The following is a 60,948-nucleotide window of genomic DNA, read 5'->3' as shown; positions in this document are numbered from 1 at the left end:
ACCACGGGCTGCAGGGGAATCTTGCTCCGGCGCCTGGAGCACCTCCTCCCCCTCCTTCTTCACTGACCTTGGTGTCTGCAGATGTTCTTACATCTTCTCACTCCTCTCTCTGGCTGCAAAAGCGCTCTCTAACTGTTTTTCTCTTTCTTAAATATGTTATCACAGAGGCGCTGATTGGCTTGGCCTTGGCCAGCGGCGGGTCTGTCTTGGAGCCGGCTGGCATTGGCTCTGTCAGACACAGGGGAAGCTTCTAGCAGCTTCTCACAGAAGCCACCCCTGTAGCCCCCCCGCTACCAAAACCTTGCCACGCAAAACCAACACATTCCACCCCTCACCTCTGTGAATCACATATTTAAGAATTATCATTAAAATATACATTCAACACAAAACTTCACAAACACTAATCACATCAACAAAGAAAAAGAAAAAGAATTCCCCACACCAAAATCAAAACAACACTATCACAACACCAGAGTGGACAATCTACACACAAAATCTACCTCTAGTCCCTTCACCACTATATCACTCTCAAGTTACGTTCAGTCAATGTTTTGCCCGTTACCTCTTCCAATTACTATCCTTATCTCGATTTTCTCGAGCCCCACGTTGGGCGCCAAAAAAGACTGTGGTGGGTTGACCCTGGCTGAGGGCCAGGTGCCCACCAGAGCCGCTCTATCACTCCCCTCTTTCATTAGACAGGGGAGAAAAGGTACAATGAAAAAAAACTTACGGGTCGAGATAAGGACAGGGAGAGATTGTCACTGAAATCCGGGAATAAACCTCGTAACACCAATGTAGTGTTAAAAGGCAGGCATTCTTTATTGCAGCGCTGGATGCACGGGGGATAGTTCCACCTAACGTGCATACCTAGCCTACGAACATGCACATATTTATATTCTCAATGCACACATGGTTACAATTACATCACATAGTTACATAGTTACTTCGTTATGATTGGTGTAAAACTTTCTCGCTTTGCTTTTAAAGCTATATACTTAAAGAAATTCAGAGAGCATGCCCAGTGAGGGGTGGTCGTACCTTGGAGGTGGGTAACTTTTAGCATGGAGGTGTGTTTTGGTATTATAATGAGATTATAATGAACAAAGTTCACTCAAAGGACATGATTTTGACAGAAAATGAAATATTATTTGGCTCACGTACCAATAATGCAGTTTATCAGTTCCATGGTACATACCAACCACACAGTTTATCAGTTCCATGGTACCACCAAGCTCTCAGGTCCTCATTCCTAAAATATTTTTCTCATTCCCTACTACTGCTAATGATCTCATCTTGATCCTATCACCATGGTTAAAAAGTTAAACACATCGGTTACAATCCCCCCTTTGGAAGTTTTGAAATAATCACCTTTTCAATACTTCCACTATACTAATTATTTTCTGTGTGTTGGAGGAAACTCTGGGATTGTTTGTTTATTTTGCTGTTTCGCAACAGCTTGGATGATCATATGAGTGAGAGAAGTTTCACGAATAATTTGTTTTTTTCAGATGTGTTAACCGATTCATCATTTTCCAAGTTATGATATATAATATTACTGACAAGGTCATACTGATCAAAACCAATGTTAAAAGAATCACGATGGGGTGACACAACTTGTTTAGGATGCCTGTAGCAGTAGGCGACCATCCGAAAAGTGTGTCCCACCATTTAAGTTCTGCATCTCTCTGCACTCTTTCAAAAACTCGATGTATTTCTTTCACATTGTGATGAACAGTTATTAGGGTTTTCTGCCCGTTTTCCTTAATTTTTCCAGAATTTCAATCAAATCCTTGCGTCGTAATAACTGTTTTACTAAAGTGAGATTCATTCCAATGGGGATAGGTAATAATTCATGAATCAACATGTAGTTAGACTGCAAAAGTTGGTGCGATGTGACTGGGGTCGAATAAGAAAAGTCACATCCATCAATCTTAGTAAAACTACAAATACAAAAATTTGAATTATTTTTAATCTCTACCACTACCTCATCTACATATAAAAAATCACAAACAGTTCTCAAGCATACACAGCCCTTGTCAATATATATAAGTATGGTTTCAGGGTTTTCATTAGGATGAACCTCAAAATGGCAAATATTTTGTTCAGTGTCCAAACAAATGTCTTGTGCCTCAATTGCATTACCTTCACAGACAAATCCTTGTTGTTCCCGCACGATGCAAGATTCCAAATTAACCGTTTGCCATTTTTCATTCATCTTTTGGGCCCATACTCTATGCTCGGAAGGATAGAGTATAGTTCCGTTATGGTTTATCCCTAATGCAATGATGGGATAAATTGAGTATTTAGTAGCATTAGATATAGTGAGCACAAAAGTTGTAGCTGTGTTTGTAATGGGATCATAAGTAAAGTTTACCAGGCTCCACCAGGACTGGAGTTCTTTCTCAAAATCAGTAGCACTGTCCCAAATTACTTTCTTAATTTCAGTAGGGACAGTGCCTTCTTCGCCTTCTCTTATAATTGAGGCAGCCACCGACTGCATCCATAATTGAGCCTGGATACAACTGAGAGTCAAGGAGAGGTTATTTTGGATCACCCCAAGTGCGTCCGTAATTAACTCGTGGTCCCTTACATTTATTCTTTCCCATGTGGGTAATATATTTGACAACAGCCACTGGTTAGTTCCTTTTATAAATTTTCCATTTTGAAAACCAGTTCTTTTAGTTTTCCAGTTCCCTGTCAAATTTTCTACACAGTCTGAGTTTCAAAGGTCCCTCTTGCGTAGATGTCCACTGCTCTGACGGTGCCTTCTTTACTCGAGTATAATGAATCCACGGCTCCACTCCTTCTACCTTAACTGCGGTATAAGTTGTCAACAGTACCTGGAAGGGTCCCTTCCACTTTTCTTGGAGTGGTTCAGAACTCCATGTTCTTATATACACAAAGTCACCCGGCTGGTATGGGTGTGCAGGCGTATCAAGAGCAAGTGGTCTGGTCAGCACAATATATCTTCTGAGCGCTTCGAGGGTCTTTCCTAAAGAAATCAGATATGTTTTCAAATCTGTTTCCCCTGTTACCCTCATGTCACCTGGGATTAAAGGAGTTTGGTAGGGTTTGCCATATAATATTTCATATGGACTTACACCGTCTTTAGACCTTGGTTGGATTCTTATTCTTAACAGAGCTAATGGCAAAGCCTGTGGCCATTTCAAAGGTGTTTCTTGGCAAATTTTACTCATTTGTCTTTTCAAGGTCTGATTCATTCTTTCAATCTTCCCGCTTGATTGCGGTCTCCAGGGAGTGTGTAAGTCCCATTTTATCCCCAGAATTTTACTTACTTGTTGGACTATTTCTGCTACAAAATGTGGTCCTCTATCAGAAGATATGCCCAATGGTACCCCAAACCTTGGTATTATCTCTTTTAACAATATTTTAACCACTTCTCTCGCTTTGTTGGTGCGACAAGGAAAAGCCTCTGGCCATCCAGAAAACGTATCAATCAGTACCAGCAGATATCTATACCCATTTTGTCTGGGTAATTCAGAAAAATCGATTTGCCAATAATCTCCTGGGGAATTACCCTGCTTTGTTACTCCTAAAGGTGCTTTCCTCTGGTTTAAAGGATTATTTTTAAGACAGATCGGGCACTTAGCTATTATTGACTTAATTATTCCTGTCATTCCTACGCACACTACAAATGTTTTCAAATTTGTAACCATAGCATCTACACCCCAATGCGTCTGCTCATGTTGCTCTTTTGCAAGTTCCAACATAATTTGTGGGGTCACTATTACCTGATTTTCTGATGTTACCCACCATCCTTCTGCATTTTGGGATGCCTTTAAATGCTCTGCCAATTGTTCGTCTAATTTACCATATCTTACTTTTACATTTGGAATTTTTACCTGTTTTACTGGTACCAGTGCAAGGATACCTCGTTCTGCAGCCTCTTTTGCAGCTTTATCCGCCAACCGATTACCTATATTGACAGCCATCTGACCAAATTGATGAGCTTTGCAATGCATTATGGCCACTTCCTTTGGTTTTTGCACATCTTGTAGGAGCTGAAGAATTTCCTCCTTATGTCTTATAGGTGATCCTTGGGCTGATAACAGCCCTCTTTCTTTCCATATGGCTCCATGAGCATGGATCACACCAAATGCATATTTGGAGTCAGTCCATATGTTTACTCTTTTCCCTTTGGCCATTCGTAAGGCCTGCTTCAGCGCCACCAATTCTGCTTTCTGTGCTGATGTGTTTGCAGGTAGTGTCCCTGACTCCAATATCTTGTCGATGGTGACAACAGCATATCCGGCCATTTGCCTTCCTTCTTGCACAAAACTGCTTCCATCCGTGAACAGTTCCAGATCAGGATTCTCCAAGGGTTCGTCCTTCAGGTCCGGTCTGCTGGAATAAACTTGTTCAATGGTTAACAGACAGTCATGTTCCAATTTCTCAGTAGCATTTTCTGTTGACAGGAACATTGCTGGATTTACAATTGCTGTGGTTTTTAATTCCACATCATCTTGTTCCAATAGGACAACCTGGTATTTCAACATTCTGCTAGGGGATAACCAATGACCCCCCTTTTGTTCTAAGACAGTTATTACCATATGCGGTACATATACCACTATTCTTTGGCCCATAGTCAATTTTCGGGTTTCCTGAATCAGCAGCACCGTTGCTGCCACGGCACGCAAACATCCCGGCCGTCCTTTACTCACGGTGTCAAGTTGTTTGGAGAAGTACCCCACCGGTCGCTTCCAAGGTCCCAGCCGTTGCGCCAGCACTCCAAGGGCCAGATGTTGCCTTTCGTGTACAAACAGCTCAAAAGGTTTGGTTAGATCAGGTAGACCCAGTGCAGGGGCCGTCATCAATGCCTTTTTGAGTTCTTTAAATGATTTATGGCATTCAGGTGTCCACGTCAAGTATTGATCTTTAGATTCTTTCAGGGCTTCATATAGGGGTTTCACATACAGTCCATAATTTAAAATCCAGAGTCGGCACCATGCAATCATTCCCAAAATGGCTTTCAGTTCCTTTGGGCTGTTAGGTTCGGGAATCTGACAAATGGCTTCTTTCCTTTCGTTTCCCAATTGTCTTTGTCCTTGCGATATCTCAAATCCCAAATAAATCACTGCTTCTTTCCCTATCTGAGCCTTGTTTCTGGAGACTCTATATCCTCCCTGGCCCAGGAAATTCAATAAACTGATAGTCATTTCAAAACATGTTTCTTTACTTTCTGCTGCTATCAGGATGTCATCCACATATTGTAGTAATATGCCTTCTCCTTGATTCTGTTTCTTCCACATTTCTAATTCCTTTGCCAATTGGTTTCCAAATATTGTGGGGCTATTCTTAAATCCTTGTGGAAGTACAGTCCATGTTAATTGCGTTTTCCTTCCTGTAGTGGGACTCTCCCATTCAAAGGCAAATATGCCTTGACTTTTCGTATCCAGAGGTATGCAAAAGAAGGCATCCTTTAAATCCAGCGCAGTAAACCATTTATGTTCCTCCCTCAGAGATGTCAACAAGGTATATGGATTGGCCACTACTGGGTGTATATCTTGAACTATCTGATTTATGGCCCTTAAATCCTGAACTATTCGATATTCCCTGCCTCCTGATTTCCTTACTGGTAATATAGGGGTATTATATTCTGATTCACATTCTACTAGCAGCCCATATTCTAAAAATTCTGTGATTAATTCCTCTAGCCCCTTTCGGGCTTCCCATTTGAGAGGGTACTGTTTTTGTCTTACCGGCTTGGCTCCAGGTTTTAAAGTCACCTTTACCGGTTCTGCCAGTTTGCATCGTCCCGGAACTCCACTTGCCCATACCAGGGGGATGACTGCATTGTCCACTACTTCTGGAATCTGTTCCTCCTTGGGGGAATCCTGTAACATAAACACTCTCGCCTCTATAGCTTTTGATTCTGGTATTAGTAATCAAATTTCTCCATCTTTAAAAATAATTTGTGCCTTTAATTTGCTTAATAAATCTCATCCCAATAAAGGCAATGGACATTCGGGCATATATAAAAATTGATGTGTTACCCACTGTTTTCCCAGCTTAAATTTTAACAGTTTCAAGAAAGGCCAGTTCTCTTTTCGCCCTGTCGCACCAACACCCTCTGCTCATTTATAGCTGAGTTTCGCTTTACATGTTTATTATTCTCGGTCAAGATTGCCAGAATTTTCCATCCCTTTGCATTTGTCTGACTTCTTTTTCCTTTTCCCTGTTGTTATACACAATCCAGGCGATTTCAAGCATTTTGCCTAAATCTCTGGACTCAGCCCCTTCCAGTTTCTGGAGGGTTTTTCCTTATGTCTGGGGCTGATTGTCCCATAAATATAGAGGCCAATTGTGAAGCTTCCTCGGGTTTCTCTGGGTCCAGATTGGTATATTTTCTAGCAGTCACCTTCAGTCTTTCCATAAAGGCCGAAGGGGATTCATTTAATTCTTGTCTTATTTCATATAATTTAGACCAATTACTTGCTTTTGGCATTGCATGTCTAACGCCAAACAAAATCCACTTCTGGTACCTAGTCAACATTCCTCTGGGCCCTGGCTGATTAGGGTCCCATTTAGGGTTTGTGGATGGAAAATTCTGGTCCACCGATCCTTGTATATTTCCATTAGCATGGGCACTTTCTACTTGTTTTCGGGCTGTGTTTAATACCATTTTCTTTTCAGTGTCTTCCAATAATGTATCCAATATTACTTGCAAATCTTCCCAATCGGGGTTTTGGGTTCTAATTATTGTTTCCATTACTTTGGCAACTCTTTCTGGGTCATCCTGATAGGTGCCTGCAGTTTCTTTCCATGCTCTTAAATCGGTTATGGAGAAGGGGACTTTCACCATTACCGGACCCTCATTACCAACCGCTTGTCAAAGAGGGGCCTGGAGGGGAGTTAATCCGTCTCCTCCCCCTCTTCCCCTTGTTCTCCCAGCAATCGGGCTAAATCCTTCTGCCTCCTCTTCCACAGGAGGGGCGGAAGCATTATTGGCCCCCAGATTTTGATCCCCCTGATCATTTCCTAACCTCCTGCGAGGTGCAACCAACAATTCAACATCATCATCTTCAAATTTACATTTAGAACATTGTTTACCAGTATCACAAGATGAGCAACCTGTTTTCAAATCTTTACCGGGTTCCTGCCCCTTTAATGCCATTATCGCAGAACTAGATGGAACCAATTCACATTGCCTTTGCCATTCCGGATGATTTCGCAGTGTGAAAAACAAAATCTACATATGCCATTTCATTCCATTTACCTTCCCTTTTACAAAATAACATTAGTTGCAAAATTGTGTTATACTGCAACGTCCCGTTTTCCGGCCACTTTTCCCCATTCTCTAAAGTATACAGTGGCCACCAGTGATTACAATATTCAATCAACTGTTTCCGAGTCAAAGGATCAATGTTTCCCAGATCTTTCCAATGTTCCAAAATACATCCCAGTGGTGTTTTTCGTGGGATTGATTTCTTACTCGGAAAAGTACCCATCTCCCAGGGACTTAGTGGTTGTGATTGTGCACTATCATCACAAGCACTTAGTCAGAGGGACCCCAACCCGTGTTAGAGCTCCCTCAGGGATTTCCCCTGCCACCGGAAATCCCAGGGATTTCTGCTGCCACCAGAAATCCCAATCTTGGAGGCTTCCCCTCCCCAGTGGGCCCTGCTCCACAGGCTTTCGCCTAGCAGAGACTTTTACCTGAAACGTCTCCTCAGCCCAACTCTGCGCAGCTTTCACCGCGCCTTACAAGCAGGCCTCCCGTGCTCCTAATGTGGGCCTGTCCCAATGCGGGCCTGTCCCGGTGCAAGCCTGTCCCAATGTGGGCCTGTCCCAGAGAGCCACGGGCTCCTTGAACCTAGTGTGGGCCTGTCCCAATGCGGGCCTGTCCCGGTGCGGGCCTGTCCCAATGTGGGCCTGTCCCGGTGAGCCACGGGGCTCCTTGAATAAGGCCTTCAACTTGTAAGAGCAAATATTCAAAAAAACAATATTCAAATCAAATAAGAATGCCTTTACCTCTCCCAGGGGTCTTGCTCAGAGCTCTTCGGTCCGGGGATCGGAGGTTCTCCCCGAGAATTCCCCGGTGCCGGCTGGAGATCCTGCGATCCCACGGATCCGTCGAGGTTCAAAAGCAGGGTCCCACCTGGGTCACCAGAAACTGTCACCGAAATCCGGGAATAAACCTCGTAACACCAATGTAGTGTTAAAAGGCAGGCATTCTTTATTGCAGCGCTGGATGCACGGGGGATAGTTCCACCTAACGTGCATACCTAGCCTACGAACATGCACATATTTATATTCTCAATGCACACATGGTTACAATTACATCACATAGTTACATAGTTACTTCGTTATGATTGGTGTAAAACTTTCTCGCTTTGCTTTTAAAGCTATATACTTAAAGAAATTCAGAGAGCATGCCCAGTGAGGGGTGGTCGTACCTTGGAGGTGGGTAACTTTTAGCATGGAGGTGTGTTTTGGTATTATAATGAGATTATAATGAACAAAGTTCACTCAAAGGACATGATTTTGACAGAAAATGAAATATTATTTGGCTCACGTACCAATAATGCAGTTTATCAGTTCCATGGTACATACCAACCACACAGTTTATCAGTTCCATGGTACCACCAAGCTCTCAGGTCCTCATTCCTAAAATATTTTTCTCATTCCCTACTACTGCTAATGATCTCATCTTGATCCTATCACCATGGTTAAAAAGTTAAACACATCGGTTACAAGATCATTCTCTAATTATCATCACGAGCAAAACAGACCGAACTTAGAGAGGGAATTCATCTTATTTATTACTAAGCAAAACAGAGTAGAGGAATGAGAAATAAAACCAAATCTTAAAAACACCTCCCCCCACCCCTCCCATCTTCCCGGGCTCAACTTCACTCCCGGCTTCAAGCTCCGCCCCCCCCAGCGGCACAGGGGGACGGGGAGTGGGGGTTACAGTCAGTTCCTCACGCGGTGTTTCTGCCGCTTCTTCATCCTCAGGGGGAGGACTCATTGTTCCCCCGCTCCAGCGTGGGGTCCCTCTCACGGGAGACAGTCCTTCACGGCCTTCTCCAACGTGAGTCTCTCCCACGGGGTGCAGACCTTCAGGAGCAAACTGCTCCAGCGTGGGTCCCCCACGGGGTCACAAGTCCTGTCAGCAAACCTGCTCTGGCATGGGCTCCTCTCTCCACGGATCCACAGGTCCTGCCAGGAGCTTGCTCCAGCCTGGGCTTCCCATAGGGCCACAGCCTCCTTCAGGTGTCTCCACCTGCTCCGGCGTGGGGTCCTCCACGGGCTGCAGGTGGAATCTCTACACCCCCTCATCCTCCCTCCATGGGCTGCTGCAGGGGAACAGCCTGCTTCACCATGGTCTTCACCACGGGCTGCAGGGGAATCTTGCTCTGGCGCCTGGAGCACCTCCTCCCCCTCCTTCTTCACTGACCTTGGTGTCTGCAGATGTTCTTACATCTTCTCACTCCTCTCTCTGGCTGCAAAAGCGCTCTCTAACTGTTTTTCTCTTTCTTAAATATGTTATCACAGAGGCGCTGATTGGCTTGGCCTTGGCCAGCGGCGGGTCTGTCTTGGAGCCGGCTGGCATTGGCTCTATCAGACACAGGGGAAGCTTCTAGCAGCTTCTCACAGAAGCCACCCCTGTAGCCCCCCCTGCTACCAAAACCTTGCCACGCAAAACCAACACAATATGTCAGAATGATAGGATTATAGCAATGAGGAAGAGAAAGATTAAGAATTACCAAACACCGCTGAAGGAGAAATTCAAATTGTAAATGATCAGCGGTGGTTATTTGTGACCAAGGAATGATCTGGCATGGAAGGCAAAAAGGCTCAACTGCAGAAGGGGTTAAACTGGCTGGAAGCAGGAATGCCAGAGACAGAAGGACTCCCAGTAAGGGAGTGAAGTATGCTGATAAGGAATGCTGCAGTATTGTCTTGTAACAATCCTGGAATGCAAGTGCTCAGGGGCCACCTTTGGGCAGCAGAACTGGCTCTGGGGAATGACCTCAGTGCTGGGCCAAGGCACCCCATGCCTACACTCATGGGACTGGTACTGGTGCAAGTGTATATAAGGAACAGACTCATGAAGCATCTTTGCAGACTCCTTGTAGAACCGATTATGGCGGTAGGACTGTCCAATGCATTGTTAAATTTTATTTTTTTTTTAATTTAAGCACAAAGATGTGTTTAATCTGCCTCAAGGGGTACAATAAAAATTCCCCAACACCACACACATGTAAACTAAAGTTGAAAGTTAAATCAACTTTTATTCAAAGCACCTATTAAAATGGCAGCGCATTTATTCTTCTGCTGTTAAGACATGCCAAACTACAGCTTAATCTTATGAAGCATAGAACACTTCAATATTTCTTGTATGCAATCACTTTTTAATAAAACAAAAAGCAGTCTTCCACCTCAGTTTTTTTACTTGTTATTTTACCCAAAATTTGTTACTTACACGGAAGTACTTGAGCTGTCTGAATTTTTTCTACACCTACATAGAATTCAGTGTACTTGCCATACTGAAAGAAGTACTGTGCAAGTTGTCAAAAGCATTACAGCTGATCGGGAAAATCAGTTCTATTGAATTAAGTTATGACTTGGATCTGCATACTGGCTGGCGATTAGTCTTGTGCCCTGTGAAATAGCACCCACAAGCAATTCTGAGTTATGACTCACAAGTACAACAGATTCATGCTCAAGGCTCATTTTGGGATCAGAATATTTGTACACAGCCAACTGAAGAGTCAAAAGCATGTAACTGAGAAATTCTAAACCCACACCCATGAATTGCCAGGTAGTTTTACATAGGCTAAGAAGCCTGAAATGACTACAAAGTGTTTCATTTTTTTAAGCCCAAAAGACCAAAACCAAAGTGCATTAATACATTATTTTAAACAAACTGGGTTAATATAATTTTCTACCACAACAGGTATCAATTATCAGAGAACATAACCCAACAATTGCAGTTTCTGCTGTAGAATTAGACTGCTTTTCTGAAACAGCTGTATGCATCTAGTCAGTCTATATCAAGTAATCGAACAATTTTTTTTCTTCTTGCTTAAGAAAGAGGGAAAGTCTGAATTCTTACCTGAATTTCCTGACCTTCAATGAGAGGGAGGAGTTAAGAGCAAGCGGGTCAGTAAATATGACTTATTAACATCCCCTAAAGCAGTAGCTCAACTAAAGAGTTTATCCAATTTGGAAACAAAATTTCCATAGCATATTAGGAATCTCTGGTTGCCTTCCAAGCAAAATACAGAAAGAGATCACCATGAGACGATGGTATTTGAAAGTACACAATACTCATGAGGTGACAAGAGATGCTAAATGCTTTTTATCTGCATCTTAGAGCACTAGGCAGTGTTCTGTACCTTCATTTATTTGGGAAATATATGAAATCACACAGTTAACATACTCAAAACTACCTTTGGAAGTCTATTTTCTGGTTATATAGCGAATACCTTTTTGCCATGTTTAACTGATAGCTGTGCTACAGTTAGCGAACACAAAATTGGCATGTTATCCTGAAGTAAAGCAATAAGGTGGCTTTATGCACAGCAAGTATGGAGGCTTCTATTTGCTAATAATCATATAAGAGCAATACTTTAAAACTTAGTGTTTGCTAATAGGAGATCTAAAATAGTGTAGTACAAATCAATACCACCCTGTCAATACCCCCTTTATTAACAAAAGCAAGTGCCAAATCATTAAAAGGGTCCAAAAATATCTAAAAAAAAATTACCAATTGTTTACTTTTGTCTAGACTTTGCAAGACTAATCATTTTCAGATAAACCCAACAATGTGCAAAAGTTCCTAACGTCATACATTAGGAATAACAAGTGCTACTCAAACCAAGAGATTCTGCTGAGATCAAATAAAAAAACATAAAATAGCAAAATCAAGTCTCATATCTTGAGCAGTCGCAGTGAAGATCCTGAACTATCTTACAATTTCCTGCATGAAGCAGTTTCTTCCCCTCTACAAGTTGAGATATCTAAGCTTTGCCTTCTGCCTTAGTGATAATAGGTAAAAATATACTGACATTAGAAAACTTGGTTCCATTGCTGCTTACGGTATCTTCAGACCTACTACTTAATATAGTTTTGCTTAAACAGTGAGATAAATACTTTCCCTTTCCTCAGCCTTCTTTGGCCACATGTATCATTCTGCTAACCACAAACACTGTGCAAGTGCTTCTTGTGAAAACTGTTTCAAATAAATCAGTTAACCTTGCAAAAATCTAGCTTCCCACAACATGAAGTTTGTCCACCCTGCATTATGCAGTTTCATATTTACAAGATACTTAAACTTTACATTTGTCTTTTACCTTACAAAAAGTGCAACTCTCTCACCCCATGTTATGGGGTGACAACATTCTTCATAAATTCTACAGAACAGCAGCCTATGATAAGTAAATAAGGTGCTTAGATTATACTCAGGATCTAACTAGTTAAGGACCACCAAGTACCACCATTTCGTAAAGGCAGACTCCATTCCTATGCTACTGTCACAGTGGTGCCACAGCTAGGTTTGCAAGCTCAATAAGAGCCAATGCACCATGCATGCGTTCACGCTGTTCCTGGAGGCGGCGGCGAGCAGCTGAATGAGCACTATTTTTCTCTTCATCATCCTCTTCATCAGACTGAAGATATCCTATCAGGTCCTGCTGTTCCTGATCCATTTTCTGGATTGTTTTACTTTTCAAAGTGGGAGCACGCTGTTCTCTAGCCTCCCAGTATCTACAACATCAGAGGTGGAGAATGCTTTTAAATTATGTACAGTTTATGTAAGAACTACCATTCAAAGCTAGCAAAGACCTTCCAAGTATTTTCTTGCACATGACTAACCACTGCACTCTTTCAACCCTTTTATGGCACTATTTAAGCTGTCAGAAGCCTCCTTTATTCAGCATTTTAAGTGTAGAAGTGCCCAAGGGACATCTGATCTTTCACACAGATCTTTCCGCTTCATGGTATTCCCACCAGTCAGCTCTCCCTGTGCATACAGGATTGTTGTTCCTCACATAGATGCAAATTTAGCAGTATGACTGTAGCACTAACTAACATGGTATTAGCAAGTGTTGTTCAAGCAAAGAGAAGCATTTCAGTAGAGAAGGAAAAACAGATGAGAAAGCCTCATGAGGAACTTTGTCTTAACCAGGAGTCAGCACTTAAACAAAAGGCGAGGCTAGGCTGAATCATACTAAAGGAACAGTTGGGTTTTATTTATTGTTTTTTCTTGTTTTTTTTTTTCCCCTAAGAATAAAACACTTTCTCAGGCCACTCTGTGTTATAAGTTTAGAGAGAGATCACACCATAAGGAAACTTACTTCGCTAGCCACTCAGCTGCAGCTTTATTGTCAGCCGTCTGTTTTTTACTCAGTCTGACTGTGAGTTCTTCCCTCTTCAGCCGGGCGTATGGGTGTTTGGGACAATGACGGTTTGCATGTGTGAATCTGCTTAAACAGCCTTAAAAACACAAAATACCAACGGAGAGCACATTAAGGAAAGCAGTCAACTGACATGTTAGCATAACATCCGTGGGATGAAGATGCTCCTGAACCCAACCTTCCTTACTCCACAAAAACCTGGATTCAGTTGAAAACAGCACACTAGTCGCAAGGCCCATAACATTCCCAATCATTTTATGGATCGGTATCAACTGATACAATTACTGATAACCTGGCTTATATAATCAAGCATGTAATCCTTATATCTAAGTTTGTGTGATTATGCACAGATTCCGTGTGGCTTCTCCCTTCCCTAGAAGCTCCTCCAAAATTAAGATCCAAAGCTTTTATAGATCGCTGCCACATGAGCGTCCATACATTGCCAGTACTAGACTGACACTAATTCTGATAGCCACAAGTTATTCTCTGAGGGCTCACCGTTCTCTGAGCAGATGAAAGGCTTTTCCCCTGTGTGAAGACGCTGGTGAGTTTTGAGTTGCCCACTCTGAACAAAGGCTTTCCCACAGTCTGGGTAGTCACACAAATAAGGTCTTTCACCTTTAAAAACAAAACAAAACAAATCAAAAACCCCAAAAAAAACCCACAAAAAAGCAACCCCACCCAAACCAAACCCAAAACCACACACACAGACTTATGAAAGCTGAATATAGAAGAGTCCAGTGGTGGTCCTTGGCTTGAGACTTACACAAGCAAGCTCTCCTTTTATGCACTCACACTTGCATCTACTCAGAAAGCCTTAGTGCACTGGACAGCAGAGATACATTTTTACCCCAAACGGATGTTTAAAGTACGTATTAAATGCTACTGGATAATACATTTTTTCCCCAGCAAAATAACAAAATTATATTTTTGCCTTATCATATTCCTAATCTTGCACATTATTTAAATAATCTATACTCAAGTCAGCTTCTGGTATGTCGAAGTACAAGATAATTCTAGAAGGCATAAAAAGGATGGGCTGACAGGAGTTCAGAGAAATCATAGGCCTCGCTTTTTCCCCCTCCATGAGAAGATTGGACATTCCTCCCTGTCGCTGTCCAGATTTTTTTGGACTGCAGTAGGAATTTGGGTGAGGCAGACAGAGCACTACAGCAACCGCAAATAAGATAAGGACTTCCTTATCTTATAAGTCCTTATAAGATAAGGACTCCTTGATAAGGAGTCATCCTTAGTTCTGTTCATTTTGGTATGTGAGACAGTGGCAAGCAATGCTACACACTGTTCTCCTTTGAAAACTTCTGCTTCATCATGTAAGCAGATGTGTGAACTTAGTAGTGGCCAGGTTTCCAGAAAGGCTACAGTTTTGTAGTTCTGCAGTGTTAGCAGTATCTCATCATCTTTGGTATTAGAAAGGGCAGCTCCAGAGAAGAGAAGAATTTGACAATGTTTTCCCTTTGAGCACTGCATCATGCCTTTCAGAGAGTATCATGAAAGACTGAAGGCTTAGAGTGTTTTGTTTGTTTGTTTAAGAACTTTTTTTTGACATACGACTTTCCTAAAGCACTGAGAGAAGTCCTAGAACTGATACTTGTAGTTAGGTAGAATGAAACATACACAGTATATTGTATAGATAGCATCCTATAGTATAGGTAGAACAAAGTAAAGGCAAACAATTTAATTCCAGTTGCAACCAGATACATTTATAAACTGAACTAGGGTAAAATAGCTGAGGTTAACGATATAGGGATGTATAAAGTTGCAGAAGTATCTTATTAGAGAGTTTTACTAGACTATTTGAAAAAAGTTGTAATGAATAAATGGAGGTAGGAAGAGAAACTCATTCTCGACTCAAGCCAAGAGAATTTAGGCCAACCGTCAAGAACGACTTCCCCATGCAAACTGCAACAAGAGGAATGGAGATAGTGGGTATTTGCTCTCTGTCTCTCAAGAGAGTATGATCGGGTGGCAAGTTTGCAAAGGTGTGCCATGCCACCACTCCTCAGAAAGGACAACTAAAAAAAGGTAACACTGACTTACTAAGTCAGAAGAGTAACACCAAGGTGAGTTCTGCTCAATTAATTAGGCTGTGTTTAATACACAAGTTCAACACCTAGTTCAAGCAAGTGAACTGAAAACATCTTTTGACCAAAAGGCATGAAGAATCTAGTGTTTAATATTTGTATGCACAGACTTGTCTTATTTGAGTCAGAAAAGAGACAACAGGAGCCAAGGCTTTATGTGTCTACAATAGTTCATGCTTTATTGCAAAATACAGTCTTGTTGGAACATGAAGGAAACAAAAGGTGTATTTACTTGGTATAAAAACAGCATCTCCCTTTCAGTTCAAGCTCAGTTGGACATCGAGTGAATTGTCACTACATTTTAACTTAAATGAGTTGTCTTCTAGAACTGCTTTATATATATAGTTCAGTAAATTAAAGTGACCACCTCCACCCCAGAAAATGAGTTCCTGTCCATGTCACTGACAAAGATGTTGAACAGTGCCGGTCCCAATACCGACCCCTGCAGAACATCGCTTGTTACTGATCTCCACATCCTGAGTAACTAGGTCTCTCGTTTCATTCCGGTTGGTTCTCTGGTTCAGCTGCAGTGCTTATAGCTGGGGTTTCAGTAGCCACAGTGTTTGTCATGGGGGTTGGAGTAACCACAGTGCCTGTTGCAGGGGTTTGAATAGATGCACTGCCTGTCACGAAGGTTGGAGCAGCCACAGTGCCTATCACAGAGGCTGAAGTAGCTATAGTGCCCGTCGCAGGGGTTGATGTCTGGGTGGTATTCTTAAATAGTTGTTTAACCTTAAACAAGACATGAACCACATTCAGGAGACCTAGCAATAGAAACATGCTGGTCCGAACATCCCAAGGATATTCAACATTCTCAAGATCTATTGTAATTAGCCTAGAGAAGAAGGGTAAGGTGAAGAAAGGTGTCTCCCCATATATTGGCTCTCCAAGGAGTAAAAGTAAAAAGTATGATTATTAATAGCTTCCAATAGATGACTCCGAAAGTACGGAGATGAAGCCGTTGCTATTGTTCCCCGCCGCTGAATACAGATTCAGCCGCCACTGAATACAAATACAAAACTGGTCCAACTGTCAATGATTTTATCATTCCATAAGCCAGTGGTACACTGAACAGCAGAGCGATAACCTTAATCCAACACCTAGAGGTGACAAACCACACGTAAACACTGATAAGCAGTACATACAGCAAGTAAGGGGTTACATAACACAACTCTGAGAACAAATAAATAAGACTGTGACCAACGAAGATTAAACTAATATAATGAATGCTTATAACAAATTTGTTTTAACATGTTTTGGTCAGATCTGTCATTTTCTCAACCCTTCGTGACCCGTGTTGGGCGCCAAAAAGGAGAGAATCATAGAATGGTTTGGGTTGGAAGGGACCTCAAAGATCACCTAGTTCCAACCCACCCTGCCATGGGCAGGGACACCCTCCACTAGACCAGGTTGCTCAAAGCCCCATCCAACCTGGCCTTGAACACTTCCAGGGAGGGGGCCTCCACAACCTCTCTGGGCAACCTGTTCCAGTGCCTCACCACTCTCACAGGAAAGAATTCTTCCTAATATCTAATCTAAATCTACCCTCTTTTAGTTTAAACTCATTACCCCTTGTCCTGTCACTACACTCCCTTGTAAACAGTCCCTCTCCAGCTTTCTTGTAGGCCCCCTTCAGGTACTGCCATTCTGAGTGCGACCATCCAGACAATTCCTTATCCACCGAGTGGTCCATCCATCGAATCCATGTCTCTCCAATTTGGAGACAAGGATATTGTGCGGGACAGTGTCAAATTGTGTTGGGTTTGTGTGGCAAGGTTTTGGTAGCGGGTGGGGGCATGGGCTATAGGGGTGGCTCCTGTGAGGAGCTTCTAGAAGCTTCCACAGTGTCTGGTAGAGCCAATGCCAGCCAGCTCCAAGATGGGCCCGCCCCTGGCCAAGGCCAAGCCAATCAGCGCCTCTGTGATAACATATTTAAGAAGGGGGAAGTTTCTTTACGGCTGGAGGTGGAAGTGTGGAGATGTAATATCAAGGTCAGTGCAGGAGGAGGGGGGAGGAGGAGGAGGAGGAGGTGCTCCAGACAGCGGAGCAGAGATCCCCCTGCAGCCCGTGGTGAAAACCATGGGGAAGCAGGCTGTTCCCCTGCAGCCCGTGGAGGAAGGATGAGGGGGTGTAGAGATTCCACCTGCAGCCCGTGGAGGACCCCACGCTGGAGCAGGTGGAGGCACCCGAGGGAGGCTGTGGCCTGTGGGAAGCCTGGGCTGAAGCAAGTCCCTGGCCAGACCAGTAGACCTGTGGAGAGGGGAGCCCACGCCAGGGCAGGTTTTGGTGGCAGGACTTGTGACGCCGTGGGAGACCCACGCTGGAGCAGTCTGCTCCTGAAGGTCTGCACCCCATGGAAGAGACCACGCCGGAGCAGTTCGGGAAGGACTGTAGCCCGTGGGAGAGACTCCATTTTGGAGCAGGGGAGCGATGAGAGGAGTCCTCCCCACCGAGGACAACGAAGCGACAGAAACAACGTGCGCTGCACTGACCGCAACCCCCATCCCCCTCACCCCATTCCCCCCCCCTGCCGCTGAGGGGGGAGGAGGTTGAAGCCGGGAGTGAAGTTGAGCCCGGGAAGGGGGGAGGGGTGGGGGGAGGTGTTTTAAGGCTTGATGTTATTTGTTTTTTTTCATTGCTCTATTCTGTTTAGTAATAAATTAGATGAATCCCTTTTTCTAAGTTCGGTTTGTTTTGCTCGTGATGATAATTAGCTCTCCCTGTCCTTATCTCGACCCGAGCCTTTTGTTAACTTCTCCTCCCCATCATGCTGGGGAAGGAGTGAGTGAGCGGCCGCGTGGTGCTCAGCTGCCAGCTGGGCCTAAACCACGTCACAAATGCTTTGTACAAGTCCAGGTAGATGATGTCAGTCACTCTTCCCTTGTCCACCAATGCTGTAACCCCATCATAGAAGGCCACCAAATTTGTCAGGCAAAAGTTGCCCTTACTGAAGCCGTATTGGCTGTCACCAATCACCTCCTTATTTTCCATGTGCCTGAGCATAGTCTCCAGGAGGGTCTGCTCCACGATCTTGCCAGGCACAGAGGTGAAACTGACCGGTCTAGAGTTCCCTGGGTCTTCCTTTTCCCCCCTTTTTAAAAATGGGGGTTATGTTTCCCCTTTTCCAGTCAGTGGGAACTTCACCAGACTGCCAGGACTTTCTCAAATATGATGGAGAGTGGCTTAGCTACTTCATCTGCCAGTTCCCTCAGGACCCGCGGATGCATCTCATCAGGTCCCATGGACTTGTGCACCTTCAGGTTCCTTAGATGGTCTCGAACCTGATCTTCTCCTGCAGTGGACAGTTCTTCATTCTCCCAGTCCCTGTCTTTAGCTTCTGCAACTTGAATGGTGTGGCTCGAGCCCTTGCCGGTGAAGACTGAGGCAAAGAAGTCATTGAGTACCTCAGCCTTCTCCATATCCTGGGTAACCAGGTCTCGTTTTACATTCCGGAGGGGGCCCACATTCTCCCTCGTCTTCCTTTTATCACTGACATATATATAGAATCTTTTCTCGTTGCCCTTGATGTCCCTGGCCAGATTTAATTCTCTCAGGGCTTTAGCTTTCCTAACCTGATCCCTGGCTGCTCAGACAATTTCTCTGTATTCCTCCCAGGCTACCTGCCCTTGCTTCCAGCCTCTGCCCTTGCTTCCAGCTTCCTTTTTGTGTTTGAGCTGGTCCGTGTTTGTTTGATCTTATAGGTCTTTTCCAACCGAAATTATTCTATGATTCTATGATTTAGATACTGTGTAAAAATTATACAAAAGAAGAAGGAAACAGAAGTCAGAGAAGAGGCAGTCAGAATGAAAAATACTACCAAGTACAGAACACCAAGCTCAGGAAAATTTTTTCATCTGAAGAAAGTCTGAAAACAGCAGATAAATTATTTACACTACATGCCTTTACTGTTATAGCCCAAATTACTGCTACGGTTACCCTGTGAGAAAAACAGTTACAGAAAGACTTTCCTTTGATTTCGCTAACAAGCCCTGGGAGAAAATTATGATTAATTTAACAATTACAGTAAGATATTAATAGGTTGAGGGGTTTGGGGTTTTTTTCCCAACTGCTTCATAAGTGTTTGTCAGCTACTCACATCTTCCTTTTAATCTCTTCACTTACCAGTATGAGTTCGTTTGTGTGCCTGTAGTGATTTCTCTCGTGGAAACACCCTGTTGCAGATATTGCAACGTATTCTGCTAGAAGAATGCTCTCCTTCATTTATTAGGTCACGAACTGTATCTGCTCTTGGTCGGCCACGTCTTATCCCATCCTGTATTAAAAGAATTAAGAAACTGAAGTGCCATACTTTTCCATGTAAGCAGTTTAGCAAAGAACATCCCCCTCCTCTAAACAAACGAACCCACAATACAACCCACAAGCAACTACACACAGAGTATTCTTAATAAGCTCAACAAAATTGAAGGATCTGCTAAAATAATACATAGGAAACCACAAGTATTTTTGTGGGGGAAAAAAAAAAGAAAAAGAAAAAAAGACACTAGAACTCATTTAGAATTATCCCAAAAAATTATTTTACAGAGCTATAATGTAGATATATCCAAAGATGAGTAAAACAGCAGAACTGTGGAAACCAAGTCTAAGCCTGTCCAACAGTATAGCTTATATTATCACAGGAGTCACCAAATAGCAGTATGGGGGAGGTTGGTTTTGTGTGGAGGGTGCGTGCACAGGATATGTGAGGTGTGTGTAGCATGGTGTGCATGAGATGCATGGTGTGTGTGTGTGTGCATGTGGTTCGTGGTGTTTGCATGGGGGTGTAGTGTGTGGGATGGATGTTGTGTGGGCAGTACGCGGTGGGCGAGAGCAGTGTGTGTGTGGTGTGTATGGTGCATGGTTGTGTGGGGTGTGTGTGCTGTAGGTGGGTGCAGGTGTTATGTGGTGTGTGTGTGAGTAGAGTGTGGGGTGTGTGGAGTAGAGGGTGCATGCATGTGTGGAGTATGGGGAGGTGTGCATGTGTGGTGTGTGATGTGGGTGTGTGGTGCATGCATGGGTGCTGTGTGGGGTACATTTGTGGGGTACATGTGGTGGGTTGTGGGTAGATGTGGGGTGTGTCAGGATTAGGTGGAGGTGGGGATGTGTGCATACGGGGGCTTTGGGATCATCTGTTTTGGGTTTTTTTCTACTCTAGGGTCTTGAGTTGTCTGGATTTGTTTTCATTCCACGGTTTTGGGTTGTCAGGGGTTTTTTTCCATTTCACAGCTTTGGGTTGTTAGAGATTTTTTTGATTATGAGCTTTTGGGTTTCCAGGTTTATTTGGGGTTTTAAAATTTATTTTGGTTCATGCTTTTTGGGTCATCTGAGGGGTTTTTTTCATTCTGGGGTCTTGGGTTGTTGGGGGTTTTATTCATTCTGGATTGTTTGTGGTGTTTGATTCCAGTGTTTTGGGTTGCTTGGGGTTTTTGGGGGGTTTTTTTTTTTAGTTTTGGAGTTTTGGGGTGTTTGGGGTGTTTGTGGGGTTTTGAGTTGTTCGGGTATTTTTCGATTCTGGTGGTTTAGTTTTGGAGTTCTAGTGTTTAGGGTTTTTGTGGGGGGAGCTGGGGGTCTTATTTGGGTCTGGGTTTTTTGGGGGGAGATCTTTGGTTCTTGTATTTTGGGGCTTTTGGATTCTTGAGCTTTGGGATTTTGCAGTTCTGGGGTCTTGAGGTTGTTTGCTTCCAGGCTTCTGGGTTGTCCAGGTTATTTTTTTGGTTCCAAGCTTTTGGGTCATAGGGGTTGGGGTTTGGGGTTTTTTTGGTTCCTGGCTTTTGGGGTATCTAGTGGTTCTGGCCTTTTGAGTCATCTGTCTTTTCCTTTTGGTTCTGGGCTTTTGCGTCATCTGGGTTTTTTTTGTTTAGTTCTGGGCTTTGGGGGAATCTGTGGGGTTTTTTTCTGTTCTGGGCTTTTGGGGCATCTCTTTTTGTATTTTTCATTCTGGGGCTTTGGTTTTGTGGTTGGTTAACCTTGGCTGGATGCCAGGTGCCCACCAAGCCACTCTCTCACTCCCTCTCCTCAGCAAGACAAGGGGAGAAAATAAGATGAAAAGCTCATGGGTCTAGATAAGGACAGGGAGATTGCTCTTTTCCTGTTCCGGTGTGGGGTCCCTCCCACGGGATACAGTCCTTCACAAACTGCTCCTGTCAGCAGCTGTCCCCACAGTCAATTCAAACTGCAGGAAGCCGATGCTAGCAGCAGCAGCAGCAGCAGTTGCCACGTGCTGAGAGGAGTGCGAGACTTCTGAGGTCCCTGGGGGTGTTTGAGGGGGTTTCTGGGCCCCTGACACCCTTGGGTTGTCTGTGTGGGAGGGACTGGCCAGCTGGCAGTAAGTCTCACGAGAGGGACGGGCAAGACTTGGGCGGCGCTGGTTGTCCCCGCGGCCAGTTCAAGCCGCGTGAAACTGCATATAACTGGCCCCTAGGGAGCACCAACGACCAGGGCGTGCAAACAGGGAGCGGCGTCTGTTGGGAGCTGCGTCGGCAGTTCTCAAGGGAAGAGCTGCACACTCTGCCAGTTTAACTCTGAGGTTTAGCCTACCTCGTTCTGTAGTGAAATGAAATGGAAGTATTCCATTCCATTCCATCCCAACTGTGGCATTGACAGATTGCGCAACAGTTCATGTGGCTGTACGTGCGGGAAGGGCTGTGCACTCTGCCAGTTATCAGGCTGCTTCCTGCTCTGCTCACCTGCAGGCTTAGGCTGCAGCCCTGATGGTCACCCCGGCTAGCTGTTGGCTGTGCAAGCCTACCCAGCAGCTTGAGGTCTCCAGGGAATTAGAAGGGCTTATTAGGCAGTGCTTTGAGATTGTTGGAAGCATAGTGGGAGAGACCAGGCAAGGGCTGCGCTCTGCAGCAGACAGGAATCAGCTACCTAGTCAGGCTATTCTGGGACAAGTGGAGGAAGCTGCTGTCCAAGTGGAGGGGTGCAAAGACTGTACCCCACACTCCTGGGTGGAGGAGGATGAAAGCTCCACCTGTGCAAGGTGTGCTCTGGTGGAGTCACTTCAGGCAGCAGGTGGAGGAGCTGTAGGAGGAAGCTAGCAGGCTATGCTGTATTAGGGAGGGGGAACAAGAAATAGAGTATATTTGAGACTTTGCAAGAAGAAATATTAGGGTTCCATGGCACTGACCTCCAAGGACTACCAGACAGAGTGTGAACAGCAAACAGCACCTTGGAGAAGGAGGCGCCATGGCAGTAACAGGATATCACTTCCCTTCCTCGTGTATCAACCAGCAACAGATACAAACTCTTGGCAGCAGACAAAACTGATGAGCAAGATTCACAAGGAGAAACCACACCAGCAGCACATACTAAAAGCTGAAAAAGGAAGTGGTGAGTGCTAGTAGTGAGTGACTGCTGAGAGGCACCAAGGCACACCCATCTGCCAGCCTGATATACAGTCAAGGCAAGTTTGCTGCTTACCAGGAGCCATGATCTGTGATGTCACAGAGAGACTGCCACAACTGGTTAAAAGCACAGACTACTATCCCCTACTTCTTTTCCATGTGGGCATCAATGACACAGTAAAGCATAACCTGGGCAAGATTAAGCAAGACTTCAGAGCCCTGGGGGCGCAAGTGAAAGGGACAGGGGCCCAAGTGATCTTCTCTGTCTTGCCAGTCAGGGATAGGGGTGTGGGTAGAAGTTGACACATCATGCAGATTAATACCTGGCTTTGTGGCTGGTGTCATTGCCCTAGGGCTTTGCTTTCTATGATGATGATGGGACTTTCTTCAACAAATACAGCCTACTGGGGAGAGATAGGATCCACCTATCTAGAAGAGGCAGGGGAATCTTCGCTAGCAGATGGGCTGACTTAGTGAATTGTGCTTTAAACTAACAAACTTGGGGGGTGGGGTACAAAGCTGTGACACCTGTATATCCATAAGCAACAGAGTGGATGTGTGCACCTACCAGAGTAGTGAGGAATGCTCCCCAACCCTCTCCAAAGGCAAGAACCCTAAGTCCAGCCACCTCAAGTGCATGTATACCAATGAAGTAGTCTGTGCAACAAATAGCAGGAACTGGGGCTCCATGCCCAGTCTGAGAGTTATGATATCATAGGAATCACAGAAACTTGGTGGGAAAACTCTGTATTTGGTTTGCGAGGCAAGGTTTTGGTAGCGAGGGAACTACAGAGGTGGCTTCTGTGAGAAGCTGCTAGAAGCTTCCCCTATGCCTGATGATAGAGCCAATGCCAACCAACTCCAAGATGGATCGGCTGCTGGCCAAAGCTGAGCCAATCAGTGATGGTGGTAGCATCTCTGTGATAACATATTTAAGAAGGGGGAAAAAAAACTACTGTGCAACAGATGCCAGAAGAGAGGAATGAGAATATGTGAGAGGAACAACTCTGCAGATGCCAAGGTCAGTGAAGAAGGAGGGGGAGGAGGTGCTCCGGGCACCGGAGCAGAGATTCCCCTGCAGCCTGTGGACAAGACCACGGTGAGGAAGGCTGTTCCCCTGTACCCCATGGAGGATGATGGAGGGGCAGAGATTCCACCTGCAGTCCGTGGCAGAGCCCACACTGGAGCAGGTGGAGACACCCAAAGGAGGCTGTGACCCTGTGGGAAGCCCAGGCTGGAGCAAGCTCCTGGCAGGACCTGTGGACCCATGGAGAGAGGAGCCCACGTCGGAGCATGTTTGCTGGCAGGACTTGTGACCCTGTGCGGGGACCCATGCTGGAGCAGTCTGTTCCTGAAGGACTGCACCCTGTGGAAATGACAAGTGGAAAGGACCCACACTGGAGCAGTTCATGAAGATCTGCAGCCCATGGGAAGGATCCCTGTTGGAGAAATTTGTGGAGGACTGTCTCCCGTGGGAGGGACCCCATGCTGGAGCAGGGGAAGAGTGAGGAGGAAGGAGCGGCAGAGACAACATGTGATGAACTAACTGCAACCTCCATTCCCCATCCCCCTGTGCCGCTCTAGGGAGGAGGCAGAGAAAACTAGGAGTGAAGCTGAGCCCAGGAAGAAGGGAGGGGTGGGAGGAAGGTGTTTTAGGATTTGGTTTTGTTTCTCATTACCCTACTCTGATTTCATTGGTAATAAATTAGATTAATTTCCCTAAGTTAACTCTGGTTTGCTCACGACGGTCATTGCCAAGTGATCTCCCTGTCCTTATCTCGACCCGTGAGCCTTTCGTCGTATTTTTCTCCCCCGTCCAGCTGAGGAGGGGGATTGATAAAATGACTTTGGTGGGTACCTGGCATCCAGCTAAGGTCAAGCCCCACAGTCCTTTTTGGTGCCTGACATGGGGCATGAACTCACGACCCTGAGATTAAGAGTCTCATGCTCTACCAACTGAGCTAGCCAGGCTAGAGAGAGCTCATAAGCTTTCCTGGACCTTGTGGAATTCTGGAGAATGCATATTCCAGATTATAGTCAGCTTGTGAGCCCTCTCTATCGAGTAACCCGAAAGAAGAACTATTTTGAGTGGGGCCTTGAGCAACAACAAGCCTTTGAGCTTAACAAAAAGGAAATAGCTCATGCAGTAGCTCTTGGGCCTGTCCAGACAGGACCAGCTGTGCAAAATGTACTCTACACTGCAGCTGGGGAGCATGGCCTCACCTGGAGCCTCTGGCAGAAAACAGCAGGAGAAACCCGAGGTCGACCATTAGGGTTTTGGAGCTGGGGGTATTGAGGATCAGAAGCCCACTACACCCCAACTGAAAAAGACATGCTAGCAGCACATGAGGGGATTCGAGCTGCTTCAGAAGTTGTTGGTACAGAAGCGTCTCTTCTCTTGGCACCGCGATTGCCCGTGCTACACTGGATGTTCAAAGGAAACATTCCCTCTACACATCACGCAACCAGCACTACATGGAGTAAGTGGGTAGCATTGATCACACAACGAGCTCGACTGGGGAAACCCAACCACCCAGGAATCCTGGAAGAGATTATGGACTGGCCAGAAGGTAGAGATTTTGGAGCACTGCCTGAGGAGGTGGCTCGTGCCCAAGAGGCACCACCATATAATGAGTTATCAGAAGATAAAACGTGTTATGATCTGTTTACTGATGGATCCTGTCATGTTGTAGGAAACCATCGGAAGTGGAAAGCTGCTGTGTGTCACAGAAGCCACTGAAGAAGGTGAGTCAAGTCAGTTTGCAGAAGTGAAAGCCATCCAGGTGGCCCTGGAGATTACTGAATGAGAAAAGTGGCCAGTGCTCTATCTCTATACTGACTCCTGGATCGTGGCTAATGCCCGATGGGGGTGGATGCAGCAGTGGAAGAAGACCAATTGGCAGTGAAGGGATAAAACCATCTGGGCTGCTGCACTGTGGCAGGACATCGCTGCCCGGGTAGAAAACATGGCTCTAAAGGTACATCAGTCAGATGCTCACATGCCTAAAAGCAGCCCCATTGTAGAATATTAAAACAATGAATAGGTAGACGAGGCTGCCAAAATTGAAGTAGCTTAGGTGGACCTGGACTGGGAGCATAAGGGTGAGCTATTCACAGCTCGATGGGCTCATGAAACATCAGGACCTCTAGGGAGAGATGCAACATACAGATGGGCTCGTGATTGAGGGGTGGACCTGACCATGGAGGCCATCACACAGGTCTTTCATGAATGTGAAACACATGCCACAATCAAGAGAGACTTATGAGAAAAGTCTCCCTGGAATAGAGAGCAGTGGCTGGGTTTTTCATATAGTGAAGCCTGGCAAATTGACTATCATAGAATCATAGAATTGTTTAGGTTGGAAAAGACCTTTAAGATCAAGTCGAACTGCTAACCTAACACTGCCAAGTCCAAACACTAAACCATGTCGCTAAGCACTACATCTAAGCGTCTTTTAAATACCTCCAGGGATGGTGACTCAACTACTTCCCTGGGCAGCATGTTCCAATGCTTGAAAACCCTTTCGGTGAAGAAATTTTTCCTAATTGTAGTGGATTAACCCCAGCCAGCAACTAAACACAACACAGCCACTGGCTCAGTTCCCTCCTCCCCCGCCCCGCAGTGGGATAGAGGAGAAAATCAGAAGAGTAAAAGTGAGAAAACTCATGGGTTGAGATAAAGACAGTTTAATAGGCAAAAGCCAAGCATGCAAGCAAAGCAAAACAAGGAATTCATTCACTGCTTCCTATCGGCAGGCAGGTGTTCAGCCATCTCCAGGAAAGCAGGGCTCCATCATGTGTAAGGGTTACTTGGGAAGACAAACACCTTAACTCCGAACGTCCCCCTCTTCCTTCTTCTTCCCCCAGCTTTATATGCTGAGCATGACATCATATGGTATGGAATATCCCTTTGGTCACTTGGGGTCAGCTGTCCCGGCTGTGTCCTCTCCCAACTTCTCGTGAACCCTCAGCCTACTTGCTGGTGGGGTGGTGTGTCCCAGCAGAAAAGGCCTTGACTCTGTGTAAGCACTGCTCAACAATAACAAAAACATCCCTCTATTATCACCACTGCTTTCAGCACAAATCCAAAACATAGTCCCATACTAGCTACTATGAAAAAAATTATCTCTATCCCAGTCAAAACCAGCACACTAATATCCAATCTAAACTTCCCCTGGCACAACTTGAGGCCATTTCCTCTTGTCCTGTCACTTGTTACTTGGGAGAAGAGACCAACACCCACCTCGCTACAACCTCCTTTCAGGTAGTTGTAGAGAGCAATAAGGGCTCCCCTCACCCTCCTCTTCTCCAGGCTAAACAATCCCAGTTCCCTCAGCTGCTCCTCATAAGACTTGTTCTCTGGACCCTTCACCAGCTTCGTTGGTCTCTTTTGGATGTGCTCCAGCACCTCAATGTCTTTCTTGTAGTGAGGGGCCCAAAGCTGAACACAGTATTCGAGGTGCAGCCTCACCAGAGCCGAGTACAGGGGGACGATCACTTGCCTAGTCCTGCTGGCCACACTATTTCTGATACAAGCCAGGATGCTGTTGGCCTTGTTGGCCACCTGGGCACACTGTTGGCTCATATTCAGCCGGCTATTGACCAATGCCCCCAGGTCCTGAAGCGCAGCTGTAAGAGGAAAAAGTATCTGAAAAAGTAGCTGATAACTTGTACAGTGTAATACATTAAAAGTGTATCTTAAATGTTGAGAAAAGAGTTCAAATGCTTAAAATCATTGTCCAGTTGTCTCCCTTACCATTTCCTCATTTAGAACTCATTTTCTGGGGTGGAGGTGGTCACTTTAATTTACTGAACTATGTATATAAAGCAGTTCTAGAAGACAACTCGTTTAAGTTAAAATGTAGTGACAATTCACTCGATGTCCAACATCCCCCAGGTCCTTTTCTGCCAGGCAGCTTTCCAGCCACTCTCCCAAGCCTGTAGCATTGCATAGGGTTCTTGTGACCCAAGTGCAGGACCTGGCACTTAGCCTTGTTGAACCTCATACAATTGGCCTCGGCCCATCAATCCAGCCTGTCCAGATCCCTCTGTAGAGCCTTCCTACTCTCAAGTAGATCAACTATATTGGACCACTGCCACGAACACACCAAGGAAAGCACTACATACTCACCATGGTGGAAGCAACTACTGGCTGGCTAGAGACATTTCCTGTAAACCATGCCACTGCCCGAAACACCATCCTAGGCCTTGAAAGGCAAATTTTATGGCGACATGGTACCCCAGAAAGGATTGAATCAGACAATGGGACTCATTTCCGAAATAACCTCATAAGCTCCTGGGCAAAGAAACACGGCATTGAGTGGGCGTATCACATCCCCTGTTACCCACAAGCCTCTGGAAAGATCGAGAGATATAATGAACTGTTAAAGACTATGTTGAGGGCATTGGGCAATGGGATACAGAAGCACTGGGATATAAATTTAGCAGAAGCCACTTGGCTGATTAATACCAGAGGATCTGCTAACTGTCCTGGTCCTGCCCAAACAAAACCCCTACATAGTGTGGGAGGAGAGAAGGTCCCCTTAGCGCACATGGGAAAGTGGCTGGGGAAGGTGGTGTGGAATGCTCCTCCCATGGGAAAAGGCAAACCCATTCCTGGGATTGTCTTTGTTCAAGGACCTGGGTGTACTTGGTGGGTAATGCGGAAGGATGGGGAGACCCGGTGTGTGCCTCAAGGAGATTTAACCTTGGGGGAAAATAATCTGTGATGTGAGTTGTATGTTGTAGGAAGTAACATAGCAGGAAAGACCTGAACCAAGTGAGCTTCGCAAGGAACCAGGTGAGTGCACCAATGACCCAAAGCAAGCCGGTGTTTGTGCCCAACAATCAAACACACAGCTTCTCTTGTCCTGAACACCCATCCTGACGGATTGGGCCCAAGTCATAGCCTGTTCTTATGAACATTTGGAGATGTGGCAGAAGTCCATGGAATAGGAGAATAATATCTATATGTTAAGGGACAGAGGATAATAGTTAATGAGAATGTATAAATCTGTATGTTGGGTATAAAGATGGTTTAAGTATGTAGTTTAAGTTGTAAGTGTTGGTAAGAGGGGATTTCAGTAATGAGAATTAAATACAATGGGATGGATAAAAGATATATATATATATGTATTAAATTATGTGGGGCCTGATCATGATGCAAATGGTATGAAATAAGGGGTGGAGATTGTATTTGGTCTGGCTGAGATGGAGTTAATTTTCCCCATAGCAGCCCTCATAGTTCTGTGCTGTGTATTGGTAGCTAGCAAGGTATTGATAACACACCAGTGTTTTGGCTATTACTGAACAGTGCTGGCACAGCATCAAGGCTGCCTCTCCAGCATTTTCCCCTCTCCCTCCCAAAGGCCAGTAGGCTGGGAGTAGGCAAGATCTTGGGAGAGGACACAGCCAGGACAGCTGACCCAAACTGACCAAAGGGATATTCCATACCATATGACGTCTGCTCAGCAATAAAAGCTAAGAGAACATTCGTTATTATGACGTTTGTCTTCCGGAGCAACTGCTACGTGTGCTGAAGCCCTGCTTCCCAGGAAGCAGCTGGACATCACCTGCTGATGGGAAGTAGAGAATAAATCTTTTGTTTTCCTCTGCTTCTGCGCATGGCCTTTGCTTTTGCTTTATTAAACTGCCTTTATCTTGACGCACGAGTTCTTTCCATCTTATTTTCTCCCCCCATGTCCTGCTGAGGAGGGAGAGTGATAGAGCAGCTTGGTGGGCACCTCGCGTCCAGCCAAGGTCAACCCATCACAAACTCACAGGATTGGAAGACTGCAATGGATAGCTACAAGCTCTTTCGGAAAGATAGGAAGGGAAGAAGAGGAGGTGGAGTTGCACTTTATGTGAAAGAGAAATTTGAATGTATGGAGGTGAGCTATGGAGACCACAAAAGTTCTATCAAATGCCTCTGGATCAAGATCGGTGGGATCATCACCAAGGGGGATCTTATGTTAGGTATCTGTTACTGACCTCCCAATCAGGGTGACGAGGCTGACGAAAACTTACTTCAGCCGCTCAGGGAAGTCTTGAGCCAACAGAACCTGGTCCTCATGGGTGACTTCAATTACTGGGACATTTGTTGGGAAAGCAACACAGCGGTGCACAAGTTGTCCATCAGGTTCCTGGAATGCATTGAGGATTGCTTCCTGCTACAGATGCTGGACATGCCGACTAGGAACAGCGCATTGCTAGATTTACTGCTCCCAAACCAAGACGACTTACTTGACAACATAACTACCGATGGATACAGCAATCACAACACTGTGGAGTTTAAGATCTTGCTGAGCATGCTGAAGACCAGTAGTAGGATTAAGACCCTGGATTTTCAAAGAGCTAACTTCAATACATTCAGAGCCCAGCTGTGAGGGATTCCATGGGAAGCATCCATGGAGGGCAAAGGAGCTTGTGAGTGCTGGAAGTTATTCAAGAACAGCCTCCTGGAAGCACAAGAACAGTCCATCTGCTACAAAGGGAAAGGAAGAGGGCAGAACAAGACACCACCCTGGCTTAACAATGAGCTTTTGGCTGTGCTTAAAGGCAAAAAAGAAGCATACCAGCTATGGAAAGGCAGCCAAATAGTCATTGAGGACTACAAGAACCTTGCTAGGGCATGCAGAGATGCAGGCAGGAAGGCTAAGGCTCAAGTAGAACTGAAATTGGCCAGAGGTGTCAAGAACAACAAGAAAGGGTTCTTCAGGTACGTGAGCATTAAGCAGAAGGACAGGGAAGGCATAGGCCCATTGCTAAACAGGGCAGGGAAACCAGTTACTAATAATGCTCACAAGGCAGAGGTTCTCAATACCTTCTTTGCCTCCGTCTTTACTGGTGCAGCTGGACCCCAGATCACAAGATCAAGTAGCTAAGACAGAGCATGTGTCGACCCACCAGTAGTGGAGGAAGGGCTGGTCTGTGGCCTCTTGCAAGGGCTCAACCCACATAAATCTATGGGCCTGGACAGAATCCACCCCAGGGTGTTAGGAGAAGTGGCTGACATTGTTGCAAGGCCACTGTCTATATAATCTTTGAAAAGTCATGGAGATCGAGGGATGTCCCTGATGACTGGAAGAGGGCAAATGTCACACCCATCTACAAGAAGGGCCCAAAAGAGGACCCAGGAAACTCCAGGCCTATTAGTCTTGCTTCAATCCCTGGGAAAGTAATGGAACGAGTCCTCCTAGAAACTATCACAAACCTAATGAAGCAGGTGATTGGGAAAAGCCAACACGAATTTACCAAAGGCAAATCATGCCAAACTAACCCGATCACCTTCTACAACAAAATAACATCTTCTGTACACATGGGGAGAGCAGTGGATGTCGTTTATCTGGACTTCAGCAGTGTTCGATACTGTTTCCCAGAGCCTTCTCCTGGACAAACTGGCAAGATACAGATTGGATGCATTGGTAGGAAATTGGCTAATAGGTCACCCTCAGAGGGTGGTGATCAACCGTTTTTACTCAGGCTAGCAGCCTGCCACAAGTGGGGTCCCCCAGGGATCGATACTGGGCCCCATGCTGTTCAACATCTTCATAAATGATCTGGACAATAGGATTGAAAGCACCCTCATCAAGTTTGCTGATGACATCAAAGGTGAACACGTCAGAAGGGAGAGCCATCTTACATAGAGACCTGGACAGGCTGGAAGATTGGGCTAGCAAGAACAGTATGAAGTTTAATAAAGACATGTGCAAAATCCTGCACCTAGATCAGAATAACAAAAGACCCCAGTACAGGCTAAGGTCTGTGTGGCCGGGGAGCAGCTTTGTTGAAAGGGACCTGGGGGTCCTGGTGGACAACAAGCTGAACGTGAGCCAGCAGTGCACTGCTGCAGCAACAAAGGCAAATCGGACTCTGGGCTGCATCCACAGGGGCATTACTAGCAGAGATAGAGACGTGATCATCCCACTCAGCACTTGTCAGGCCGCACCTGCAGTACTGTGTCCATTTCTGGTTCCCACAATTCAAGAAAGACACGGACAGACTGGAGAAGGTCCAAAGAAGGCCACAAAGATGATCAAAGGGCTGGAGAACCTGCCCTATGAGGAAAGACTGGAGGAGTTAGGTGTTTTCTCCCTGGAGAAGAGAAGGCTCAGGGGGGACTGCCCTATTCACAGTACTCCAGTACTTAAAGGGCAGCTACAAAGAGGACAGAGGCTTCTCTTCATGAGGAGCCCCATAGATGAGACAGGGGCAACAGGTACAAGTTGCACCAGGAGAGGTTTCATCTTGACATAAGAAAGAAACTTTTCACAGTGAGAACAATCAGTCACTGGAACAACATCCACACGGACATGGCAGAGTCCCCATCACCAGAGGTATTCAAGACACGATTGGACAGGGTGCTAGATAATCTCATCTAGGCTCCCTTTCCCACAAAAGGTTGGACCAGATGATCTTTCGAGGTCCCTTCCAACCTGGGCTGTTCTATGATTCTATGATTCTCCAACATAGGTCCTTCCCACAGGCTGCAGTTCTTCAAGAGTTGCTCCAGCATCAGTCCTTTCCATGGAGTATAGTCCATCAGGAAGACTGCTCCAGTGTGGGTCCCCCGTGAGGCCACAGGTTCTGCTGGAAAACTTGCTCCTGCGTAAGCTCCTCTCCAGAGGCCTCAGTTCCTGCCAGGAGCTTCTCCAGCATAGGCTCTCCATGGGCTGCAGCTTCCTTCAGGGCATATCCACCTGCTCAGGTGTGGGGTCAGGGTTTATTTTGGGTCTGGGAGTTTTGTGGGGATTTTTTTGGATCTTGAATTTTGAGGGTTTTGAATTTTGAGTGGTTTGGGTTCTTTAGTTTGGGGATTTTCATATTCTGGAGTTTTGGGATATTGGGGGTTCTGGGGTTTTGAGATTGTTGGATTCTGGGCTTTTGGGTCATCTGGGATTATATTTTTTTGTTTGAGTTTTTGCCCTGGGTTTTTTTTTTGGTGCTGAGAGGTGTTCTGGGGATTTTTTTTATCCTAGTGTGTTTAGGGAATGTTTTTTTTAATCCGGGAGGGTTTGGGAATATTTTTTTAGTCCTGAGGGGGGTGGGGATTTTTTCTGGGGATTTTTTCTAGGGATTTTTGATTCTGGGCTTTTGGGTCTCTGGTTGGGGGGAGGGGGGTGTCAGTTCCAGGCTTTTGGGATGTTTGCTTTGAGTTGGGTTTTTTTGTTTGTTTGTTTCCAAGCTTTTGGGTCATTTGGGGTTTTTTTGAATCCAGGCTTTTGGGATTTCATGTTTTTCTTTGGGGCTTTTGGGTCCACTGCTCTTTTCATGATTCTGGGGTTTTGAGTCATCTGGGTTGGTTGGTTGTCTGCTCCTATTTCCGGGCTTTTGGTTTGTCTGGGCTTTTGGGTTCTAGGCTTTTAGATCATCTGGGTCTTTCTGGTTCCGAGCTTCAGGTTCATCGTCGTTTTTTCAGTTCCGAGCATTTCGGTGGTTTGGTTTATTTTGCTTCTGGGCTATCGGATATCTCATTCTCTTTCATTCCAGGATATTGGTTATCTGTTTTTCTTTCGTTCTGGGTTTTTGGGGGACTGGGTTTGGCATAGTTTTATTTTGTCACATTTATTTTGGATTTTTTTTTCCCCAGTATTTGGGGAGGCTGCATTTGGCATGTTTTGGGTGATTTTTTTTGCATTTTTTTTTTCCATGCAGTGGTTTGTGGGGCTGGGTTTGACACGGTTTTGCTTTGGTGTATTTTGGGTTGGGTTTTTTGTTCAGTGGTTTTGGGGGGCTAAGTTTGATGTGGGTTTGGTTTGGCTTGTTTTGGGGGTGGTGGTTCTCTGGTTGGCAGGGTTAGGTTTGGCACGGGGGGGGGGTGTTGTTTGGGGGGGGGTGTTTTGGGTTTTTTTCATGTGTTTGTGACTGGTACCCCCTGCTCCTGACCTCTAGTAACATGGCTAGCATAACTAATACCATTTTATAAGGCAAGCAGCCATTCTCTGTCACATATTCATTCCCTTTCCCCTCATTATCAGGTCCTGAAGGTCCTGTGAACCAAGTAGACAACCCAAACAGATTTTTTTCTTCCCCTCCCTACTGGCCTCAAGATTCCTGAGTGCCAGGCCGATTACTCCATTACTGGCCTTGAAGGTCCCAGGCACTCTGCCAACCAGGTGTTGTTGATGAACAGGGAAGCATAGCAGCACACAGAGCATTGTCTATAAAATCAAGCAGTTACAAGTCCTAAATGGGGAACATGGAGCATAACTACTGTTGGACAGTGAGACTCATGAATCCCCAGTGGCCAGGGACACCTCCACCATTGTCTGCTTCCTCCAAGGACTGAGTGATTTTCAAGTCTAGATTATGATTGTTATATTGATACAGCAAACCATGTATTAAGAGCCAACCCAATCTGCAGAGGGTCCAGGTGATTAGAAATTATAAGCTAAGTTGTATTATAAAGTATGTATTATGCTATTTATAGATTGTACTATATTGATTCTGCTTGTAGAAATCCTGTGCCATTCTAATCATAAATTCTGTGCTATAATAATCATAATATCCTGTTAAGAAAATAAAGCTTTAATTTTAACTACAATATAGTGCCATCATCATTCTGCCAAGGATCCATAAAAGAACCTGTCTGTCCCCTTAGTGTTGGGTGATGGTGTTTTGGAGGGCTTTTCGGTTCAGTGGTTCTGGGGGTTGTGCGTTTTTGTTTCAGCATGTTTTGGGCTTTTTGGGGGGGTTCCTGTTGAGGGGGCTGGGTTTGGCTAGGTTTTGTTTTGGCGCATTTTTCTTTTGGCACATTAGTTTTCTTGTGGTTTGGTGGTTTGAGGAGCTGGATTTGGCATATTTCTAGCACATTTTTCTTCTAGCACTTAATGGGAGTTTAATTAGTTGGTGATTGGTAGATTTTGGTTTTCGTGTGATGGGGTGTTTTTTTTCAGTGGATGGGGGACTGGGTTTGGGGCATTTTTGATTTGATGTGGTTTCAGGGGTTTTTTTTTCAGTTGTTTGGGGGCTGGGTTTGGCATGTTTTGGGGGGTTAATATAGGGTTTGGGGGTTTTGAATGGTTGGTGTTTGTTTCTATTATTTTGGCAGCGAGGATTTTTTGGCGTGTTTTGGTGGCTTGTTTTGGTTTGGTGGTTCAGGAGGCTGGGTTTGGTACATATTTTTGGGCCCATTTCTGTTTTGGCACCTGGGATTTTTTTTTTTTTGTTTGCTGATGGGGTTTGGCTAATGGGGTTTTTTTGCTGGGTTTGGCTTTTTGAAGTTATTTTGGCATATTTTGTGGGGGTGGTTTGGTCATTCTGGGGACTGGGTTTGGCATGGTTTTGTTGGGTTTGGGTTTTTTGAGGATTGGGTTTTTGGTTTTTTTATGGTTGGACTGCTGCATTTGGCATGTTTTTGTTTTGGTGTGGTTTTGGGAGGCTTAGCATGTTTTGCCATGTTTTCAGCATTTTCTGCATGCTGTGGGGTATTTTTTGATTTGGTGATTGGCTTAGTTTAGGCTGTTTCTCTTTTGGCATGTTTTGGGTGGGTTTTTTTGTTCTGGGTTTGGCAGGACTGTGTCTTGCACATTCTTGTTTTGGCACATTTTTGTTTTTTCCCATTTTTGTTTTGGTGCATTCTAGGGGCTTTTTTTTGGTTTGGTGGTTTCCCCCAACCACTTCATTGGCTTTGACACGCTTTTATTTTGGCGAGTTTGGGAAGTTTTTTGGTTCAGTGGTTGGGAGAGGCTGGGTTTAACATTTTGGGGGGGGGTTGCATGTCTTAGGGATTTTTTTTGTTTGGTAGTTCAGTGTGCTTGGTTTGGTGTGGTTTTGTTTTGGCATGTTTTGGGGATTTTTGATTCAGTAGTTTGAGGTGCTAGGTTTGCCAGGTTTTCGTTTGGCATGTTTTCGTTTCAGTGTGTTTGGGGTTTTTTTTTTGGTTCAGTAGTTGGGGGGGCTGTTTGGTGTGGTGGTGTTTTGGTGCAGATTGGTTTTTTTTTGGTTTGATGGTTAAAGGGGGTGGGTTTGGCAAACTTCTGGCATAGTTTTGGGGACCTTTTGGTTTGGTGGTTGTGGGGGCTGGATTTGGCATGTTTTGGGAGGTTAGGGGTTTTGAAGGGTTGGGTGTTGGGCTTTTTTGTTCTAGTGGTTGGGGTGGGATTTGGTGTGGTTTTGTTTTGGTATGTCTTGGGGTTTTTTGGTTCACTTTTTACTTTTGACATGGTTTGGGATTTTTTTGGGGGGTTATGTGGTTGAGGGAGATAGCTTTGGCACATTTTTTTCTTTTGGTGTGCTTTGGGGTTTTTTTTGGTTCAGTGGTTCGGGGGGCTAGATTTGGTATGGGTTTGTTTTGGCACATTTGGGGGGATTTGGGGTTTGATTGTTGAATGGAACAGGGTCTGGCATGTAGTTTTGGCATGTTTTGGGACATTTCTTGGTTGGGGAGGCTGGTACTAGTGTGTTCTTCATTTGGCGCATTTTAGGTGGTGGGTTTTTTTTAAAACATTTGGTGCACTGGGTGGCTGGGTTTAGCACATTTTTAAATTCGGTATGTTTTGGGAGATTTTTCCGGGGTTCGGGGGCTGAGTTTGGCATGCTTTTTCCTGTAGCTCATTTTGGGACGGGATGTTACTTTCTCAGGGTTTGGAGGGCTGGAGTTGGCACACTTTTTCATGTGATGCATTTTCAGTGGTGGGGTTGCGATCTCAGGGTTCGATGGGCTAGGACTTGTGCTTTTTCATGTGGCTTGATTTGGCGGGGAGGGTTCCTTCCTGGATTTTGAGGGGGCTATATCTGGTGTGCTTTCTTGTGTGATGCATTTTGTATAGGGGGTTTGGGTAACTTGGTTTGGCACAATATTTATGTGACATGTTTTGGGGCAGAAGGTTGCCTTCACAGGGTTCGGGGGGGCTGGGCTTGGCTCACCTTTTTGTGCAGTGTGTTTGGGGGGGGTGTTGCCTTCCTGTGGTTCAGAGAGCAGAGTTTGGCACACTTTTTCATGTGGTGCATTTTGGGGCAGGAGGTTGCCTTCTCAGGATTTGGGGGGCTATATTTGGAGCATCTTCTCCTATGGTGCATTTTTGGGAGTGGTTGCCTTCTCAGGGTTTGAGGGGCTGGGGCTGACGTGCACATTTTGGAGTGGAAGGTTGCCTTCTTGTCATTCGGAGGACTGGATTTGGTGCGCTTTCTCATGCAGAACATTTTTGGGCAGAAGTTTGCCTTCTCAGGGTTCAGAGGTCTGTATTTGTTGCACTTTTTCATGTAGCATGTTGTGGAGCCATTGGTTGTGTTCTTGGGGTTCAGAGGGCTGGTCTTGGGCGCACTTTTTCATGTGGCACATTTTTGGGCTGGAGGTTGCCTTCTTGGTGTTCCAGGGGCTGGATTTAGCATACTTTTTCCTGCGGTGCGCTTTGTAGGGTGAGAGTGCCTTCTTGGTGTTTGAGAGGCTGAGGTTGGCGTGTCTTTTCTTATGGTGTGTTTCAGGGAGAGGTGCTGCCTTTTCTGTTTTCGGGGAGCTGGGCGCATCTTTTCGTGTGGCACACGTTGGGGGGGTTGCCTTGTACTTCGGAGGGCAGGATTTGGCATACTTTTTCACGTGGCATGTTTTGGGCAGGAGGCTGCCTTCTGAGGCTTTGGGGGCTACGTTTAGAGCACTTTTTCCTGTGGTGCATTTTTGGGGGTGGTTGCATTCTTGGGTGCTTTGTGTTTGTGTGACAAGACTTTGGTAGCAGGGGGAGCTACAGGGGTGGCTTCTGCGAGAAGCTGCTAGAAGCTTCCCCTAGGTCCGACAGAGCTAGTGTCAGTCAGCTGCAAGACAGACCCACCGCTGGCCAAGGCTGAGCCAGTTAGCGACAATGGTAGCGCCGCTGTGATAAGATATTTAAGAAGGGGGAGAAAAAAAAGGAGCAGTAGCTCTTTGCAGCAGAGAGAGAGGAGTGAGGAGATGTGAGAAACTTTGCAGACACCAAGGTCAGAGCAGAAGGAGGGGGGGAGGTGCTCCAGGCGCTGGAGCAGAGATTCCCCCTGCAGCCCATGGTGAAGACCATGGTGAAGCAGGTTGTCCCCTTGCAGCCCATGGAGGAAGGATGAGGGGGTATAGAGATTCCACCTGCAGCCTGTGGAGGACCCCACGCCAGAGCAGGTGGAGGCACCTGAAGGACTGTTGGCTGTGACTCTGTGGGAAGCCCACGCTGGAGCAAGCTCCTGGCAGGACCTGTGAACCCATGGAGAGAAGAGCCCACGCCAGAGCAGGTTTGCTGGCAGGACTTGTGACCTCATGGGGGACCCATGCTGGAGCAGTCTGCTCCTGAAGGTCTGCACCCCATGAGAGAGATCCATGCTGGAGCAGTTCGTGAAGAACTGTAGCCCATGGGAAGGACTCACCTTGGAGAAGGTCGTGGAGGACTGTCTCCTGTGAGAGGGACCCCATGCTGGAGCAGGGGAAGAGCATGAGGAGTCCTCCCCCTGAGGAGGAAGGAGCAGCAGAGACAAGGTGTGATGAACTGACCTATGCCACTCGGGGGGAGGAGGTAGAGAAATTTGGAGTAAAGTTAAGCTGGGAAGAAGGGAGGGGTGGGGGGAGGTGTTTTAAGATTTGGTTTTATTTCTCATTGCTCTACTCTGTTTTGCATGGTAAGAAATTAAATTTATTTTTCTAAATTGTTTGTTTTGCCCATGACAGTAATTGGTGAATGATCTCTCCCTGTCCTTATCTCGACACACAAGCCTTTCATTGTATTTTCTCTCTCCTGTCCAGTTGAGGAGGGGGAGTGATAGAGCAGCTTTGGCGGGCACCTGGCAGCCAGCCAAGGTCAACCCACCATATTGGGATTTGGAGGGCTGTGTTTTGAGCGCTTTTTCCTGTTGCATGTTTTTTCAGTAGAGGGAGGTGCCTTTTAAGGGTATGGTAGCCTGAGGTTGGCGCACTTTTTCATGCGACATGTTCTGGGGGCGAGCGTGCCTTCCTGAGATTTTGGGGGGGGCTGTATTTGCTGCACTTTTTTGTGTAGTGTGTTATGGTGCAGGTGGTTGCCTACTTGGGGTTTGGCATACTTTTTCCTGTGGGGAGTTTTGTGGGGGTTGCCTTCTCAGAGTTCAGGGGCCTGGGGTTAGCACATCTTTTTGTGTGGCACGTTCTAGTGGTGAGGGTGCCTTTTTGGGGTTGGGTGGGCTGGGTTTGACAGTTTTTGTGTAGCGTGTTTTGGGCGGGGAGCTGGAGCGTTTTTTCATGGTGCTTTTTTGGGGGGGAGGTTGTTTCCTTGGGGTTTGAGGGGCTGGGTTTGGAGCATCTTTGTGTGTGACGTGTTTTGGGGAGAGGATTTGATGTTCAGGCTTTGGAAGGCTTTTTTTTTTTTTTTTTTTTTAGTGTGGCACATTTTGATGGGGGTACCTTTTTGGAGTTTGGGGGCTTGGGTTGATGTGCTTTTTCATGTTGCATGTTTAGGGGGCAGAATACCAACACAAGGATGGGGGGGATGAGGAAGAGTTGGGAGTGGTATGCTTTTTCACGTGGCAGTTTGGGGAGAGTGTTTGCCGCCTTGGGGTTAAGGAGGCTGGGGGGTGTGTGCTTTTTCCACGTGGTATGTTTTGGGGAGTGTAGTTGCCTCCTCAGGGTTTGGCACGCTTTTTTGTGTGGTTTTCTTTCAGCTCATTTTTGGGATTTTCTGGGTCTGTGGTTGAGGGAAGCTATTGTGTTTAGAGGGGTGGGTTTATTAGGTTGGAAGGTATATTGGGTAGGTCTAAATTTCTTTTGGGTGGGGGGGGTTATTGGTTTGGGCTTTTTACAGGGGGTTGGGATGTTTTATATGGGTTTTGGCAGGGTTGAGGTGCTTTGGGCAGGAAGGGTTGGGGCAGTTATAATTTGTGGGGGTTTTGGGTTTAGGCATGTTTTGGGAGTTCTGAAGTTCTTGGGAGGCAGGGGTTGGGTTTGGGGGTTCATGGGGGGGTTGTGGGTGTTTTATTGGATTGGAGGGGGTTGAGGGGATTGGGTTTGGGATTTTTTTTTTTTTTGCAGGGGAGGTGTCCAGGGTTTTTGAGGGGAGGGAGGCTTCTGGGTTTGGGAGGTTGTGCATGGTTCAGGCTTTTGGAGAGAGTGTGAACATTTGGGGGGTTGGAGGTTTCAGGGTTCCTTATATTTAGGGGTTTAGGGTTTTCTGTTTGGGGTACTTTGGGGGAGTGAGATTCATGGAGTTTGAGGGTCATGGAGGGGTTTTTTTTGGTTTGGTGGTTGGAATTTGTAGGGGGTTCTATGGATTGGAGGGTTTCTGGGTTTTTTGAAGGGTTGGGGGTTTGGGTTTTTTGTTTTGGGGGCATGGAGCTTTGATGGTTTTGGAGGGTTGTCAGCGCGTTGGCGGGTTGACATCCCTCTGCAGCTGGTTCCGCCCCCATCCCACCCGTCGGGGACCGTTAAAGGCGTCTCGCCTCTTTTCCCCTTCCCCCGATGAGATTGGACGCGCCGTGGTGTCATCGGAAGTGACTTCAAGTGGCCGGGAGGAGCTAGACGCTGAGAATAGGGAAGAATAGGCTCAGCGCGTCCCTCTAACTTTGCGTCTCTGCTCTTCCGTAGTGAGGCACCTTACCACCCCACCGACTCCAGGCTGCACGCACGGGGCAGCGGAGTTCACCCCATCGCGCCCGGCTGCTTGGCCTGTCCCGGCTACACTCACCTTGAGGAGGTGGCTGCTGCTGCAACTGCTGCCTGGGCTACCCGCCTCCTCTTTCCCGCTGCAGGTCCTGGCTGGCCCCCCATGGGGCTGTTGGACGAACAAAGGGGCGACGGAGCCACCCGGGCTAAAGGTCACATTGTGGGCGTTCTCCCCCCAGCGCCAGGGGTAAACCATGAAGTCGCTGAAGCCAGGGCTGATGGGAACGGGCGGGGGGAGTGCTGGCTGCTCACCTCTTCCTCGGGAGAGCGGTTTGATCGACGTGGTTTTGATAACAGAAATCAGGACGCGCTTCGGGGAGTCCTGGAAAAGAGTCACCGGGGGACCCGGCGGTGGCCTCTCCACCATCGCCACCCCCCTTGCAGACACCAGCGCAGAAGAGGGAAGAGGGAGTGGGGAAGCTCCACAACGGCTCAGCTCCACTTTCCGAGTCTACGTCTCAGGGCAGGGAAGGCATAAAAATCCTGCAACCGCCACCACTTGTCACCCCCAAGGTCTGCTTTAGCTGTTCATTGCGGAGACGGCGACTGCTGTCGGGGCCTCACCTCCCTTTCCCAGCTACCACTATCGCAAATTCTGCGACAGCTACAGTCTCCCCGCACCTTTCTGAAGCAGCGCTGGTCCCCACTTGTAGTCCCAGTCCTGATGACTCCTGAAGAAGAGCTACTGTTGCACAACTCAAGCCGAACCGGAGACTTTCCCGCGTTACATTTCGCGCCTGGGCGTAACCAATCATCGAACCAGGCGCTGACGTCATGGAGCAACAGTTCCCGCTCACCAACCACTTTGCCCTGTGGGCGGGGACAGAGCGGAACTCGGCTTCACTTCTGCCGCTCTATTGGCCAGACGCCAGGCCGACTGGTAGAATTCGAAACTGACTAGGCTGGTGGACTGCTGGGGGTGTTTTGCTTCACTATAACTAATTTCCTCTGAGGAGGCACAGCCTGGCTGTTGATTGGCCCGCCACGGCGGGCGGGCGAGCGGGGGAGGGTTTATTCGTCCGCTCTAGCTTGGCGCGCGTTTTTGTTTCGCCGTTTGGGCGCTTGCTGAACGAGCTCTAGCGCACCTGGCTCTGGACGCGGCGCGTCACCCGTGGGCTTTAAAGAGTCGGCCATCACTCGGGTATTTGGTGCTTGTCATGCAGAAGAGATGCTAGAAAGCGCCTGCAAGGCACTGAGATTTCATTGTGCCCTATCGTAAGGAAAAGTCGTCTTCTGCCGCGACTCTGTCTCTAGAGGTGGGGAGTAGCTGAGGATTGCACATAGCAACGGGAGGAGTGGAGGGAAATCGCCACCAGGACGGGCTACTGCCATCGCCGAGATGTGTTTAGGGCGGGAGACCCGGATCAGACGCTGCAGAGGCTGCGGCAGCGCGGTCATTGCGGCACGCAGTGGCCGTTGTGGGGCGCTGTAGCGGCAGCTGTAAGGACGCAGAATACGGAGCTTGGAGCCGCTGGCGGGCTCCTGCGGGCTGCTGCCTCCCTGTGGATATCGCTGGGGGGGGGTGTCCAGAGTGTATGGAGAAATGACTGTTTCAGTACTAGACCCTAACGATGATAAGCCACGCTGAGTGGGCAGCTCTGCTCCTTCACGCACACGTTTAAAATAATCTACAGCTCCGTCCAATTGCTTGATCATACACTAACAGAGAGTCCAATGAGTCTAATGCTGTTTTGTGAGGGTTGGTAATAAAAGGCAAGGCACTAAATGCATGTCCTGGTGTCACCGAAATTCGGGAATGAAAGAAAACTCCTTAACACCAATTTAGCATTAAGAAGCAGGCATTTCCTTTATTGCAGCGCTGGGTGTCAGGAGGATAGTTCCTCAAATCAGGCACACCTAATGCTGGTTCTCTTGTCATATTTATACACAAATGTTACAAAGATTACAAAGTGGTACACTCCCCGTTCCAATAATTGGTTCATATTTCTTCGCTTAGTATGCAAACTAGAACGCATGCTCAGTTCTGTTCTCCGCCTCTATCTTTTGAGTAGGTGGTATAATTTGGGTAGGGGGCTTATGGGTCGGTGGTCGTGGGGACCCTGGCCCAAATTACCTTTCCCCTAGTTTCTCAGTATTTCAGTGTTGGTAATTGTTTGCTATACGCCTCAGAAAGATAAGGATGTTGCTGGAGGCAATTAATGTCCTCCCTTTCTGCAAAGTATGTACATAAGGACCTTGAAGTGTCTTGTAGCTCCTCCTTTTTCTCATGATGTGTAGCAGGTGCTCATTCTAAGAATTGTTAGCCTTCTACCTAAAGTAATAATGAATAGTTTCTTATCACATATAATACAAGCAGGCCTTCATTACAGGCCTTTCTTCTTGGCTACATTTTCTTATTATGTATAATACAAGCAGGCCTTCGTTACAGGCCTATCTTTTTGGCTACACTGGTTTTGGCAGGGATAGAGTTAATTTTCTTTCTGACAGCTGGTGTAGTGCTCTGTTTTGGATATAGGATGGGAACAATCTTGATAACACACTGATGGTTTTAGCTTTTGCCAAGTAGTCAAGGACTTTTCAGCTTCTCATACTGCCCTGCTAATGAGAAGGTGAGGGGCGCCCAAGAAGCTGGGAGGGGACACAGCCAAGGACAGCTGACCCAAACTGACCAAAGGGATATTCCATACCATATGATGTCATGTCCTGTTTATAACTGGGGGGTAGGCGGACAGGTGTGGCAGCTGGGGCCTTAGGTGGTAGCCAGGGGTCTTGCGCAGCATTGACTTTGGAGTGATGGCGTTTATCTTCCCAAGTAACTGTTATGTGTGATGGACCCCTGCTTTCCTGGAGAGGGCTGAATACCTGCCTGCTGATGGAAAGTGGCGAATTAATTCCTTGTCTTGTTTTGCTTGCGTGTGTGGGCTGGGAGGCTGAGCAGCTGGGGGTCGTGCGTAGCATCGACTTCGGGTGATAAGAAGTTGTGCTGTTCATCACTTGTTTTGTATATATTACTATTATTATTGTTATTATTTTCATTTTTGTGTTTGTCCTGTTAAACTCTTTTTATCTCGACCCATGAGTGCTCTCATTTTGACTCTTCTGATTCTCTCTCCCATCCTCTCGAGGGGGGGAGTGAGCGAGCGGCTGCACGGTGCTTAGTTGCCAGCCAAGGCTAAACTGCGACAATGCAATATGACTTGCTTAGGAGAATGAACACTACTATGAGCTTTTACCTCAGCATTCACGTGACCTGAAGACCAAATCTAAGCTGACCCTTACCAGTTGAGAATACCCCATACTGACAATAAAATAATAGGAGAATTGCCTTTAAAAAAATGTGTATAACCATAGCCATCTACACCACCTGCATGGGACAACTGCATATTGATTACACAGAATCACAGAATGGTAGGGCTTGGAAGGGACCTCTGGAGATCATCTAGTCCAATCCCCCTGCTAAAGCAGGTTCACCTAGAGCAGGTTGCACAGGGTCATGTCAAGGTGGGTTTGGAATATCTCTAGAGAAGGAGACTCTACAACCTCTCTGGACAATCTGTTCCAGTGCTCGGTCACCCTCAAAGTCAAGAAAGTTTTCCTCATATTCAGATGGAACTTCCTATGTTCCAGTTTGTGCCCATTGCCCCTTGTCCTGTTGCTGGGCATCACTGAAAAGAGTCTGGCCCCATCCTCTTGACATCCACCCTTTAGATATTTATAAGCATTGAGAAGATCCCCTCTCAGTCTTTTCTTCTCCAGCTCTCTCAGCCTTTCCTCATCGGAGAGATGAGGAAAGTCCCCTAATCATCATTGCAGTCCTCCTCTGGACTCTCTCCAGTAGGTCCCTGTCTTTCTTGAACTGGGGAGCCCAGAACTGGACACAGTACTCCAGATGTGGCCTCACCTGGGCAGAGTAGAGGGGGAGGATAACCTCCCTCGACCTGCTGGCCACACTCTTCTTAATGCACCCCAGGATATCATTGGCCTTCTTGGCCGCAAGGGCACATTGCTGGCTCATGGAGAGCTTGTTGTCCACCAGGATTCCCAGGTCCTTCCCTGCAGAGCTGCTTCCCAGCAGGTCAACCCCTAAGCTGTATTGGTGCATGGGGTTATTCCTCCCTAGGTGCAGGACCCTACACTTGCCCTTGTTGAATTTCATGAGGTTCCTCTCTGCCCAATTCTCTAGTCTGTCCCGGTCTCGCTGAATGGCAGCACAGCCTTCTGGTGTGTCAGCCACGCCTCCCAGTTTTGTATCATCAGCAAACTTGCTGAGGGTACACTCTGTTCCCTCGTCCAGGTCATTGATGAGTATGTTGAACAAGACTGGACCCAGTACTGACCCCTGGGGCACACCACTAGCTACAGGCCTCCAACTAGACTCTGCACCACTTATCACAACCCTCTGAGCCCTGCCATTCATCCAGTTCTCAACCCACCTCACTGTCCACTCATCTAACCCACACTTCCTAAGCTCGCTTATGAGGATGTTATGGGAGACAGAATGAGCTGTTCCATCACCTTTTCAGGGATGGAGGTGAGGCTGACTGGCCTGTAGTTTCCCGGGTCCTCCTTCTTGCCCTTTCTGAAGACCAGAGTGACACTGGCTTTCCTCCAGTCCTCAGGCACCTCTCCTGTTCTGCTTTCAAAGAGGACTGAGAGTGGCTTAGCAATAACATCTGCCAGCTCCCTCAGCACTTGCGGGTGCATCCCATCAGGGTCCATGTATTTGTGGGTGTCAAGTTTGCCTAGATGTTCTCTAACCCAATCCTCCTCAACCAAGGGAAGGTCTTCCTTTCTCCAGACTTTCTCTCCTACCTCCAGGGTCTGGGTTTCCTGAGGGCTGGCCTTGGCAGTAAAGACTGAAGCAAAGGCAGCATTCAGTAACTCCACCTTCTCTGTATCCTCCATCACCAAGGCACCCACCACATTCAGCAGTGGGCCCACATTTTCCCTAGTCTTCCTTTTGCTGCTGATGTACTTGAAAAAGCCCTTCTTGTTGTCCTTGACATCCCCTGCCAGATTTAATTCCAAGTGGGCCTTAGCCGTCCTCATTGCATCCCTACACACTCTGAGTATGTCCCTATATTCCTCCCAAGTGGCCAGTCCCTTTTTCCACATTCTGTAAACTTCTTTCTTCCCTTTGAGTTTTCCAGGAGCTCCTTGCTCATCCATGAAAATCTCCTGCCTCCTTTTGCTTGATTCCCTACTCTTCGGGATGCACCGATCTTGAGCTCGGAGGAAGTGGTGCTTGAATATTGACTGGGTCTCTTGGGCCTCCTTACCTTCTAGGGCCTTAACTCATGGGAGTCTCTCAAGCAGGTCTTTGAAGAGGCCAAAGTTCCCTCTCCTGAAGTCCAGGGTTGTAATCTTAATTATTGCCCTGCTCCTTCCATGCAGGATCCTGAACTCCACCATCTCATGGTCACTGCAGCCAAGGCTGCCCCCAACCTTCACATCCCCAACCAGTCCTTCTTTGTTTGTTAGCACGAGGTCCAGCAGCACCCCTCTCCTCATGGGCTCCTCTACCACCTGTGTCAAAAAGTTATCATCAATGCTCTGCAGGAACCTCCTGGACTGTGTGTGCCTAGCTGTGTTGCCTTTCCAGCAAATATTAAAATTCTGAAATCTCTTTTGAACCAGGATTGAGTTCATCTGCTTTTTCTTTCTTTTTTTTCTTTTTTTTTTCCCCCAAAAGAATGGAAAAATTTCTTTGAAACAGTAGAAAAAGTATTATGGGGATTTCAGTAACCTACGAGTGATAAAACTGTCCTAATTGAGAAGATGCTATCTTTGTTAAAAGCTGTATTGTGAATTTTAGGCTTTGCAGTACGCTTTCCTTGATTTTGATGCATTTGACTAAAATGAATATTCGTATTATGAGGTAAGTGTTTAGTATGCATCTTCTGATTTGTTTGCTGTTATTAATGCTTGGTTTATGTAATGGTTGTTTTATGATATGTGGGGTTTTTGGATTGGGGGGGGCGGGTGATTGGGTGGTTTTTAGTATAAGTTTCCATTTCTGTGTTCTGTTTTGTCTCTTTAAGCTTTGATTGTTAAATATAGGTGTGTAATCAGAGAGAATCAAAATTCAAATTTAAGCTCAAAATACTGAGAGGAAGTAGATATTGCAGAAAGCAAACAGGAAATTATTTTTTTTTTCCCCACATTTTTTATTCAGTCCCTGGAAGGTGATGGTGGAGAGGGAATTTGTTCCTCAACCACTTCTTATAGGTCATGCATATTCCTGAGCAATCTTGATGAGAAACTTGAGGACATACATACAAGTCTATATTTAGTTGTCTTTTGGAAAGCAATTAAAGTATACATCTATGAACAGATGAAAATGGTATAATAATACTCTTTGCGGTAAAGAAAAACAGAGTTCTGGGAAACTCAAGCCTATAAAATTCACTTTGGGACATGGGAAACTAATGTGTAGATAAAGAAATAAAAAACTTGACTATGCATAGTCTCACAAACGTAAAACTGCCAGTTATCTGTAAAGAGAAAATTAGGTATTTTTAGAATTTAAAAAATTATTATTTAAATAGTGGACAGAGCTAAGGCTAAGCTCAATTTTGAAACCTATAAAAATTTTAAAAATAGAAGTTGCTTTTCAGATGAAGATGCATTGCTCTAAAACTGTAATTTAGAAAGAGGAAAATATAGGCAAGAAGAGTAACGTTGAGAGCATCTGGCATTCTCCTGATGAAACAAAAAGCAGGCTACTAACACACACTTCCTTTGGCAAAAAAACATATATCACTTCTATCTAGCTGTCCTGGTTTTGGCAGGGATAGAGTTAATTTTCTTTCTGACAGCTGGTGTAGTGCTCTGTTTTGGATTTAGAATGAGAATAATGTTGATAACACACTGATGGTTTTAGTTTTTGCCAAGTAGTCAAGGACTTTTCAGCTTCTCATACTGCCCTGCTAATGAGAAGGTGAGGGGCGCCCAAGAAGCTGGGAGGGGACACAGCCAAGGACAGCTGACCCAAACTGACCAAAGAGATATTCCATACCATACAACGTCATGTTCCATTTGCAGCTGGGGGGCCTGGCACGGCAGCTGGGTGTCTTGCATAGCATCGACTTCGGGTGATAAGAAGTTGTGCTGTTCATCACTTGTTTTGTATATATTATTATTGTTATTATTATTATTTTCCCTTTTTATGTTTGTCCTGTTTTAAACTCTTTTTATCTCAACCCACGAGTTCTCTCACTTTCACTCTTCTGATTCTCTCCCCCATCCTGTTGAGGGTGGGAGGGGGAGTGAGCGAGCAGCCGCGTGGTGCTCAGCTGCCGGCTGGGGTAAAATCATGATGTTCTCTTGACAGAGAGCAGAAAATGGAGATTTTTAACTGGATAATACCAAACAAATGCATTGTCTTCAGTGGACCTCATTCAAGAAGTAAAATTGAAGATGGTATGCTTAAAGATGGAGGTGTGAGACACAAGCCCACTGCTTGCTTAGTTGATTGTTATCAGTAAGAACAAACTTTAAAAATTGTTCCTTGAACTGTGGTGGGTTTTTTTTCCTTGGCTCTTTTTCTTTTATAAGACCACTGAGAGTAAAATTTTAATTCTTGGTTTAGTTGTATCTGAACTAGGCAATTATGTTAAAATTCCATTTTTGGTTAGTCAATTTCTACATGTTGAACATGAGTTTTATTTTGAAAGTGTTTTTTCATCTATTTTTTTTTAGTATTCACATATTTCTGCAGTTTGAAAGGGTTTTTTTTAATTTTTCAAATAGACTGTCTGTACCATGCTCCAGAGGTTTATTCCCCATACTTCAAGAAACATAATGTCAACACTATAATACACCTCAACAAAAAACTATATGATGTCAAACGATTTACAGATGCTGGATTTGAGCATTATGACCTCCTCTTTGCTGATGGAAGCATATCTCGTGATACTATAGTTAAAACATTTCTCAATATTTGTGAAAGTGCTGAAGGTATTGTAGCCATTCATTGCAAAGGTATAGCGTGCAAATAATTTATATTACAAGTGATGCTTATAGTTATAGTTCCTGAGATATTTTGCACTATAATTTGATTATTTCTAGTTATTAACTCTGCCAAAGTGCAGCTTTTCCAGACAAATTCTTTCCATGTTTTTGTTCTGCACTTCATTTTTTATTTTTTTTTTAAGTTCCAGCAAAACTTTTTCAGCGATTTCCAGTAATGAGGTTGGGGAAAGTGAGCTTGCCAATATTAGCAGTTCTTTCTGCTAGAAAGTGTTAGCACTTTGATGCTTTCACATTACAGTGTCAAGCATTCAAAATGGGAAATACTAGAAATAAAGTTGCCTGCAACATGCTAACTCCATTTGTTCCCCATCAACTCTGCCTCAGTAGTGTACCATATAACACTGAGTGAAGGAGGAAGGCTTTTTCTTAAAGCATTTGCCTGGGTCCTGCAAAGACTAATTTTTTTTTTTTCCCTGGATCTGCCAATCGCTTGCTGCATTTTTAACAAGATTATACCATGAAGTGGAAAATTGGTTAAAACAGCTACTTGACTGTTGGGAAGCAAGGTGGGAAATGTAGGCATATTGCTTGATTGATAGCACCTGAATATTGGGTAGCAGTAGTGCAAGTGTTTTGTTTTCATTCAGATGTTGGTCATGCTAACATTGTTTAGACTGCCTTATGATCCTCTACCTGATATTACCTCTTCAGAAAGCATAGAATACTGCTGCTGATTATTTAAGCTGGGAAGGCATGGAAAACGCTGTGTGCTTGTCTTGGCTATTGGACTATATTGAAGATTGTTACATTGGTGTTCAGCAGTCAGTTCTTAAGTGAGAGACAGCGATGTAGCTTGGCATTTACAGCAAATGATCAAGGAGAGGAGCATCTGAGCTGGAGCTATTTTCCTTTCCTTCTCATGTTTTCCATGATAAATGGAACTGTTCCTCAGGCCCTTTCAAAGAAGGTTTCTCAGTTAGGAGTACTCTTTGCCTGTTTTGGCTAGTGCCCAGACTTGCTTGTTGCAAAATTTAGTGCTTCCTTGAGAGCTAACAAAAGATATTAGTTAGAGGAGAAATAGGAAGAGCAACTGTTTTAGTACAATTTATGATCAATTTATAATTAACGTGCTTTGAGAATTTTTGAAAGAGGCAGCAGTTTTATATTATTGTCACCCGACACTGAGGGGACAGACAGGTTCTTTTAGGGATCCTTGGCAGAATGATAACGGCACTAAATCATAGCTACAATTAAAGCTTTATTTTCTTTACCAGTGTCGTCGTTTCACACCAGCTGGCAGCCAAGCACCATACAGCCGCTTGCTCACTCCCCCCCAACGCAATGGGGGAGAGAATCGGAAGAGTGAAAGTGAAAAAAATCATGGGTTGAGATAAAGACAGTTTAATAGGTAAAGCAAAAGCCACATGCGCAAACAAAGCAAGACAAGTTTGCTGTATCGATATAATAGTCATAATAGAATCATAGAATCATTTTGGTTGGAAAAGACCTTTAAGATCATCAAGTCCAACCATTAACCTAACACTGCCAAGTCCAACACTAAACCATGTCCCTAAGCTCCACATCTAAGCGTCTTTTAAATACCTCCAGGGATGGTGACTCAACCACCTCTCTGGGGAGCCTATTCTAATGCTTGACAACCATTTCTGTGAAGAAATTTTTCCCAATATCCAATCTAAACTTCCCCTGGCACAACTTGAGGCCATTTCCTCTTGTCCTATCATTTGTTACTTGGGAGAAGAGACCAACACCCACCTCGCTACAACCTCCTTTCAGGTAGTTGTAGAGAGCAATAAGGGCTCCCCTCAGCCTCCTCTTCTCCAGGCTAAACAATCCCAGTTCCCTCAGCCACTCCTCATAAGACTTCTTCTCCAGATCCTTCACCAGCTTCGTTGTCCTTCTTTGGACACTCTCCAGCACCTCAATGTCTTTCTTGTAGTGAGGGGCCCAAAGCTGAACACAGTATTCGAGGTGCGGCCTCACCAGTGCCAAGTACGGGTGTGGTGGGTTGACCCTGGCTGAGGGCCAGGTGCCCACCAGAGCCGCTCTATCACTCCCCTCTTTCATTAGACAGGGGAGAAAAGGTAAAACTTACGGGTCGAGATAAGGACAGGGAGAGATCATTCTCTAATTATCATCACGAGCAAACCAGACCGAACTTAGAGAGGGAATTCATCTTATTTATTACTAAGCAAAACAGAGCAGAGGAATGAGAAATAAAACCAAAATCTTAAAACACCTCCCCCCACCCCTCCCATCTTCCCGGGCTCAACTTCACTCCCGGCTTCAACCTCCGCCCCCCCCCCAGCGGCACAGGGGGACGGGGAGTGGGGGTTACGGTCAGTTCCTCACGCGGTGTTTCTGCCGCTTCTTCATCCTCAGGGGGAGGACTCATTGTTCCCCTGCTCCAGCGTGGGGTCCCTCTCACGGGAGACAGTCCTTCACGGCCTTCTCCAACGTGAGTCTCCTCCACGGGGTGCAGACCTTCAGGAGCAAACTGCTCCAGCGTGGGTCCCCCACGGGGTCACAAGTCCTGTCAGCAAACCTGCTCTGGCGTGGGCTCCTCTCTCCACGGATCCACAGGTCCTGCCAGGAGCTTGCTCCAGCGCGGGCTTCCCACGGGGCCACAGCCTCCTTCAGGTGTCTCCACCTGCTCCGGCGTGGGGTCCTCCACGGGCTGCAGGTGGAATCTCTACACCCCCTCATCCTCCCTCCATGGGCTGCAGGGGGACAGCCTGCTTCACCATGGTCTTCACCACGGGCTGCAGGGGAATCTTGCTCCGGCGCCTGGAGCACCTCCTCCCCCTCCTTCTTCACTGACCTTGGTGTCTGCAGATGTTCTTACATCTTCTCCCTCCTCTCTCTGGCTGCAAAAGCTCTCTCTAACTGTTTTTCTCTTTCTTAAATATGTTATCACAGAGGCGCTGATTGGCTTGGCCTTGGCCAGCGGCGGGTCCGTCTTGGAGCCGGCTGGCATTGGCTCTATCAGACACAGGGGTAGCTTCTAGCAGCTTCTCACAGAAGCCACCCCTGTAGCCCCCCCGCTACCAAAACCTTGCCACGCAAAACCAACACATTCCACCCCTCGCCTCTGTGAATCACATATTTAAGAATTACCATTAAAATATACATTCAACACAAAACTTCACAAACACTAATCACATCAACAAAGAAAAAGAAAAAAAAAAAAAAAAAAAAAAAAGAATTCCCCACACCAACATCAAAACAACACTATCACAACACCAAACAAGAGTAGACAATCTACACACAAAATCTATCTCTAGTCCCTTCACAAATATATCACTCTCAAGTTACGTTCAGTCAATGTTTTGCCCGTTACCTCTTCCCATTACTATCCTTATCTCGATTTTCTCGTGCCCCACGTTGGGCGCCAAAAAGAACTGTGGTGGGTTGACCCTGGCTGAGGGCCAGGTGCCCACCAGAGCCGCTCTATCACTCCCCTCTTTCATTAGACAGGGGAGAAAAGGTAAAACTTACGGGTCGAGATAAGGACAGGGAGAGATCATTCTCTAATTATCATCACGAGCAAACCAGACCGAACTTAGAGAGGGAATTCATCTTATTTATTACTAAGCAAAACAGAGCAGAGGAATGAGAAATAAAACCAAAATCTTAAAACACCTCCCCCCACCCCTCCCATCTTCCCGGGCTCAACTTCACTCCCGGCTTCAACCTCCGCCCCCCCCCAGCGGCACAGGGGGACGGGGAGTGGGGGTTACGGTCAGTTCCTCACGCGGTGTTTCTGCCGCTTCTTCATCCTCAGGGGGAGGACTCATTGTTCCCCTGCTCCAGCGTGGGGTCCCTCTCACGGGAGACAGTCCTTCACGGCCTTCTCCAACGTGAGTCTCCTCCACGGGGTGCAGACCTTCAGGAGCAAACTGCTCCAGCGTGGGTCCCCCACGGGGTCACAAGTCCTGTCAGCAAACCTGCTCTGGCGTGGGCTCCTCTCTCCACGGATCCACAGGTCCTGCCAGGAGCTTGCTCCAGCGCGGGCTTCCCACGGGGCCACAGCCTCCTTCAGGTGTCTCCACCTGCTCCGGCGTGGGGTCCTCCACGGGCTGCAGGTGGAATCTCTACACCCCCTCATCCTCCCTCCATGGGCTGCAGGGGGACAGCCTGCTTCACCATGGTCTTCACCACGGGCTGCAGGGGAATCTTGCTCCGGCGCCTGGAGCACCTCCTCCCCCTCCTTCTTCACTGACCTTGGTGTCTGCAGATGTTCTTACATCTTCTCCCTCCTCTCTCTGGCTGCAAAAGCTCTCTCTAACTGTTTTTCTCTTTCTTAAATATGTTATCACAGAGGCGCTGATTGGCTTGGCCTTGGCCAGCGGCGGGTCCGTCTTGGAGCCGGCTGGCATTGGCTCTATCAGACACAGGGGTAGCTTCTAGCAGCTTCTCACAGAAGCCACCCCTGTAGCCCCCCCGCTACCAAAACCTTGCCACGCAAAACCAACACAACGGGGCACGATCACTTCCCTAGTCCTGCTGGCCACACTATATCTGATACAAGCCAGGATGCTGTTGGCCTTCTTGGCCACCTGGGCACACTGCTGGCTCATGTTTAGCTGGCTATCGACCAATACCCCCAGGTTCTTTTTCCACCGGGCAGCTTTCCAGCCACTCTTTCCCAAGGCTGTAGTGTTGCATGGGGTTGTTGTGACCCAAGTGCACGACCTGGCACTTAGCCTTGTTGAACCTCATACAGTTGTCCTTGGCTCATCTATCCAGCCTGTCCAGATCCCTCTGTAGAGCTTTTCTGCCCTCAAGCAGATCAACACTCCCACTCAACTTGGTGTCACCTGCAAACTTACTGAGGGTGCACTCGATCTCCTTGTCCAGATCATTGATGAAGATATTAAATGCAACTGATAAAGATATTAAAGATATTATTATTTTTTTTTTAATAAAATAAATAAAAGAATACAAGTCAGTGAGTCCTCGGAGGAAGCAGACAATGGTGGAGGCATCCCTGGCCACCGGGGATTCACGGGTTTCACTATCCAACAGCAGTTCCAGTTCAAGTTCCCCACTTAGGACTTGTAACTATTTGATTTTATAGACAGTTCTCTGTGTGCTTCTATGCTTCCCTGTTCTGGGATGGACCACAAGTCCTGCCAGCAAACCTGCTCCAGCGTGGGCTCCTCTCTCCACGGATCCACCGGTCCTGCCAGGAGCCTGCACCAGCGCAGGCTTCCCACAGGGCCACAGCCTCCTTCAGGTGCCTCCACCTGCTCCAGCATGGGGTCCTCCATGGGCTGCAGTGTTGATATCTGCTCTACCATTAACCTCCATGGGCTGCAGGGGGACAGCCTGCTTCACCATGGTCTTCACCACAGGCTGCAGGGGGATCTCTGCTCTGGCGCCTGGAGCACCTCCTCCCCCTCCTCCTGCACTGACCTTGGTGTCTGCAGAGTTTCTTACATCTTCTCACTCCTCTCTCTGGCTTCAATTGCTCCTGGTGGTTTGTTTTTGTTTTTGTTTTTTTCCTTCTTAAATATATTATCACAGAGGTGCTACCACTGTCACTGATTGGATTGGCCTTGGCCAGTGGTGGGTCCATCTTGGAGCCAGCTGGCATTGGCTCTATTGGAAATAGGGGAAGCTTCTAGCAGCTTCTCGCAGAAGCCACTTCTGTAGCCCCCCCTGCTACCAAAACCTTGCCACGCAAACCCAATACATTCCACCACTCACCTCTGTGAATCATGTATTTAAGAATTATCATTAAAATCCACATTCATCACACAATCTTCACAAACTTCAATCACATCAACAGAAACAGAATTCCTCACACCAAAATCAAAATAACATCATCACAACACCAAACGAAAGTGGACAATTTACACACACAATCCACTCCTCATCCCTTCACCACAATTAGAACAACAGAAATTTTCCATAATAATTCCACTCTCTAGCTGTGTTCAGTCCATGTTTTGCCTGTTATGTCTCCCAATTACTATCCTTATCTCGAATTCCTCATATCCCATATTGGGCACCAAAAAGGACTGTAGTGGATTGACCTTGGCTGGACACCAGGTTTCCACCAAGCTGCCCTATCACTCCCCTCCTCAGCAGGATAGGGAGGGGAGGAAAATAAATTGAAAAAAAAAATCCACCTCGTGAGTCAAGACAAAGGCAATTTAATAAAGGAAAAGGCCATGCGTGGATGCAAAGGAAAAAAACAAAAGATTTATTCTCTACTTGAATCGAATGAATCTGAACTGTACGATATAGTCTATTCATAGCCATTTTGTTAATATGCAGAAGGCCTATCAACTATTAAAATATTCCATTCATGAAACATTCTGTAACATCACTGCTTTAATTAAAACAACTAATTAGTTTATACTTCTGTAGAATGAAAATAAATGAACTAGATCTTATAGTAGTCTTCCATAGTGTGCATTATGGCTGGAAGAAAAATTCTCTGCAATGCATTTTCACAAGAAGTTTGAATTTTTCTCCTCCTGTTTTCCTCATAATATTTATATGGTTTGCAGCTTGTACTGAAATAATTTAGTGAAAAGTGTATAACTTCTTAAAGTTTTTGGTGTTATTATTCCTAAACCAAAATATCACTAGGAATATTTTGCTGCCCTACTTGAGTTAAGAGTCAACCCTACTTGAATAGTTATATCAATCTTTTTCTCTTTTAGTTCAGACTCTTAAAAATAATTAATCTTGCTGTGAAAATGATGAATCTTATCTAAGGAAACAAAGTAGACTAATGTTCTCTCTATTATACAGCTAGCGTCCCTTGCATATTTGAAGATATCAAATTATCACTCAGGATAGTGAACTCTCTTGGCTAGCCAGACAGTCCTGTAGACTGTAGATTATCAGTCACTTTTTGATTTATCGATGGCTTGAGCAGTGGTAGGTGTCTCCAGATTTGGAGGGGAGTGGCCTGTTTTCCTAAAAATTGTGAGGGAACTGGGGAGAAAATATATAGCATTTGACAGACCTCATACGACAGATAAGCTTGGCAAGAGCAAAACTTCTATCAGCAGGTCAGAGAAGACATGCTCCTATGTAACCTCTCTCTACCTCATCCCTCCTTACGCTGAATGTAATCAACTATTTATAAAAACTTTATATGGATTTATTTCCCTCCAAGGTATATTGTCCTGTTGGCATTAAAAATTTTTCCGTTTTTTTGTCTAGGGTTGTAGGGTTTGTGCTTTTGTGTTTTGTCTTTTCACACCTCCCCCGCAAGTTAATTTATGAAGCAAAGTTGTGACCAGTTGTGAACACTGTTCCATTTAAGCCAATTTTGATTTCTTTAAAGACCAATATGCTGGCTTGAATAAGAAAGTAATGTGCAAATTAGTATGGTGTTTGGGGAATATATTAGATTCAGAACTACAAAGTGATGCTTCCATTACAGATTAACTGGAAAAAAATTCTTGGGATACATAGATTACCTATTTCAGTAGTATGCCTATTATAGCATCTTGTAGTATGCATTCAGGAAATATTCTGTGTGGTTTTGTTTTTTAAATCATATTTCATTGATATAAAGAACCTTTCTGTACATCTTTCCACTGGCATTTCTGGAACAGCTAGTTGTTCAGTTCTACAGCATGACACACTTTTTTAAAATGCACAATTACTAAGTAGTAAGGTAGGTGTCCTGAACATCTTATCCTTCTCTAATATAGTTTGGGATAGTCATATCTTTTTTTCTCACTTTTATGCCACTCCACTTTCTTGCCCAAAATTCACATTTTATGTTCATATCTAGAATTCTTTGAAAATATATTTTTTTAGAGTATTAAGCAACCAAACTACAATTTATATAACTTAATGAAGGTTTTGATTTTCAATCTAATAAAATCTGCTGACACAGATGGACTTGGCAAAACCACTGAAAATTAGAGCGCTGATAACTCTGCAGGGAAAAAAAAAAGAATCACTAAATTGCATGAATCTCTAAAATGATGCATGTTTTTATAGTTGGAAACTTGCACAGATGGAATGACTAGAAAATAAACCTATGAAATGTTGCAGTAAATAGGTGTCTGTGGACTCCATTGACCAGCTGTCACTTTTCTCCATAGCATCATAATTTTGCTACAAGTATTTAGGAATACAGAAGATGTGTTTTCCCTACAAATCAGTTAGCTTATGGCTAAAAGTAGTTATTTGTGTTTCACAATATCTAGGTCTTGTCTTAGTAATGTTGACACTTTATTTAGGAAATAGTGCATTGCTCTAGACTCCGAGAGAAGCTGTTGAGCACAACTAGATTATGAAGATGGGCTTTAAGTATAGCGTGGTTATTCTCTGTAAGAGCAAAATGCCAGCATATTCAATGTTTTTCCCAGTCTACTGTATTTCAAGGGAATATTTCATTCTTGAATGTAGATTTAGACTCTGATCCTCATGAATTGAATTCTTTTAAATCCTTTTTATGTCAGTCTGGAAAATAGCATTTGTTTTTGTTGCATCCTTCAGATTTACTCTTTTTTTATTTTGCTGCAATAATTTAAAATATGTTTTTTAATATTTTTGTATTAAATATGTGAGGACACCTTCCTTCACCTTCCCCTTCTTCTCCAAGCTAATTACAATAGCTCTTGAGAATGTTGAATATCCTTGGGATGTTCAGACCAGCATGCTTCTATTGCTAGGTCTCCAAATGTGGTTCAGGCCTTGTTTACAGTTAAATAACTATTTAAGAATACCACCCAGAGATCAACCCCTGCGACAGACATTGCAGCTACTCACACCCCCATGACAGGCACTGCGGCTACTCCAACCACTGCAACAGGCACTGCGGCTACTCAAACTCTGGCAACAGGCACTGCAGTTAGTTACTCCAAACCCCAGCAATAGGCACTGCAGCTACTCAAACCTCAGCGATAAGCACTGCAGCTGAAATATTGATTACACAGAATCACAGAATGGTAGAGGTTGGAAGGGACCTCTGGAGATCATCTAGTCCAATCCCTCTGCTAAAGCAGGATCACCTAGAGCAGGTTGCACAGGATCGCATCCAGGCAGGTTTGGAATATCTCCCAAGAAGGAGACTCCATAACCTCTCTGGGCAACCTGTTCCAGTGCTCGGTCACCCTCAAAGTCAAGAAGTTTTTCCTCATTTTGAGATGGAACTTCCTATGTTCCAGTTTGTGCCCGTTGCCCCGTGTCCTGTCAGTGGGCACCATTGAGAAGACTCTGGCCTCATCCTCTTGAGAGATATTCCAGTCCCCTAATCATCATTGCAGCCCTCCTCTGGACTCTCTCCAGTAGGTCCCTGTCTTTCTTGAACTGGGGAGCCCAGAACTGGACACAGTACTCCAGATGTGGCCTCACCTGGGCAGAGTAGAGGGGGAGGATAACCTCCCTCGACCTGCTGGCCACGCTCTTCTTAATGCACCCCAGGATATCATTGGCCTTCTTGGCCGCAAGAGCACATTGCTGGCTCATGGATAACTTATCATAGAATCATAGAATCATTCAGGTTGGAAAAGACCTCTAAGATCATCAAGTCCAACCATTGACCCAACACCACCATGCCTACTAAACCATGTCCTGAAGTGCCATATCTACACGTTTTTTGAACACCTCCAGGGATGGTGACTCCACCACCTCTCTGGGCAGCCTGTTCCAATGCTTGACCACTCTTTTGGTGAAGAAATTTATCCTAATATCCAATCTAAACCTCCCCTGACACAACTTGAAGCCATTTCCTCTTGTCCTATTGCTAGTCATTGTCCAGTCATTGCTGGCTCATGCAACCAATCCATACCAGTATCAGTCACCCCTACACATAAGAAGAAATGGACACAAAAGTCAACTCATTTAGTAAAGGATGATGAAACAGGATCATCACAAGGATAGGAGGAAGAGAAAGAACCAGAGATAACCACCCGATCCCTATCCCTGAGTGAGTTGCGAGACAAGCGAAAAGATTTCAGTTATTGATTAGGTGAGCAACTTGTCACCTGGCTGCTCCAATGCTGGGATAGTGGGACCAGTAGCCTGGAACTGGAGGGCAGGCAAGCCAAACAGCTGGGATCCCTGTCTAGGGAAGGGGGCATTGACAAGGCGACTGGAAAAGGGACACAAGCCCTCAGCCTCTGGAGGCGACTCTTGTCAGGCATGAGGGAAAGGTATCCCTTCAAAGATGATGTTATATGTCACCCAGACAAGTGGACCACCATGGTGGGAGGTATCCAGTACATGAGGGAATTAGCCATGTGGGAGATGGTTTATTATGATGCGGACAATGTGCAGTTACCTGCAGATCCCGATGAAGTCCAATGTACCTGACCCATGTGGAAGAGATTTGTACAGAGCGCATCACCAGTGTATGCCAAATCATTGGCAGTAATGCCTGGAAAGATGAAGAGGCACCAACGGTGAATGAAGTTGATGGCCAACTCCAGCAATAAAATACAATACAATACAACAAAACAAAACACAAAGAAAAATCTCTCTTCCTTCCTACAGCCCGTGTCTCGATTGTGGAAAGACTGTCCGAAATATCTGAAAATCTGTTCGAGAAACTGTCCCGGTAGGTCCAGCAACTCAAAGAGGATATGTCAATTTCCCCACTTGTACAGATCAGTATCTCAGCTATTAGGAGTAAGCATTCCTCTGCTCAACAGAGAGGATATCGAGGTACACACTCTACGGATATGAGGCACCCTGTGGTCTTACTCGTGTGACAATGGAAAAGAAAAGAGGAAGTGGGAGGGATGGAAAACCTGCCTCGACTCTAGAGGCACAAATGTATCTAGTCCCAACCCCTCTGCCATGAGCAGGGACACCATCCACTAGACAAGGTTTCTCAAAACCCCATCCAACCTGGCCTTAAACACTTACAAGTCATCCACAACTTCTCTAGGCAACCTGTTCCAGTGTCTTGCTACCCTCACAGTGAAGAATTTTGGGTTTGCGTGGTAAGGTTTTGGTAGCGGGGGGGGGGGGGGCTACAGGGGTGGCTTCTGTGAGAAGCTGCTAGAAGCTTCCCCTGTGTCTGATAGAGCCAATACCAGCCAGCTCCAACAGGGACCCACTGCTGGCCAAGGCCGAGTCAATCAGCAACAGTGGTAGCATCTCTGTGATAACATATTTATGAAGGGGGAGGAAAAAAAAAAGGAGCAGTAGCTTTTTGCAGCAGAGAGAGAGGAGTGAGGAGATGTGAGAAACTTTGCAGACACCAAGGTCAGTGCAGAAGGAGGGGGGGAGGTGCTCCAGGCGCTGGAGCAGAGATCCCCCTGCAGCCTGTGGAGAAGACCATGGTGAAGCAGGCTGTCCCCCTGAAGCCCATGGAGGATGATGGGGAACAGAGATTCCACCTGCAGCCCGTGGAGGACCCCACGCTGGAGCAGGTGGGGGCACCTGAAGGAGGCTGTGACCCTGTGGGAAGCCCGCGCTGGAGCAAGCTCCTGGTAGGACCTCTGGACCCATGGAGAGAAGAGCCCACGCCAGAGCAGGTTTGCTGGCAGGACTTGTGACCTCGTGGGGGGCCCCACACTGGAGCAGTCTGCCCCTGAAGGTCTGCACCCCATGGGAGAGATCCAAGCTGGAGCAGTTTGTGAAGAACTGCACCCATGGGAAGGATTCACCTTGGAAAAGTTCGTGAAGGACTGTCTCCCGTGAGAGGGACCCCACGCTGGAGCAGGGGAAGAGTGTGAGGAGTCCTCCCCCTGAGGAGGAAGGAGCAGCAGAGACAAAGTATGATCAACTGACTGCAACCCCCATTCCCCATCCCCCTGTGCAGCTGTGGGGGAGCGGGTAGAGAATTTGGGAGTAAAGGTGAGCCTGGGAAAAAAGGAGGGGTGGGGGGAGGTGTTTTAAGATTTGATTTTATTTCTCATTCCTCTACTCTGTTTTGCTTGGTAATAAATTAGATGAATTTCCTCTCTAAGTTCGGTCTGTTTTGCTCGTGATGATAATTAGTGAGTGATCTCTCCCTGTCCTTGTCTCGACCCATGAACCTTTTGTTATATTTTCTTCGCCTTGTTCATCTGAGAAGGGGGAGTGATAGAGTGGCTTTGGTGGGTACCTGGTATCCAGTCAGGGTCAACCCACCACGTATCTAATCTAAATCTACCAACTTTCAGTTTAAAAACAGTACGCCTTGTCCTATCACTACATGCCCTTGTAAACAGTCCCTCTCCAGCTTTCTTGTAAGCCCCCTTCAGGTAATGGAAGGCTGCTATAAGGTCTCCCTGGAGCCTTCTCTTCTTCAGGCTGAACAACCCTAACTCTCTCAGCCTGTCTTCATAGGAGAGGTGTTCCAGTCCTCTGATCATCTTTGTGGCCCTCCTCTGGACTTGCTCCTTATCCACTGAGTGGTCCATCTGTCAGGTCCATGTCTCTCCAATTTAGACCCAAGGATGTCATGCAGGACAGTGTCAAATGCTTTGCACAAGTCCAGGTAGGACATCAGTCGCTCTTCCTTTATCCACCAACACTGTAACCCCTTCATAGAATGCCACCAAATTTGTCAGGCACGATTTGCCCTTAGTGAAGCCATGTTGGCTGTCACCAATCACCTCCTTATCTTCCATGTGCCTGAGCATACTCTCCAGGAGGGTCTGCTCCAT

General features: G+C 45.9%; 1 protein-coding gene, 1 long non-coding RNA gene and 1 other non-coding gene across 3 annotated transcripts; all 3 read right to left on the bottom strand.

Annotated features, from left to right (window-relative positions):
* Positions 1–10,239: 10,239 nt before the first annotated feature.
* On the bottom strand, positions 10,240–41,132 carry LOC142599189 (zinc finger protein 367-like). The gene is made up of 5 exons (XM_075739077.1): positions 40,437–41,132; positions 19,610–19,760; positions 13,884–14,003; positions 13,326–13,464; positions 10,240–12,735 (listed from the first exon to the last, which is right to left on the bottom strand). The coding sequence occupies exons 1-5, from the start codon at positions 40,779–40,781 to the stop codon at positions 12,504–12,506; spliced, it is 987 nt and encodes a 328-aa protein (XP_075595192.1). The 5' UTR covers positions 40,782–41,132; the 3' UTR covers positions 10,240–12,503.
* TRNAK-CUU (transfer RNA lysine (anticodon CUU)) lies at positions 24,729–24,801 on the bottom strand. Its single transcript has one exon. It is a non-coding gene; the product is annotated as a tRNA-Lys (tRNA).
* On the bottom strand, positions 26,502–32,763 carry LOC142599271 (uncharacterized). Its single transcript, XR_012832901.1, has 2 exons — positions 29,857–32,763; positions 26,502–26,859 (listed from the first exon to the last, which is right to left on the bottom strand). It is a non-coding gene; the product is annotated as an uncharacterized LOC142599271 (long non-coding RNA).
* Positions 41,133–60,948: the final 19,816 nt, after the last annotated feature.

Source organism: Balearica regulorum, chromosome W, assembly GCF_011004875.1.
Source record: "Balearica regulorum gibbericeps isolate bBalReg1 chromosome W, bBalReg1.pri, whole genome shotgun sequence".
Classification (NCBI taxonomy): Eukaryota; Metazoa; Chordata; class Aves; order Gruiformes; family Gruidae; genus Balearica; species Balearica regulorum.
The sequence above is the reverse complement of the archived record's forward strand: the minus strand, read 5'-3'. Positions and strand labels throughout refer to the sequence as shown.

Bases quoted from the DNA above. Each gene is read 5' to 3' on its own strand.
- LOC142599189 (XM_075739077.1), bottom strand. From the start codon at position 40,781: ATGGTGGAGAGGCCACCGCCGGGTCCCCCGGTGACTCTTTTCCAGGAC. The intron at 14,004-19,609 runs GTAAGTGAAGAG...TTGTTTTTAAAG, and splicing joins ACACAAACGAACTCATACTG to GTGAAAGACCTTATTTGTGT. The intron at 12,736-13,325 runs GTAAGTTTCCTT...CTGATGTTGTAG, and splicing joins GCAGCTGAGTGGCTAGCGAA to ATACTGGGAGGCTAGAGAAC.